Here is a 72,089-nt window from a genome sequence, read left to right as displayed (position 1 = left end):
CAACAGCTACCAGTCCACCATCGAAATGGCTCCATTCGAGGCTTTATATGGTCGGCGATGTCGTTCTCCCATCGGGTGGTTTGAGCCTGGCGAGGCTAGGTTGTATGGTACTGATTTGGTGAATGATGCCTTGGAAAAGGTAAAGTCGATTCAGGAGCGACTTCACGTAGCACAGTCCCGACAGAAGAGTTACGCGGATCAGAAGGCACGTGATTTATCATTTATGAAGGGCGAGAAATTTCTCTTGAAAGTCTCGTCGATGAAGGGAATCATGAGGATTGGGAGGAAGGGCAAGTTGAGCCCAAGGTTTATAGGCCCATTTGAGTTGTTGAGGCGAGTTGGGGAGGTTTCTTATGAGCTTGCTCTGCCTCCCGGTCTATCGGGAGTTCATCCGATTTTCCACGTGTCTATGCTCCAGAGGTATCATCCCGACTTGTCACATGTGTTGCACTTCAGCACGATTCAGCTAGATGAGAGTCTGGATTATGAAGAGGAGCCAGTTGCCATTGTTGATAGGCAGGATCGCCAATTGAGATCCAACAGTATTTCTGAGGTAAAGGTTCAGTATAGGGGCCAACCACTCGAGGAGGCGACTTGGGAGTCCGAGGAGGACATGCAGAGTAGATATCCTCACTTGTTCATCACTCCATGTATGATTCTAGACCCGTTCGAGGATGAACGTTTGTTTAAGAGGTGGAGAATGTAACGAACCGACCGGTCGTTTTGCTTTCTAGAACCCTGTTCCCCTAAATAAGACTCTTCGTATGTGCTTTTACTATTTTATGACTTGCGGGGGTGGTTAGTTTGAGATTCGGAAGGGTGTGGGTTGAAATCGGGATAATTGGTTCCTTAAGTTGGCCTTAAAAGGCTAAGTTTGACTTCGGTCAATATTTTGGGTAAACGACCTCGGAATTGGGATTTGACGGTCCCAATAGGTTCGTATGATGATTTCGGACTTGGGCGTATGCTCGGACCGGGTTTTGGATGACCTGGTAGCATTTTGGCGCTAATAGTGAAGGTTGGTTCTTTGAAGGTTTAGAAGTTCTTTAAATTTTGTTTGGAGCAGGTTTTGGTGATATGGAGGTTCAAATGGAATTCCGAGACTGGGAATAGTTTCATAATTTCATTTGAGACTTGCACGCAAAATTTGGTGTCATTCCGATTAGTTTACATATGTTTTGGCGCATTGGGAGTAAATTGAAGAACTTGAAGTACATAAGTTTGATTCGATTGGTTTTAGGGTGTGATTCTTAGTTTTAATTTTGTTGCGGACATTCCGAGAGTTTGAGCCACTCCGTTTTATGATTACAAACTCATGGGTATGTTCGGGCGGGGCCCCGAGTGTCAATCAGACGAGGCTCAGACCAAGTTGGAAGTTTGGAGCAGCTGTTGAAGCTCCAGTTCTGTCATAATCACACCTGTGCTTGGCCAGCCGCAGGTGCGAGCCACGAGCTGCAGAAGCGAAAGAGTGAGGGCAGCCCAGCCACCGCAGGTGCGGAAGGATTGGTGCACCTCCATGATCGCAGGTGCGAGAACAGTGGTCGCAGGAGAGGATGGGCTCGCTGAAGCGGCCCCTTTTGTCTGCAGATGCGGAGCTTGCCCAAGTAAGGTAAATGCGCACCTGCGAGAATTTTTCCGCAGGTGCGTAAAAATCGTTGGGCAGAAGGGTTCATTTAATACGAGACTTAAACCATTTCTAACACATTTTCTCTCACTGTTGGGTGATTTGAGAGCTTTTAAGGAGGGGATTTCGACCTAGCTTTTGAAGGTAAGTAATTTCTACTTAATGTGAGTCTAATACATAGATTATGGATAGATTTTAACATGAAAAATTATGGAAATCATAGGTTTAGATGAAAAACCTAGGTTTTGATAAAAATGGGATTTTACCACGAAAATGGTTATGGAACTTGGTGAAAATCATATATTTATGTTTCTAAGGTTGTGCGTAACAACTTTCTTCGAAAATTTTCGGAATCCGGGCACGTAGACCTGGGGTGAATTTTTAGAATCTTGCATTTAGGGTTGGGTAACCTCTTTAATAGTTGGAATACGAACTCTTGAGCACGTATTGATTAGTTTGTATATTATTTGATTAGTTTGGAGTGATTCGGCACCGACTTGAGGGTGTGAGTGCATTCTTGAACCGGGAAATAGGCTTTGAGACGAAGTAAGTTTATTTTCTAACCTTGTAAGAGGGAATTAACCCCATAGGTGAACTTAATTAATATGTACTTCTATTTGTGGGGGCTACATACGCACGATGTGACGAGAGTCCGTGCGTAGCTACTATTCATGCATATGTCCGGGTAGATTTAGGCTTACACCATGCTTTGCTCACACTGTTGCTTGTTTATACTTACTTGTTGTTGGATTAAAGTGGAAGTTGAGGGTTTCAATATTTAAAGCTCCAAGTTGAATTTCTTATTTTTAGAAAGGAATTGAGAAATACTATGATGAATTGAGAAATTATATATTCAACCGCTTCACAAATATATTCCGCGAGCGGGGTAAGCTTCCACTATTCTCATGGGAGCGGGTCGTTCGCCTCGGCAGGATTTATTGATAATATGGTTCGGGCCGTTCGACCCTCGGCAGTGCACAGTATATTATTATGTATATTTGGATCGGGCCATACATCCTCAGCATAACTCGTGCATAGTGATACCGAAATCCCTTATTTAACGGAAAATGCCACTCAACTAACAAGAATGTCCTATCTTTGACATCCGTTAAAAGGTTGGCCTATTCAAGCCACCAACGTTATACTTTTGTTCTATTCATGCCACTAATGTTATACTTTTGGCCTATTTATGCAATTGTCTACTAATAGTTCCATTTTCTGGTTTTTCCGTAATAAGAATTAATTTCTCGACCCCACCTTTGCCACGTGTCTTTATATTACTGGTTCTTCTTTACTTGACCTTACATTTCGTTTAACCCTGATTATGTATAATTAATCATGCCCAATATGATAAAATCCAACTATCTTTTAACCCAACCCCTAATTCCTTATCACGACCTAAAATCCAATTAGTCGTGATGGCACCTAACCTAACCTGCTAGGTAAGCCAACTAACAACTATCCAATTTAAAAAGATTTGTTTAAAACAAATAAATGATAAAATAACTAAACCTTAATACATTTCCCATGTATATTTAATAAATTATTTTTCCATGCCAAAAGTATAACATCAGTGGCATGAATAGGCCAAAAGTATAACTTTAGTGGCATGAATAGGCCAACATTTTAACGGATGGCATAGATAGGCCATTTCTGTTAGTTGAGTGGCATTTTTAGGCCTTTTCCGTATATTTAATAATGTTTCACGGACTTGAAAAGTGAAAGGAACAGGTGAGAGAAATGGTTTGATTCTTACTTGAAAGAAGGATTTGCTTACTTACTTCTTGTTTTGAGAGCTATTATCATTGTATATTACATGCTTAATTAGAACTTCACATTATTATGTTTTTAGCCCTTACTAAGTGTCGAAGTCGATCCCTCGTCACTACTTCTTCGAGGTTAGGCTAGATAATTACTGGGTACATATTTTTTATGTACTCACGCTACACTTCTGCACTTGATGTGCATGATCTGAGGCATGTGGATTTGGTTACCAGTCCTGCGCGCACGCTTGACTTCTAGCTCAAGACTACACGGTGAGTTTCCCTTCCGAGCCGTTTAACAGCAGCTGAATTCTCTCTTTTGGATTTATATTTCTGTCTATTTCCTTGAGACAATAGACTAGTATTCTTTTGTATATTCTGCTAGTAGCCCACACACTTGTGACACCAGGTCCTGGAACACATTAGTAGACTTATGATTTTGGATTTATTGTCATAACTTCGATTTGCTCTCAGTTGCTTTTGTTTAATTACTTTACAACAGTAAATTTCAAAAACTTTTATCAATGAGGTAAGCTTCACTTTGTAAACATATTAGAAGTGGAAACCACTAGATTTATCAGTGTTGGCTTTCCTAACAACGGTGTTGGGCGCCATCACGGCCTATGTTGAAATTAGGTCATGACAGGAGCACTGTCTTGGAAATCATCCAAACAAACGTGCATCGCCCGTTCTACAATGGAATATGAATTTATAGCTTTAGACAAGGCCGGTAAAGAAGGTGAATGGCTCCGAAAGTTTTTGGAAGATATTCCATTTTGGCACAACCCGGTATAACCCAGGACCCGCGACGCGACCCGGTCAAGTCCGTTTTCTTTCCTGGATTATTTTAAATTTGTTTTCCTGCAATATTTCAAACAAAAATATTCCCACCTGTTCCAACAGCCATGGTTGCTTCTAAAAGGTTGCAAACTTTTTCAGAAATAGTTCAACAAAGTCTATAAATATGCTTTGAATCCCAAAATCTTTCTTTACGAAATTTACTGATTTTCTTCGTCTTTTTCTGCACAAAACTTTCCAGTATATTTTACAGCCATTGAGTGATTCGAAGTTCATCAGAGTTTTGGGTACCAATACCTTGGTGAGTAAAAAGCGTTTTGTCCTGGGAGGATAATATTCCAACACCTCGTGTACTTGAGGGGAATAATTTTCTTATGGACACACTGTGCATTCAGTGTGCTCGATTTATTCTGAAATTATTTTCAGGTATTATTTCGACATTCTGTTGCTACTAACCTTCTTTTCCTGTTTCTAAATCAGAAAGTTTATTATTTTTTATTATTTATTACAATAATACAGATTGACTAACAAATAGTTGGGAGGGATAAGTTAAAATTTCTACCTTTGTTTTGTAGTGTAGAAGTTGAATAACGAATGGAATTTGGTAGTTATGTATACTTATATTAATATTTGTAGAGAGGTGGTAAAACAAAACAAATACTCCAAAAATTGGAATAACAATAATAATATAAAACTGATAAGTTTCTATTGCACGCTATGATTTAATAAATCCAAATCTAGATAATAAATCAAGAGAAATGATGAGAAGAATCAAAATGGTATGTGGATCTATAAAAGATATATTTCTTAGTGCATTATGCTTCTCATTTGTAGTGGCGGACCAACAATACCCCTATCGTATTGAAAATGGTTCAAAAATAACCTACGTTAACTTTTTGGTCCGCAAATGCTCTAATATTTGTTTTTGGGCTCAAACTTACCTCTATATCTAACATAAGGGCCAACAATACCCCTAACGTATTGAAAATGAAGTCATAGTTTGTTTATATTTGATGACAAGTTGATAATGAGGAAAAATATGGTAGATATAAAATGCTACTAAGCGCATGTTGGCTAGCAAATTCGACATGAAAGACTTAGAAGTTGCTGATGTGATCTTAGAAATAAGAATTCACAAGACACCATAAGGTTTAGCATTATCACAGTCTCATTACAATGAAAAAGTACTTGACAAATTCAAGTCATTAGATTTCAAGATTGCGAGGACTCCAATTGATGTGAGTTATGCACTTCAAAAGAATGAAGGTGAAAGTGACTCACAATTGGACTATGCAAGAGTATTGGGAAGTTTGATGTATATCATAAATTGTATGCGACCAGATATAGCATGTGCCATTAGCAAACTGAGTTGATTTAGGAGTAATCCCAATCAAATACATTGGATGGCAATGAAATGCGTTTTGGGGTATCAAAAACATACCCAAGATTATGCTCTGCATTATAACAAATATCCCTTCATGATCGAGGGGTATACTGATGCAAATTTGATCACTGGGATCATCTGAAGTTAACTCAACGAGTGTATATATTTTCATAATTGGGGGTGGAGCCGTGTCTTAGAAATCATCCAAACAAACGTGCATCGCCCGTTCTACAATAGAATTTAAATTTATAGATTTAGACAAGGCCGGTGAAGAAGCTAAATGGCTCCAAAATTTCTTGCAAGATATTACATTTTGGCCCAACCCGGAATATTCCAGGACCCGCAACATGACCCGGCCTGGTCCGTTTGCTTTCCCGGATTATTTTAAATCTGTTTCTCACAATATTTCAAACATAAATATTCCCACCCGTTCCCAAAGCCATGGCTGTTTCTAAAAGGTTGCAAACCTTTTAAGAAACAATGCCAGAAAGTCTATAAATATGCTTTGAATCCCAGAATCTTTCTTTACAAAATTTTCTAATTTTCTTCTTCTTTTGCACAAAGGATTTCAGTGTGTTTTACAACCATTAAGTGATTCGAAGTTCATCAGAGTTTTGGGTACCAATACACTGGTGAATAAAAATCGTTCTATCCTGGGAGGATAATATTCTAGTACCTCGGGTACTTGAGGGGAATAATTTTCTTAAGGACACACTGTGCATTCAGTGGGCTCGATTTATTCCGAAATTATTTTCAAATATTATTTCGACATTCTGTTGCTACTAGCCTTCTGTTTCTATTTCTATTTCGGAAAGTTTACTGTTTATTACAAAAATACATATTGTCTAACAAATAGTTTGGAGGGAGAAGAAAACATTTCGTTCTTTGTTTTGTAGTGTAGAGATTGAATAAAGAATGGAATTAGGTAGTTATGTATACTTATATTTATATTTGTAGAGAGGTGGTGAAAAAACATACTCCGAAAATTGGAATAACTACAATAATATAAAATCGCCAAGTTTCTATTCTATGATTTAATAAATTCAAATCTAGGTAATAAATAAGAGAAATGATGACAAGAATCAAAATGGTATGTGGATCTATAATTGATTTATTTCTTAAAAACTTATGCTTTTCATTTGTGGCGGCGGATTAGCAAAAGATATGTTTTTAATGTAAAAGGGCCAACAATACCCCTTACGTATTGAAAATAGTTCAAAAATACCTTACGTTAACCTTTTGGTCCGCAAATGCCCCTAATATTTGTTTTTGGACTCAAACTTACCCCTATATCTAACAGAAGGGCCAACAATACCCCTAACGTATTGAAAATGAAGTCATAGTTTGTTTATATGATGATGACATGTTGATAATGAGCAACAATATGGCAGATATAAATGCTACTAAGCGCATGTTGGCTAGAAAATTCGACATGAAAGACTTAGGAGTTGCTGATATGATCTTAGGAATCAGAATTCACAAGACTCCACAAGATATAGCATTATCACAGTCTCAGTACATTAAAAAAGTACTTGACAAGTTCAAGTATTTGGATTTCAAGTTTGCCAAGACTCCAACTGATATGAGTTATGCACTTCGAAAGAATGAAGGTGAAAGTGACTCACAACTTACTATGCAAGAGTATTGGGAAGTTTCATGTATATCATGAATTGTATGCGACCAGATATAGCATGTGCTATTAGCAAACTGAGTCGGTTTAGGAGTAATCCCAATCAAATACATTGGATGGCAGTGAAACAAGTTTTGGAGTATCTGAAACATACCCAAGATTATGTTCTGCATTATAACAAATATCCCTCCGTGATCGAGGGATATAGTGATGCAAATTGGATCACCGGATCATCTGAAGTTAACTCAACGAGTGGATATGTTGTCATAATTGGGGTAGAGCAGTGTCTTGGAAAACATCCAAACAAACGTGCATCGCCCGCTCTACAATAGAATCTAAATTCATAGATTTAGACAAGGCAGGTGAAAAAGCTGATTGGCTCCGGAAATTCTTGAAAGATATTACATTTTGGCCCAACCCAGAATATCCTAGGACCCGCGACGTGACCCAGTCTGTTCCGTTTGCTTTTCCGGATTATTTTAAATCTGTTTTCCCACAATATTTCAAACATAAATATTCCCACCCGTTCCAAAAGCTATGGATATTTCTAAAAAGTTGCAAACCTTTTGAGAAACTGTACCAGAAAGTCTATAAATATGCTTTGAATCCTATAATCTTTCTTTACGAAATTGTTTGATTTTCTTCTTCTTCCTTTGCACAAAAATTTTCAGTGTGTTTTACAACCATTGAGTGATTCGAAGTTCATCAGAGTTTTGAGTATCAATACACTGGTGAGTAAAAAACATTCTATTATGTTTCTGTTTCTATTTCGGAAAGTTTACTGTTTTTGTTACAATAATACGTATTGTTTAACAAATAGTTTGGAGGGAGAAGAAAATATTTCGTTCTTTGTTTTGTAGTGAAGAAATTGAATAACGAATGGAATTAGGTAGTTATGTATACTTATATTTATATTTGTAGAGAGGTGGTGAAAAAACATACTCCAAAAATTGGAATAACTACAATAATATAAAATCGCCAAGTTTCTATTCTATGATTTAATAAATTCAAATCTAGGTAATAAATCAAGAGAAATGATGACAAGAATCAAAATGGTATGTGGATCAATAATTGATTTATTTTTTAAAAACTTATGCTTCTCATTTGTGGCGGCGGATTAGCAAAAGATACTTTTTAACGGAAAAGGGCCAACAATACCCCTTACGTATTGAAAATAGTTAAAAAATGCCCTACGATAACCTTTTGGTCCGCAAATGCCCATAATATTTGTTTTTGAAGTCAAACTTACCCCTATATCTAACAGAAGGGCCAACAATACCCCTAACGTATTGAAAATGAAGTCATAGTTTGTTTATATGATGATGACATGTTGATAATGAGCAACAATATGGCAGATATAAATGCTACTAAGCGCATGTTGGCTAGAAAATTCGACATGAAAGACTTAGGAGTTGCTGATATGATCTTAGGAATCAGAATTCACAAGACTCCACAAGATATAGCATTATCACAGTCTCAGTACATTAAAAAAGTACTTGACAAGTTCAAGTATTTGGATTTCAAGATTGCCAGGACTCCAATTGACGTGAGTTATGCACTTCGAAAGAATGAAGGTGAAAGTGACTCACAACTTACTATGCAAGAGTATTGGGAAGTTTGATGTATATCATGAATTGTACACGACCAGATATAGCATGTGCTATTAGCAAACTGAGTCGGTTTACAGCTAATCCCAATCAAATACATTGGATGGCAATAAAACGAGTTTTGGGGTATATGAAACATACCCAAGATTATGCTCTGCATTATAAGAAATATCCCTCCGCGATCGAGGGATATACTGATGAAAATTGGATCACCAGATCATCTGAAGTTGTAATTGGGGGTGGAGTAGTGTCTTGGCAATCATCCAAACAAACGTGCATCGCCCGTTCTACAGTGGAATCTGAATTCATAGCTTTAGACAAGGCCGGTGAAGAAGCTGAATGGCTCCGTACCATCACGACCCAAAATCCATTAAAGGTCGTGATGGCGCCGGACACCGCGGTCAGGCAAGCCAAAAATAAATACTTAATTTGATTCTCATTTATAATATTTCTGAAATCATATTTCCTTCAATTAAATAGTAAAAGATGAAGTTTACAAAATAAATAATAATATCTTTAAAAATTCCAATACAGTACAACTCATAATCACCCAAAACCCGATGTCACAAGTGCATGAGCATCAACTATGAATATAAAATAAAATACAATATCTGTCCGAAATACAAATTGTATAGGAAAATATAAATACTCTGAAGGAAACTCTACTGGCTGCAGACTCGTAACGTGGAATGCAGCTCACCTAAGTCCCCTCAATAACCGCGCCACTGTGCCTTCAAGGCCACTAGACATATATGCACCTGCACAAAAACGTGCAGCAAGTGTAGCATGAGTACGTAAATCAACGCGTACCCAGTAAGTATCCCGCCTAACCTCGAAGAAGTAGTGACGAGGGGTCTACTCCGACACTTACTAAGGGCCAACAATATGATAATATGAAATTCTAATTAAGCAAGATATATATATAACAATAAAACTCAGAAAAAGAAATAACAGAACAATTCATCACCATATTTAAGAACCCAAATCACTTCCTTCATTTAAAACAGATGATCTTTCAAATAAAGAATTTATACCAATAAAAAAAAGGACTTACAGTTCTATTATCACGCACAAAATTCCACCGAGGACATTCGACCTGATCCAACATAAATGTAAATTGTGCACTGTCGAGGGTCGAATGGAACGAACCATAGATGCATCTATTAACCTGCCGAGGCGAACGGACCACTCCCATGAGAGTAATAGAAAGAAATACCCCGCTTGCGGATCATACTTGTGATACGGTCAAATATAAATTATCAATAAATCATTATTCTTTCTTGATTCTTCTCAAAATAAAGACAATTCAACTTGAAACTTTTAAATCCTTAAAATCCTTGACTTAGCTCCATTTGATACAATTAACAAATATAATCAAATAACGGTGTCCACAAAGTATGGTGTAAACCTAAAATTATCCAGACATAAACAGGAATAGTAGCTACGTACGGACTCTCGTCACTTTGTGCGTACGTAGCCCCAACAAATAACAACACTTATTAATTAATTTCACCTATGGGGTAAATTTCCTCTTACAAGGTTAGAAAAGAAACTTACCTCGCTCTGAAATTCCATAACTGGCTCCCAAGCCCTTCCATTAACTCAAACTGATGCCCAACGCTCCAAAACTAGTCAATAAGCTTGCAAATCCATAAATACGCACTCTAATACTTATCACCACAAACTTAAATATATCACCACAAACTCAAATATATAATTTATTTCAAGTTCCACGTCCAATTTCGTGGTCATCATCCAAAAATAAAATTTCTAGGTTTTCTACCAAAAACTCCACAATTTCTACCAATTTTCATGCTTAAATTCATATATTTAACTTATAATAAGTGGGAATCACTTACCTTGCGATGCTTGGTGAAAATATCCCCTTGAAGCTCTCCAAAATCGCCCCAACCAGATGAAAAATGAGAGAAAATGGACCAAATCCCGATTTTAAAAGAACCCTTATGCCCAGATGACTTTTGCATATGCGGTCCACTAGCCGCTTCTGCGGCTCCACACCTACGGACATTCCCCATTATAGGTGCGGCTTTCCATCAAGCCAAGTCAAGTCCGCTTATGCAGACAAAAACCCGCTCATGCGGCCACGCTTCTGTGGAGCATTGACCGCTCCTACGGATGCGCATCAGCGCCCCCAACTCTGCATTTGCAGCCCTTATGCCCAGGTGGTCTAGGACCGCTTCTGCGACCATAACGCTGCACCTACAGGCTCGCACATGCGGCCCTTTCTCGCAGGTGCGATTGTACCAGACACCAACTACTTCAGCTCTTTTTTCAACTCCAAATTCAATCTGTTAACCAACCGGAATCCACTTGAGCCCCCCTAAACCTTAACCAAATATACCAACATATCCCAAAACACATTACGAACATAGTCGAGACTTCAAATCAATTCAAACAACGCTAAAATCATGAATCACAACCCAATTCAAGATTAGTGATCTTTTGAACTTCCAACTTCTACATTCGATGTCGAGACCTAGCAAATCACGTCCGATTGACCTCAAATTTTACACACAAGTCACATTCGACATTACAGACCTAATCCAACTTCCGGAATTGGAATCCGACCCCGATACCAAAAATTCCACTTCCAGTCAAACTTCTCAAAAACCTTCAAATTTCTAACTTTTGCCAAATGACCTACGGACCTCCGAATCCACTTCTGGTCGAGCATCCTATACCAGAATCGCCATACGGAGCTATTCACACTCTCAGAATCCCAAACGGATATCGATAATATTGAAATGCTCTTCAACCCAAATTTATGAAATTCTTTCAAAATGCCAACTTCCACAATAGGCGTCAAAACACACCCGGGACATCCAAAACCCGATCCGGACATACGCCCTAGTCCAAAATCATCATACGAACCTGTTGGAACCTTCAAATCTCGATTACGAGGTCGCTTACTCGAAATCCAACCTTGGTCAATTCTTCCAACTTAAAACTTCCGAAATGAGAATTTTCTTTCCAGATCATCTCTCAACTTCCGAAATTCTATTTCGACCACGGGTACAAGTCATAATACCTGAAGTGAAGCTGCTCATGGCCCCAAACCACTGAACGATGCGCTAGAATGCAAAATTGACCGGTCGAGTTGTTACACGGAATTGCTTGGAAGATATTCCATTTTGGCCCAACCCGGAATAACCCATGACCCGTGATGCGACCCGGTCCGGTTTATTTTCCGAATTATTTTAAATCTGTTTTCCCGAAATATTTCAAATAGAAATATTCCCACCTGCTCCATCGGCCATGGCTGTTTCTGAAAGGGTGCAAACCTTTTCAGAAATAGTGCCAGAAAGTCTATAAATATGCTTTGAATCCCAGAATCTTTCTTGGCAATATTTTCTGATTTTCTTCTTCTTTTTGTTGTTGTTGTTGTTGTTCTTCTTCTTCTTCTTCTTCTTCTTCTGCACATAATTTTCCAGTGTGTTTTATAATCTTTGAGTAGTTCAAAGTTCATCAGAGTTTTGGGTACCAATACATTGGTGAGTAAAAATCGTTTTATCCTGGAAGGATAATATTCTATCACCTTGGGTATTTGAGGAGAATAATTTCTTAAGGACACACTGTGCATTCAATGCACTCGATTTATTCCGATATTATTTCGACATCATGTTTATACTAACCTTCTGTTTCTGTTTCTATTCAGAATGTTTATTTTTTTTTTTTTACAATTTATTACAGTAATACAGATTGACTAACAAATAGTTGGGAGGGACAAGTTAAAATTTCATTCTTATTTTTGTAGTGTAGAAATTGAATAACGAATGGAATTTGGTAGTTATGTATACTTATATTTATATTTGTAGAGAGGAGGTAAAAGAAACAAATACTCCAGAAATTGGAATGACTACAATAATATAAAACCGCTAAGTTTCTATTACACGCTATGATTTAATAAATTCAAATCTAGGTAATAAATCAAGGGAAATGATGACAAGAATCAAAATGGTATGTGGATCAATAAAAGATTTATTTCATAAACAAATATGCTTCTCCTTTGTGGTGGCGGATCAACAAAAGATATTTTTTATCGGAGAAGGGCTAACAATACCCCTAATGTATTGAAAATGGTTCAAAAATACCTTCTGTTAATATTTTGGTCCGCAAATGCCCCTAACGTTTATTTGTGGGCTCAAACATACCCCTATATCTAACAGAAAGGCCAACAATACCCCTAATGTATTGAAAATTAAGTCATAGTTTTTATATGTTGATAATGAGAAACAATATGGTAGATATAAATGTTTCTAAGGGCATGTTGGCTAGCAAATTCGACATGAAAGACTTAGGAGTTGCTGATGTGATCTTAGGAATTAGAATTCACAAGACTCCACAAGGTCTAGCATTATCACAGTCTCACTAAATTGAAAAAGTACTTGACAAGTTCATGTATTTGGATTTCAATATTGCCAAGACTCCAATTGACGTGAGTTATGCAGTTCAAAAGAATGAAGGTGAAAGCGACTCACAATTGGACTATGCAAGGGTATTAGGAAGTTTGTTGTATATCATGAATTGTACTCGACCAGATATAGCATGTGATATTAGCAAATTGAGTCCGTTTACAAGTAATCCCAATAAATACATCGGATGGCAATGAAACTAGTTTTGGGGTATCTGAAACATACCCAAGATTATGCTCTACATTAAAACAAATATCCCTCCGCGGTCGAGGGATATAGTGATGTGAATTGGATCACTGGATTATCTGGAGTTAAATATACAAGGGGATATGTTTTCACAATTGGGGGTGGAGCAGTGTCTATAAATCATCCAAAGAAACATACATCACCCATTCTACAATGGAATCTAAATTCATAGCTTTAGACAAGGCCGGTGAAGAAACTGAATGGCTCCGAAATTTCATGAAAGATATTATATTTTTGCCTAATCCGGAATAACATAGGACTCGCGACGCGAAATCGGTCCAGTCCGTTTTCTTTCCCAGATTATTTTAAATCTATTTTCTCGCAATATTTCTAACAATAATATTACCACCTGTTCCAACAACCATGGCTGTTTCTGAAAGGTTGCAAACCTTTTCAGAAATAATAGTGCCAGAAAGTCTATAAATATGCTTTGAATCCCAGAATCTTTCTTTACGAACTTTTCTAATTTTCTCCTTCTTCTTCTTCTGCACAAAAGTTTCCACTGCGTTTTACCACCATTGAGTTCTTCGAAGTTCATCAGAATTTCGGGTACCAGCAGCTCGGGTGGTTGAGGGAAATAATTTCCTTAAGAACACACTGTGCATTCAGTGGGCTCGATTTATTCTGAAATTATTTTCAGATATTATTTCGATATTTTGTTGCTACTAACCTTCTGTTTCTGTTTCTATTTCAGAAAGTTTACTATTTTTTATTATTTATTACAGTAATACAGATTGATTAACAAATAGTTGGGATGGACAGTTAAAATTTCGTTCTTTGTTTTGTAGTGTAGGAGTTGAATAACGAATGGAATTTGGTAGTTATGTATACTTATATTTATATTTGTAGAGAGGTGGTAAAAGAAAAAAATATTCCAAAAATTGGAATAACTACAATAATATAAAACTGCCAAGTTTCTATTACACGCTATGATTTAATAAATTTTAATCTATGTAATAAATCAAGAGAAATGATGACAAGAATCAAAATGGTATTTGGATCAATAAAAGATTTATTTCTTAAAATATTATGATTCTCATTTGTGGTGGCGGATCAGCAAAAGATATATTTTTAACGAAAAAGGCCAACAATACCCCTAACGCATTGAAAATGGTTCAAATTTACCCTCCATTAACGTTTTGGTTCGCAAATGCCCCTAACAGAAGGGCCAACAATACCCTAACATATTGAAAATAAAGTCATAGTTTTTTTATAGGGAAAAGGTCCAAAATTACCCCTCTACTATGGAATATTATTTACTTCTGCCACATGTTATACTTTTCATCCAAATTTATCCCTACCATTAACAAACTTTTCATAATTACCCTCAACCCTAACGTTCCTCCACTGTGGCACCCAACTTCTCTAATATTTTGTCCATGTTAATAGCCAAATCAACCTATTTTTTATTTGTTTCTGCATTTGAATGGTTGGCCAAAAAAATTCCCATTTCCCCGTACAACCTCCTTACCCCACCCCCTAAAAATGAAATCCTTTCCCAACACTTTTTCATCTTTTTCCATTCTTTCCCTTTACCTTTTCCATTGTAGAAATTATACCTCCACCAAAATGAAATCTTCTCTTCTTCTCCCATTAACAAATCATCATTGCTGAAAAATTAGGGTTCATTAAAGGAATCACAATTGTAGACCTTCAATATGTCAACAATGGTGTTCTCCAATAATGGCTCTTGAAACCCACTACGGTATATTCTTTGGGTGTCTAAAAATTTCGAATTCCACTTAGATTAGTTGATTATTTATGGAGGAGATCTACTGGGTGTTGTCGTTTTGAGAATAAAGTCATGAATCAAACACTGATTTCGTGGATTTGAGTAATAAATACTTGAACTATATTTTTTTGGTCGTCGAAATTCAAAACTTGAAAATGTCATGACCCAAACTCCCTCTGTATAACGTCGTGACGCCACCTAGTCTCTACGACTAGGTAAGCCTAACAAATTACAGAAAATAACAAAATGAAAGTAAAACTTGGCAATTAACAGCAGTGGATAACTGAATAACTAGTAACAATGCCGCTCGTCATGTACAATAACCAATACTCTATAAATACACAATCTTCCCAAAATTCGAAACATTATAAGTCACAAGCTAGTATCTCTATGCACCAGAGTCTAATAAAAGAAGTACATAAGTAATTGACATAGGGGAGAATAGAAGGGGACTCCGAGGTCTGCGGACGCGGCAGATGTACCTTGAAGTCTCCATACAGCAGCAAGCACTCTCAGCTAATAGTGGGGCTGAAAAGAAGTACCTGGATCTGCACACAAAAGAAAACATGTGCAGAAGAGTAGCATGAGTACACCACAACAGTATCCAGTAAGTGCCAAGCCTAACCTCGGTCGAGTAGTGACGAGGTCAGGTTAGGCCCACTGGTATATAATAAATAAAGTAGGGGAATATAATAGTATATTAAGAGACTGGAATTTAACAAAAGGAAAAACACAACAAAAATAGCAATACAACACAGGGGTAAACAGCAGGGGATCTCCCGAGATACCGTCTCGTAGTCCCAAAATAAATATACAGGGAGAACTCAGGAGGTACCGCCTCATAGTCTTAAAAGTAAATATACAGGGAGAACTCCCGAGATACCGCCTCGTAGTCTCAAAAGTAAATGTGCAGGGAGAACTCCCGAGATACCGCCTCGTAGTCTCAAAAGTAAATGTGTAGGAAGAACTCCCGAGGAACTTCCACGTAGTCTCAAAAGTAAATGTGCATGGAGAACTCTCGAGGTACCGCCTCGTAGTCTCAAAAGTAAACACACAACTCAAACCGATAAATACAATAGTTAACAACAACATTTCTACAGTTATACTGATAAAGAACAAGGAAAAACAGGAAATAAACTAGGCCTGCTTCACAGAGTTCAAATAAGCAGTTAAAGCATGTAGACATGCGTACATGGGTAACTACGCATACTGGAATAGCTCAATTAAGAATGAAAACAGACTAATACTAATTTAAACAGTATAACTCAAATTAAAGGAAAAAGAGGTTACTACTCAGTAAAATAAATCTGGTTTTACAAAAAATAGCCCATGTACGAACTCGTCACCTCACGTACACGGCACTCACATATCACAACAGTACCAAATCCTAAGGGGATTTCCCCCACACAAAGTTAGGGAAGCCACTTACCTGGAACCAAGTTCAATCAATCGGTAACAATGCCTTTTCCATGGATATTCGACTCCGAATGGTCCAAATCTAGTCAAAATCAATTACATACCATAAATACAACTATAAGAATCTAATCTAATTAATGAAATCAAAGCTAAAGCAAGAAATTAGAAAATCGCCCCAAAAAGTTGACCCGGGCCCACGTCTCGGAATCGTGTAAAAGTCACAAAATATGAACACTCATTCACTCACGAGTTCACTCGTGCCAAAATTATCCAAATCCGATATCAAAAATCTGAACCAAAACACAAAACTCAGTTGAAGTGCTTCTCCCATTCTTCCCAAAATGTCCAACCAACTTCCTTAATTAAATAACGAAATCAACTATAGATTAGTGGAATATAACCATCAATGAGTTAAGAATCATTACCCCAAAGTTCTCTCTAAACAATCCTTGAATTATCGCCTTAATCCGAGCTCTCAAAGACCCAAAATGAAAATGACATCAAACCCTCAAAGTTTCCCCTTTATAGCCCAGCGATCTCGCACATGCGTACCTCTAGTCGCACCTACGACGCCGCACCTGCAGAAATTCCATCGCAGATGCGGAAATGACTTAAGGTGAGTGGGACCTCTTATGCGATCAGGTGGTCGCACCTGCATTTGCGCACCTGCGGACAATGGTCCACTTCTGTGGTCTTCCTTCGCGCCTGCGGTTCTTCTAGCGCATCTGCGGGCATCATAGATGCGGCATTTTCCTCGCACTTACGAACCCAGCCTGGGCTGCCCGAATCCGCATCTGCGCTCCTCCTTCCACACCTGTGAGTCCGCACCTACGGTCTCCCTACCGCATGTGTGAAAACACCAGAAACCAGAAAACTTCAGCAATTTGCATAAGTCCAATTTCAATCCGTTAAGCATCTGAAACACACCCGAGGCCTCCGGGGCCTCAACCAAACATACCAAAAGTCCTAAAATACCATACGAACTTAGTTGAGCCCTCAAATCACATCAGAAAACGCTTAAAACATCAATCACCCTCTAATTCAAACTTAATGAATTTTGAAACATCAAACTTCTAAAACCGAAGTCGAAACCTATCAAACCAAGTCATATTCAGCCTTACGGACCTACTCCAACTTCAAGAATCAAAATCCGAACCCGATATCAAAAAGTCCACTACCGGTCAAACTTTCTAAAAATTCAACTTTTGTCAATTCAAGCCTAAATCAGCTACAGACCTCCAATTCACATTGTGGACACGCTCCTAAGTCCAAAATCACCCAATGGAGCTAACAAAAATGACGAAACTCCATTTCGGAGTTGTCTTCTCACAGTTCCAACTACACTAAAAAATCCTAAGACTTAAGCGTCCGTTTAGGGACTAAGTATCCCAAAACACTCTGAAAACACAACCTAAGCCTCCCGCCTCCTCGACCGGCTGACCCCTCCACTGAACCTTCATGGAAGCAATGTTCTTTGACCTCAGCTTTCGAGCCTACCTATCCAAAATAGCCACCGACTCTTTAACATAAGATAAATCCTTGTCCAACTAGACTGAGTTGAAATCCAACACATAAGACGGATCGCCGTGATACTTCTGGAGCATCGAGACATGGAATACTGGATGTACTCCTGCTAGACTGGTAGGTAAGGCAAGCTCATAAGCAACCTCCCCAACATGCCACAACACCTCAAAGGGACCAATAAACCTTGGGCTTAGCATGCCCTTCTTCCCGAACCTCATAATACCCTTCACAGGCAAAACTCCGGGCAAGACCCGCTCTTTAACCATGAATGCAACATCACGAACCATTCGATCCGCATAACTCTTCTGTTTGTACTAGGCTGTGCGAAGTCGATCCTAAATCACCTTAACCTTCTCCAGAACATCCTGAACCATGTTTGTGCCCAATAACCTAGCCTCACCTGGCTCGAGCCAACCCACTGGAGACCGACATCGCCTACCAAAAAAGGCACATACGGTTTTCATCTGGATGCTCGACAGGTAATTGTTGTTGTAGGCTAACTCCGCAAGTGGAAAGAACTGATCCCACGAACCTCCAAACTCCATCACACACGCACAAAGCATATCCTCTAATATCTGAATGGTGCGCTATCCATCCGTCAGAGGGTGAAATGCTTTGCTCAGCTCTACTCGAGTACTTAACTCATGTTGTACGACCCTCCAGAACCGTGATGTAAACTTCGTATCCTGGTCATAGATGATAGATACCGGTACGCCATAAAACCTGCGGATGTTGCGGATATAAATTCGAGCCAGCTGCTCGGAAGAATAGGCAATCATCATAGGATGGAAATGAGCTGACTTGGTCAGCCTATCCACAATCACCCAAACTGCATCAAACCTCCGCTGAGTCCGTGGGAGTCCACCAACGAAATCCATAGTGATTCGCTCCCATTTCCACTCTTCAATATCTAACTTCTGAAGCAACCCACTTAGACGCTGATGCTCATACTTCACCTGTTGACAATTTAGACACCAAGCTACATACTTCACTGTGTCCTTCTTCATCCTCCTCCACCACTAATGCTACCTCAAGTCCTGGTACATCTTCGTGGCACCCGGATGAATGGAGTATCGTGCGTTGTGAGCCTCCTGGAGAATCAACTCCTGCAACCCATCTACATTGGGCACACATAGCCTGCCCTGCATCCTTAATGCACCATCATCCCCAATAGTGACTTCCTTAGCATTATCGTGCCCAACCGTGTCCATAAGGAAAAGCAGATGGGGGTCATCATACTAACGCTCCCTGATACGATCATAAAGAGAAGACCAACAGACCACACAAACAAATACTCGACTCAGCTTAGAAATATCCAATCTCACAAACTAGCTGGCTAAGGCCTAAACATCCAACGCCAATGGCCTCTCTGTTGCTGGTAGATATGCTAAACTCCCCAAACGCTATGGCCGACGACTCAAAGCATCGGCCACCACATTGGTTTTCCCCGGATGGTACAAAATGGTGATATCATAATCCTTAAACAGCTCCAAAGACCTCTGCTAGCGCAAGTTAAGATCCTTCTGTTTGAACAGATGCTGCAAACTTCGGTGATCGGTGTGGATCTCACAAGGGACACCATACAAATAGTGCCACCAAATATTGAAGGCGTGAACAATAGCTGCTAACTCAAGGTCGTGGACATGATAGTTCTTTTCATGCACCTTCAGCTGTCTGGACGCGTAGGCAATCAACCTACCGTCCTGCAGCAACACCGCGCCGAGACTAATCCGCAATGCAGCATAATATACAGTATAAGACCCCGAACATATAGGCAATACCAATACCGGGGCTATAGTCAAAGCTGTTCTGAGTTTCTGAAAGCTCTCCTCACACTCATCTATCCACCTGAACGGAGCATCCTTCCAGGTCAGCCTGGTCATAGGTGCTGCAATAGATGTGAATCCCTTTACAAAACGACGGTAATACCCCACCAAACCAAGAAAACTCCGGATCTCCGTAGCTGATGATGGTCTAGGCCAACTCTGCACTACTTCCACCTTCTTCTGATCCACCTAGATCCCATCACTCGATACTACATGACCCAAGAATGCCTCTGAGTCTAGCCAAAAAACATATAACTTCTTTTCTCTCAAGGTCTTAAGCACAGTCCTCAGGTGTTGCTCATGATCCTCCCGAGTCCGGGAGTACACCAAAATGCCGTCAATAAAAACAATGTTGAATGAGTCAAGATAGGGCCGGAACACACTGTGCATCAAGTGCATAAAACCTGTTGGGGCATTGGTCATCCCAAAAGACATCACAAGGAACTCGTAGTGACCATACCAAGTCCTGAAAATAGTCTTCGGGATATCTGGCTCCCGAATCTATCGGGCGGCATGCCTAGAAGATCAGCTGGAAATACATCTGGAAAATCCCTCACTACTAGTACTGACTCAACTGTAGGGGTATCAATACTGGCATCTCTCACATAATCTAGATACGCGTCACACCCCTTCTCAACCATTTGTCGAGCTTTAAGAAATAAAATAACTCAGCTGGGAGTATACTCTAAGGTACGTCTCCACTCTAATCATGGTAATGCTGGAATATCCAGCGTCACGGTCTTAGAATGACAATCAAGAATAGCATAATGGGGCAACAACCAGTCCACGCCCAAGATAACATCAAAGCCTACCATACTGAGCAATAATAAATTGGCTCTGGTCTCCAAACCACTAAGAAGAATCAAACACGACTGATACACGTGGTCCACAACAAGATAATCTCCCATAGGAGTAGACAAATAACTAGGGGAACTCAAAGAACCCCAAGATACGCCCAAATACAGGGCAAAATAAGAGGACACATAGAAATATGGAGAGCTTGGATCAAATAAGACCGACGTGTCTCTTTAAAAGACCGGAACAATACCTGTAATGATAAAGTCGGAAGAAACTGCCTCTGTACGAGTAGGAAGAGCATAATATCTAGCCTGGCCTCCCCCTCTAGGGCGACCTCGACCTCCCCGACCTCCACCTCGAGCTGGTTGAGCAGGTGAGGCGGTAACTAGTGCTGGAATCATAGTCTGAGGACCCGGTGGAGCACGTGGTGTCTGAGAAGTTTCTAGAGGTGCACTCATAAGTCTGGGATATCCCTCACCAGATGACGAGTGTCGCCACACTCAAAACAAGCTCTCAGAAGGAGTGGCTACAGTGACTGGATCGAGGCACATCTGCTGGACTGATCGCTAAGAGTACCCCGTGCAGGAGGTGCACTAGATACAAGTGGTGAATAATAAGGATCTTGGGGCCTAGAAGGGGCCGGAATACCACTGGCGGCTAGAAGAACTGAAAGAACGGGGCGACTCCCATAGCCCATACCCTGTCGAACTTCAGCTGGGGAATAAGTACCACTATAAGTGCCAGACTCTAGAGACGTCTTGGCCTCCCTCTCCTCTCTATCCTGTGTGAGCATTCCCTCCAATACTCACAACCTGCTGGTAAGAAATATCCATCTCCAGCTCCCTGACCATACTAATCCTCATACTAGGGTGGAGTCCCTCAATAGAAGGGGACTGCGAGGTCTGCGGACGCAATAGATGTACCTTGAAGTATCCATATATATACCTCGTAGTCTCAAAAGTAAATGTGCAGTGAGAACTCCTGAGGGACCTCCTCCTACTGTCAAAAGTAAATGTGCAGGGAGAACTCCCGAGGTACCGCCTCGTAGTCTCAAAAGCAAACGCATAGCTCAAACCAATAAATACAACACTTAACAACAAGTTTTCTATAGTTATACTGATAAAGAACAAGAAAAAGCAGGAAATCAACTAGGCATGCTTCACGGAGTTCAAATAAGCAGTTAAAGCACGTAGACATGCGATATTAGACTAAGCATGGTAACTACGCATATTGGAATAGCTCAATTAAGAATGAAAACATACTAACACTCATTTAAACGGTATAACTCAAATTAAAGGAAAAACAGGTTGCTACTCAGTAAAATAAATTGGGTTTTGCAACAAATAGCTTGTTTACGTACTCGTCACCTCACGTACACGGAGCTCACATATCACAACAGTACCAAATCCTAAGGGAATTTCCCCCACACACGGTTAGGCAAGCCACTTACCTCGAACCAAGCTCAATCAATCGGTAACAATGGCTTTTCCACGAATATACAACTCCGAATGGACCAAATCTAGCCAAAATCAATTACATACCATAAATACAACTATAAGAAACTAATCTAATTAATGAAATCAAAATTAAAGCAAGAAATTAGACAATCGCCCCAAAAAGTCGACCCGAGCCCACGTCTCGAAATCGGGTAAAAGTCACAAAATATGAACACACATTCACTCAAGAGTTCACTAGTAGCAAAATTTTCCAAATCCGATATAAAAAATCTGAACCAAAACTCAAAACTTAATTGAAAAACGTCTCCCATTTTTCCCAAATGTTTCAACCAAAATCCTTAATTAAATGACGAAATCAACTATAGATTCATGGAATATAACCATAAACGAGTTAAGAATCATTACCCCAAAGTTCTCTCAGAAAAGTCCTTGAAATATCGCCTCAATCCGAGCTCTCAAAGACCAAAAATGAAAATGAGATCAAACCCTCAAAATTATACCTTTTCTGCCCAGTGATCTCGCACTTGCGGACCTCTAGTCGCACCTGTGATGCCGCACCTACGGAAATTCCATCACAGGTGCAGAATTGGGACTGCTTAAGGTGATTGGGACTGCTTCTGCGATCAAGTGGTCGCACCTGCGTGTGCGCACCTGCGGATAATGGTCCGCTTCTGCGGTCTTCCTTCGTGCCTGCGGCTCCTCTAGCGCATATGCAGGCATCTCAGATGTGGCATTTTCCTCGCACCTGCGAACCCATCCTAGGCTGCCCAAATCCGCATCTGCGCTCCTCCTTCCGCAGGTGTGAGTCCACTCATGCGGTCTCCCTACCGCAGGTGCGAAAACACCAGAAATCAGAAAAATTCAGTAATTTGCATTAGTCTAATTTCAATCCGTTAAGCATCTGAAACACACCCGAGGCCCCAGGGACCTCAACCAAACATAGAAACAAGTTCTAAAACCCCATACGAACTTAGTTGACCTCAAATCACATCAAACAATGCTAAAAATATTAATCACCCTCTAATTCAAACTTAATGAACTTTGAAACTTCAAACTTCTAAAATCGATGCCAAAACCTACCAACCCACCTCCGATTGACCTCGAATTTTGCACACAAGTCATATTCATCCTTACGGACCTACTCCAACTTCTGAAATCGGAATAAATCCCGATATCAAAAAGTCCACTACCTGTCAAACTTCCTTAAAATTTGACTTTCGCCAATTCAAGCCTAAATCAGCTACAGACCTCCAATTCATATTCCAGACACGCTCCTAAGTCTAAAATCACCCAACGGAGCTAATGGAACTAAAAAACTCCATTCTAGAATCTTCTTGTCGCAGTTCCAACTATAGTAAAAAATTCTAAGACTTAAGCTTCCGTTTAGGGACTAAGTGTCCCAGAACACTCCGAAAACACAACCAAAGCCTCCCAGCAAGTCACCTAAGCAGAAAAAGATACAAGGAAAGAAATAAATATGAGATCATGGCTATAACTCTCAAAACGACCGGCCGGATTGTTACAGAAAAAGATTGAAGATCCTGAAATTTCTTGTTTCTTTTATAGTGAAATCCAGTGGAGAAAACAAATTTTGGATCTTAAAAGGGAAAGAATAACACTAGTGTTCAAAAATTTGAAAAAAAATAAAAATCACTGTTGAAGGAGATGTAAGAGAGCTCGAAAACATAAGATGGGTATTCTGATTTGCTAAAGTTTGAGCTAAATGTTTTGGAGTTTGTTAGAAATATTCATGTGGAGAAATTATGGACGATCTGAGTCTGTTTCGCTAAAAATTTTGTTTCGGTCGAAATATTTGAAGCAAAGATGAAGAAGAAGCAACCTTTTTTGGTATTTCTTTTTTGGCAGCAGACATGGATAAAATCGAGGGGGTCAACTGCCATGGTGTAGATCCCTTAGGGTTGAGGGTAATTAAGAAAACCTTGTTAACGATAAGGATAGATTTGGACTAAAAGTATAACGGGTGGCAAAAGTAAACAATATACCATTGTAGAGGGGCAATTTTGGACCTTTTCCCTTTTTTATATGTTAATGATATGTAGATAATGAGAAAAAATATGGTAGATATAAATTCTACTAAGCGCATATTGGCTAGCAAATTCGACATGAAAGACTTAGGAGTTGTTGATGTGATCTTAGGAATTAGAATTGTAACGACCCGACAGGTCGTTTTGCTTTTTAGAACCTCGTTACCCTAAATAAGACTCCTCGTATGTGTTTTTACTATTTTAAGACTTTCGGGGATGGTTAGTTCAGGATTTGAAAGGGTTCGGGTTGAAATCGGAACACTTGGTGGTTCATTAAGGTTGGCTAAAAAGGCTAAGTTTGACTTCGGTCAATATTTTGAGTCAATGACCTCGAAATCAGGATTTGACGGTTCCAATTAATTCGTATGATGATTTCAGACTTGGGCGTATATTCGGATCGGGATTTGGACGACCCGAGGAGCATTTCAGCGCCTAATAGTGAAAGTTGGTTCTTTGAAGATTTTAAAGTTCTTTGAATTTGGCCTGGAGTAGGTTTTGGTGATATCGAGGTCAAAACGAGATGTCGAGACCAAGAATAGTTCCTTATGGTGATTTAAGACTTGCAAGCAAAATTTGGTTTCATTCTGAGTAGTTTAAGTACGTTTTGGCGTGTTGGGATAACATTTAAGAACCTGAAGTTCATATTTTAGATTCAATTGGTTTGGGGTGTGATTCTTAGTTTTGACATTTTTTTGTGAGTTTCATGAGTTGGAGCGAGTCTGTTTTACGATTTCAAACTTGTTGGTGCGTTCGAGTTTGGGTCCTGGGATCCCCGGGTGTTAAACGGACAAGGCTCGGATCAAGTTTGGACTTGAAGGCAAGTGGTGAAGCTTTCAGTTTCTGGTGTGTTCACACCTACGCTTGGCCAGCCGCAGGTGCGAGAGATGTGCTGCATAAGCGGACTAGCCAAGGATGCCCAGGATCGCAGGAGCGAATAAGTTTGTGCACCTGCGAAAGTGCAGGTGCGATGGAAGTGATCGCAGAAGCGACTTGAGCCGCAGGAGCGGCAGGATGGACGCAGAAGCATGGCCCCATCTGCAGAAGTGAGCATAGCCAGCCTTGGATTCTTCCGCAAACGTGGACCATGGTCCGTAGATGCGATGCCATAAATGCGGCCCAGGCACCGCATATGCGGAAATACTGCTGGGTAGAACACTCATTTAATGATGGGACATAGTAATGTTTTGGCTGATTTTGTTTCCTTGTTGGCTGAATCTTGGAGCTCTTAGAGAGGGAATTTTACCTAGCACTTTGAGGTAAGTAATTTCTACACAATGAGAGTTAAATACATAGTTTATGGGTAGATTATAACATGTAAATTAGACAAAATCATGAGTTTAGGTGAAAACCTAGGTTTTTGGTAAAAATGAGATTTAACCACGAAAGTTTGTTATGGAATTTAGTGAAAATCATATATTTTAGTTCGTGAGGTTATGGGTAACAACTTTCCTCAAAAACTTTTGGAATCCAGGCACGTGGACCCTGGGGTGAATTTTAGGAATCCTACATTTGGGGTTGGGAAATCCCTTTAATAGTTGGAATATAAACTTTTGAACATGTATTGATCATTTTATATAACTATTTGACTAGTTTCGAGTCATTTGGCACTGAGTTGAGGGATTTAGCACAATCTTGGACCGGAAAGTAGGCTTTGAGACAAGGTAAGTCTCCTTTCTAACCTTGTAAGAGGGAATTAACCCCATAGGTGAAGTTAATTAATATGTGCTTTTATTTGTGGGGGCTACGTACGCATGAGGTGACGTGAGTCCGTACGTAGCTACTAAGTTTGCTTATGTCTGGGTAGTTTAGGTTTAAACCATGCTTTGTGTACATCGCTATTTGATTATGCTTACTAACTGCCTCAGATAGAGATGAGATTGAGGGTTTCAATGACTATTAAAGTTTCTAGTTGGATTTTCTTGTTTTGGAAAGAATTTAGGTATAACTTGAGAAATCTATGTTCAACCGCATCGCATGTATATTCCGCGAGCGGGGATGAATTTCAACTACTCTCATGGGAGCGGGTCGTTCGCCTCGGCATGTTAATAGATGCATTTATGGTTCATGTCATTCGGCCCTCGGCAATGCATACAGTATATTTACATGTATTTTGGATTGGGTCGTATGTCCTCGGCATAACTCGTGCGAAATGTTACTGGAAATTTAAATATGTTTGATATTGCTTCATTTGTTTGATAGGGAGAGAAATTGGTTTGGTAATTACTATCGGTGAAAACATTGGCTATTTAAATTCTTGCTTCTGAGTTCTATTGTCATTTATATATCCCAGGTTTAATTAGCAGTTGTATATATTTTTATATATTTATTTCTTGGCCCATAGTAAGTGTTAAGGTCGACCCCTCGTCACTACTTCTTCTAGGTTAGACTAGATACTTATTGTGTACATGCTGTTTATGTACTCACGCTATACTTCTGTACTTGATGTGCAGGATCTGACGTAGGTGCTTCTGGATATCAGTCCGACGTGCACATTTGATTACTACTGCGAGGCTTTGCGGTGAGCTGGCTTCTGAGCCCGTTCTGCAGCAGCCGAAGTCTTCCTTTTGCCTTATTTTTTTGTCTATTTTGTTTCAGACAGAAGTGTGGTACTTTATTTTATATTCTACTAGTAGCTCATACACTTGTGACACCAGGTCTTGGAAAATTATGTTTGTAGGCACTTGATGGTTTTTGGGTTATTTATCTTATCCCACTTGTTTTAAAATTTTGATCTCTCATATTTTTTATATATAAAAGCCTCCATTTCTTATTTGTGCATAAACTAAAAATCAACTATATTAAACCCTTAAAAGAAAGATCACGGAGTTAGTTTAAAGTTGGCTTGCCTAGCGAAAATGTTGGGCGCCTTCAAGGCCTATAGGAGGAATTGGGTTGTGACAACATGGTATCAGAGCACTAGGTTCACGTAGGTCTCACAAGTTATGAGCAAGTCTAATAGATTCTTGCGGATCGGTGCGGCGATGTCTGTACTTATCTTCGAGAGGCTATAGGGTGTTAGCAAATTACTCTTTCTTCACCTCATATCGTGCAGTTGATGTTATACTAAGTGTATTTCTCTTATTCTCTAACATATTGTGAGAACGCGCATGGCGTATATTCCAGACCCAGGAGGGACTACTCCCCCTGTTGCTAGAGGCCGAGATAGAGGCCAGGTGAGAGCACCGTCCCGAGGTAGGGGACGAGGACGTCCTAGAGTTTCCCCAGCTATACCTCCAGCGGATCCAGTGGAGGATCCTCCTATCGAGGAGCAGGATGAGGTGCCTGCAGTGGAGCCAGCCCCGGTAGATTTCATGTTAGCACCAGGCTTTCAGTAGGTTATGGGCCACATGCTGCGGTTCATGGATACTATGACCCAGGCTGGTTTATTTCCAGCAGACCCAGCCACATCTTAGGCGCTAGAGGGAGCTTAGATCCCTACTGCCCAGGCTCCGGGACATGCAACGACCGTATATCAGACTTCGAGTGCACTACCCGTGGGCATAGCCCAACCAGTTGTAGCAGTTGTACCTGAGCCAAGACCAGCTGCGATCGGCGATTCGCAAGAGCTATTGGATAGATGGACCAGGCTTCACCCTCTTGTCTTCGGAGGTGAGCGACATGAAGACCCCCAGGACTTTATTGATAGGTGTAGGGACAAACTGCACAATATGAGTATATTATAGACCCATGGGGTAGATTTCACTACTTTTTAATTGGAAGGCAGAGCCCGTAGGTGATGGCAGTCTCATCTTCTCGGCAGACCAGCAGGTTCTCCTCCCATGACTTGGGATCCGTTTACACACCTTTTCTTGGATAAGTATATTCCACGCTCGCATATGGAAGAGTTGCGATGTCAGTTTGAGCAGCTCCGGCAGGACCAGATGTCGGTGAATGATTATGAGGCGAGATTCTCTAAGTTGTCTCGCCATGCATTGATGATACTACCTACTGAGACAGAGAGAGTATGGAGGTTCGTTGTGGTATTTCACTCTGGTATTCGATCCACTATGGCCTGAGAGGTTGAGATGGGGACCTCTCACCAGCTAGTTGTGGAGATAGCTCGGAGGATTGAGGGTTATCATTAGCGGGATCGAGAGCGGATGCCACGGGACAAGCGGTTCCGTCATTCGGGAGGATTCAGTGGTTCTCCATCTACGGGCAGAGGTCAGTTTGGGAGAGTCCAGCCAAGCGGGCCTATATATCCAACATCGCCGCCTCCTCGGGGTACTCCAGTTTGACCCTATTTCAGCGCCATGCCAGAGAGTTCCTATCGCCCACCAACTATTCAGGGTCCTTCCAGTGGGTATTCCGGCCATCAGGGTCAGGTCTTATGGCAGCAGTCCACCTCTTCGAGGGGTTGTTACGAGTGCGGAGATCCTGACCACATGAAGAGATTTTATCCCAGACTTCGGGGCAAGGAAGTATAGAAGGGTCAGCAGCCTATGATTGCAGCACCACCAGCCGCACCAGTCGTCCGGCCACCTACAGAAGGAGGGCAGGTAGGTAGGGGCCGTCCTAGAGGTGAAGGCCATCCATATGGTGCTCCAGCCAGATTTTATGCTTTCCCGCACATACCAGATATAGAGGACACAGATGCTGTGATCACATGTATAATTTCTGTTTGCGGTAGGGAGGCTTCGGTATTATTTGATCTAGGGTCCACCTATTCATATGTGTCATCCCTATTTCCTCATTTTCTGGATATTCCTCGTGAGCCTTTGGACACTCCTATTTATGTGTCCACCCTTGTAGGCGATTCTGTTGTTGTGGATCGGATCTATCGGTCCTGTGTAGTCACATTCTATGGTTATGAGACTAGAACGGAGCTCCTTTTACTCTATATAACCGGCTTTGAGGTTATACTGGACATAGACTGGTTATCTCCATATCACACTATCCTTGATTTCCATGCCAAGATTGTTACCTTGGTGATGCTCGAGTTTCCTAGATTGGACTGGAAGATTCGTTTGTCAGCACACCTAGCCGGATCATTTCTTTTATGAGGGCTCGACACATAGTCGAGAAAGGTTGTTTGGCTTATCTAACCTATATTTGGGATACTACCGCAGAGACTCCGATGATTGATTCAGTACTAGTAGTCTCGGAGTTCTCTGACATGTTTCCTTCTAATCTTCCAGGCATGCCGCCAGGTCGTGATATCAATTTCTGCATTGATTTGGCTCCAGGTACTCAACCTATATCTATCCCACCGTATCGTATGGCTCCGAAAGAGTTGAAGAAGTTTAAGGAACAACTTGAGGAGTTGCTAGCAAAGGGGTTCGCCAGGCCAAGTGTATCCCCTTGGGGTGCACCAGTGTTATGTGTGAAGAAGAAAGATGGGACTATGCGGATGTGCATTGATTATCGTCAGTTGAACAAAGTGACAATTAAGAACAAGTACTTGTCACCGTGTATTAATGACTAGTTTGACCAGTTGTAGGGTGTTAGGGTATTCTCTAATATCGACTTGAGATTGGGGTACCATCAGTTGAAGATTACTCAGATGTTCTGTAGACTGCTTTCCGTACTAGATATAGCCATTATGACTTTTTGGTGATGTCCTTCGGCTTGACTAATGCCCCAGCGGCGTTTATGGATTTGATGAAGAGGGTGTTCAAGCCTTACATTGATTTATTTGTCATTGTCTTCATTGATGATATTTTGATCTACTCGCGTAGCATGGAGAAGCACGAGCAGCATTTGAGAATGGTGCTTCAGACCTTGCGGGAACAAAAGCTATATGCTAACTTCTCAAAGTGTGAGTTTTGGCTAGATTCTGTAGCATTCTTGGGGAATGTTGTATCAAGCGAGGGTATTAAGGTGGATCCCAGGAAGATTGAGGCAGTTCAGAGTTGGCCTCGTCCTACTTTGGCGACTGAGATTAGGAGCTTTTTGGGGTTAGCCATCTATTATCGCCGGTTTGTGGAGGGCTTCTCAAATATTGCAGCACCTATGACTAAATTGACCCAGAAGGGTGCTCCATTTCGTTGGTCCGATGATTGTGAGGTACAACACCCGTTCTAGTGCTACCTTCCGGCTTGGGTTACGTATTGATGCACGAGGAGCGAGTGATTGCATATGCTTCACGCCAACTGAAGCCCCATGAGAAGCATTATCATGTGCACGATTTGGAGTTGGACGCTATTGTTCATGCTCTCAAAATTTGGAGGATTTATCTTTATATGTTGTCCTGTGAGTTTTACACTGATCATCGCAGCTTGCAATATTTGTTCATGCAAAGGGATCTCAATTTGAAGCAGCACAGACGGCTTGAATTACTGAAGGATTATGACATCACCATCCTTTACCATTCGGGCAAGCCGTATATAGTCGCGGATGCCTTGAGAAGAAAGGTAGAGAGTATGGGTAGCTTGGCATTCATTTCAGAAGAGGAGAGGCCACTAGCTTTGAACATTCATTCCTTGGCTAACAGACTTGTGAGGTTGGACATTTCAAAGCCCAGCCAAGTTATTGCATGGGTTGTTGCCCAGTCTTCACTATTGGAGCAAATCAAGGCTCGACAGATTGATGATCTGCACTTGTTGGTTCTCAGAGAGACGGTACTATAGGGTGGTTCCAAGGAGGTTACTATCGGCGAGGATGGTGTTCTGTGACTCCAGGGTCGTCTATGTGTTCCTAATATCGATGTCTTGAGGGAAAGGATTCTAGATGAGGCACACAGTTCATGATATTCCATTCATCCAGGTGCTACAAAGATTTATCGTGGCCTGAGGCAAAATTATTGGTGGCGACGTATGAAGAAAGACATAGTTGAGTATGTAGCTAGGTGCCTAAATTGCTAGCAGGTTAAGTATTAGCACCAGAGGCCAAGTGTCCTACTTCAGCAGATGACTATACCATAGTGGAAGTGGGAGTGCATTACTATGGACTTTGTAGTATGGTTTCCGCGGACGTTGAAAAAGTTTGATGCAGTATGGGTTAGTGTCGACAGGTTTACCAAGTAGGCACACTTCATTCCGATGGTGACTACATATACATCAAAGAGGTTGGCCCAGATATATATTCAGGAAATACTTCGGTTGCTCGGTGTGCCAATTTCCATCATATCAGATAGAGGCCCTCAGTTTATTTCACATTTCTGGAGAGTAGTACAGAGTGAATTGGTGACCCGTCTAGAGCTCAAACACATCCTTTCATCCGCAGATCGACGGGCAGTCGGAGCGAATAATTCAAATTTTGGAGAATATGCTCAGGGAATGCGTGATTGACTTCGGAGGTCATTGGGATCGTTTGTTGACTTTGGACGAGTTTGCTTATAATAACAGTTATCAGTCCAGCATCGAGATGGCTCCATTTAAGGCTTTATATGTTCGGCGTTGTCGTTCTCCCATTAGATGGTTTTAGCCCGGTGAGGCTAAGTTATATGGTAATGATTTGGTGAAGGATACCTTGGAAAAGGTGAATTTGATTCAGAAGTGACTCTGCACAGCACAGTCCAGAGAGAAGAGTTATGGGGATCAGAAGGCGTGTGATGTATCATTTATAGTGGGTGAGAAGGTTCTCTTGAAAGTCTCGCCGATGAAGGGGATTATGAGGTTCGGGAAGAAGGGCAAATTGAGCCCAAGGTTTATTGACCCATTTGAGGTGTTGAGACGAGTTGGAGAGGTTGCTTATGAGCTTGCTTTGCCTCCCAGTCTATCGGGAGTTCATTCGGTTTTTCACATGTCTATGCTCTAGAGGTATCATGTCGACTTGTCACATGTGTTAGACTTCAGCACAATTCAGCTAGATAAGAGCTTGGGTTATGAAGAGGAACCGGTTGCCATTGTTGATAGACATGTTCGCCAGTTGAGGTCCAAGAAGAATTATGCAGTAAAAGTTTAGTGGAGGAGCCAATCAGTCGGGGAAGTGGCTTGGGAGGCCGAGGAAGACATACGGAGCAGATATCCACACTTATTTAGAACTCCAGGTATGATTCTATACTCGTTCGAGAACGAACATTTGTTTAAGAGGTGGATAATGTAAAGACCGGACAAGTCGTTTTGCTTTTTAGAACCCTGTTACCCTAAATAATACTCCTCATACGTGTTTTTACTATTTTATGACTTGCGGGGATGGTTAGTTAGGGATCTGGAAGGGTCCAGGTTAAAATCAGAACATTTGGTTCCTTAAGGTTGGCTAAAAAGGCCATGTTTGACTTCGTTCAACAATTTGAGTAAACGATCTCGAAATCGGGATTTGACGGTTCCAATAGGTTCGTATGATGATTTCGGACTTGTTGGGAGACAATTTAAGAACTTGAAGTTCATATTTTAGATTCAATTGGTTTTCTGTGTGATTCTTAGTTTTGATGTTGTTTTTGTGCTTTCCGTGATTTCGAGCGAGTCCATTGTATGATTTCAAACTTGTTGGTGCATTCGGGCGGGGCCCCGGGCATTAAACGGACAAGTCTCGGATCAAGTTTGGAATTGAAGGCAAGTGCTGAAGCTTTTAGCTCTGGTGTGATAGCACTTGCGCTTGGCCAGCCACTGGTGCGAGAGACGAGCCGCTGAAGTAGACTAGCCAAGGCTGCCCAGGACCGCAAGAGTGTACAAGTTTCCGCAACTGTGAAAGCGCAGGTGTGATGGCAGTGATCGCAGAAATGACTTGAGCCGCAGGAGCAGCAGGATGGACACAGAAGCGGGACCGCAGAAGCATGGCCTTGTCCGCATAAGTGAGCTTAGCCAGCCTTGGGCTCTTCAGCAGAAGCGGACCATGGCCCATAGATGCAACGCTGCAAATGCGGCACAGGCACCGCAGGTGCAGAAATAGTGCTGGGCAGAACACTCATTTAATGATGGGACATAGTAATGTTTTGGCTCATTTTGTTTCCTTGTTGGCTGAATCTTGGAGCTCTTAGAGAGGGGATTTCACCTAGCACTTTGAAGTAAGTAATTTCTACACAATGAGAGTTAAATACATAGTTTATGGGTAGATTATAACATGTAAATTAGTGAAAATCATGGGTTTAGGTGAAAACCTAGGTTTTTGACAAAAATGAGATTTAAACATGAAATTTGTTATGGAATTTAGTGAAAATCATATATTTTAGTTCGTGAGGTTATGGATAACAACTTTCTTCAAAACTTTTCGGAATCCAGGCATGTGGGCCCGTGGGTGAATTTTAGGAATCCTACATTTGGTGTTGGGTAATCCCTTTAATAGTTGGAATATGAACTTTGGAACATGTATTGATCGTTATATATAATATTTGACTAGTTCGAGTCATTTGGAACCGAGTTGAGGATTTGAGCACAATCTTGAGACAACGCAAGTCTCTTTTCTAACCTTGTAAGACGGAATTAACCACATAGATGAAGTAAATTAATATGTGCTTTTATTTGTGGGGGCTACGTACGCACGAGGTGATGAGAGTCCGTATGTAGTTACTAAGTTTTCTTATGTCCGGGTAGTTTAGGTTTACACCATGCTCTGTTGAAATCGCTATTTGATTATGCTTACTAACTGCCTCGATAGAGATGAGATTGAGGGTTTCAATGACTTTTAAAGTTTCTAGTTGCATTTTCTTGTTTTGGAAAGAATTTAGGGATACCTTGAGAAATCTATGTTCAACCGCATCGCATGTATATTCCGCGAGCGGGGAAAATTTTCCACTACTCTCATGGGAGGTCGTTCGCCTCGGTAGGTTAATAGATGCATATATTGTTCGTTCGACCCTCGGCAATGCACACGATATATTTATATGTATTTTGGATCGGGTCGTACGTCCTCGGCATAACTCGTGCGAAATGTTACTGGAAATTTCAATATGTTTGATATTGCTTCATTGGTTTGATAGGTTAAAAGATTAAAGGTGAGAAATTGGTTTAGTAATTACTATCGGGGAAAGGATTGGCTATTTAAATTCTTGCTTCTGAGTTCTATTGTCATTTATATATCCCAGGTTTAATTAGCAGTTGCATATATTTTATATATTTATTTGTTGGCCCATAGTAAGTGTCAAGGTCGACCCCTCGTCACTACTTCTTCGAGGTTAGACTAGATATTTACTAGGTACATGTTATTTATGTAGTCACGCTACACTTCTATACTTGATGTGCAACATCTGTGGTAGGTGCTTCTGGATATCAGTCTGGCACGAACACTTGATTACTACTGCGAGGGTTTGCGGTGAGCTGTCTTCCGAGCCCGTTCTGCAGCAGCCGAAGTCTTCCTTTTGCCTTATATTTTTGTCTATTTTGTTTCAGACAACAGTATAGTACTCTTTTGTATATTCTACTAGTAGCTCATATACTTGTGACACCAGGTCTTGGAAAGTTATGTTAGTAGGCACTTGATGGTTTTTGGATTATTTTTTATTTTTTATTTTTTAAATCCCTCCCAAATTAGGAAGATCTATAGTGTTTCCCCACTTCTCCTCCAGTGTAACTCGAACCCAGGACCTAACGGTCGTGGGTGGAGGTGCATTACCCACTGAGCAAGCCTCACTTGTCCCACTTGTTTTTTTTTTATCCCACTTGTTTTAAAATTTTATCTCTCATTGTTTTTATATATATAAAAACCTCCATCTCTTATTTGTGCATAAATTAAAAATCAACTATTTAAAACCTTTAAAAGAAAGATCACGAAGTTACTTTAAAGTTGGCTTGCTTAGCAGCAACGTTGGGCGCCATCACGGCCTATAGGAGGAATTGGGTCGTGACAATAATTCACAAGACTTCACAAGGTCTAGCATTATCACAGTCTCACTACATTGAAAAGGTACTTGACAAGTTCAAGTATTTGGATTTAAAGATTTCCAAGACTCCAATTGACGTGAGTTATGTACTTCAAAAGAATGAAGGTGAAAGTGAATCACAACTGGACTATGCAGGAGTATTGGAAAGTTTGATGTATATCATAAATTGTACGCGACTAGATATAGCATGTGCTATTAGCAAATTGAGTCGGTTTACAAGTAATCCCAATCAAATACATTGGATGTCAATGAAACGAGTTTTGGGGTATCTGAAACATACCCAAGATTATGCTCTGCATTATAAGAAATATACCTCCATGATCGACGGATATAGTGATGAAAATTGGATCACCGGATCATCTGAAGTTAAATCCACGAGTGGATATGTATTCACAATTGGGGGTGGAGCGGTGTCTTGGAAATCATCAAAAAAACTTGCATCGCCCGTTCTTCAATGGAATCTGAATGCATAGTTTTAGACAAGGCCTGTGAAGAAGTTGAAGGGCTCCGAAATTTCTTGGAAGATATTCTATTTTGGCCCAACCCGAAATAACCCAGGACCCGCAACGCGACCCGGCCCGGTCCATTTTCTTTCCTGGATTATTTTAAATCTGGTTTCCAGCAATATTTCAAACAGAAATATTCCCAACTGTTCCTATAGCCATGTCTGAGTCTGAAAGGATGCAAACCTTTTTAGAAACAGTACCAGAAAGTCTATAAATATACTTTGAATCCCAGAATCTTTCCTTACGAGATTTTCTTATTTTCTTCTTCTTCTTCTGCACAAAATTTTCCAGTGTGTTTTAGAACCATTGAGTGTTCGAAGTTCATCAGAGTTTTGGGTACCAATACACTGGTGAGTAAGAATCGTTCTAACCTGGGAAGATAATATTCCAGCACCTCGGGTACTTGAGAGGAATAATTTTCTTAAGGACAAACTGTGCATTCAGTGAGCTCGATTTATTTCGAAATTAGTTTCAGATATTATTTCGACATTCTGTTGCTACTAACCTTCTGTTTCTGTTTCTATTTCAAAAATTTTATTATTTTTCATTATTTATTACAGTAATACAGATTGACTAACAAATATATGGGATGGACAAGTTAAAATTTTGTTCTTTTTTTATTATTTATTACAGTAATATAGATTGACTAACAAATAGATGGGATGGACAAGTTAAAATTTTGTTCTTTGTTTTGTAGTGTAGAAATTGAATAACGAATGGAATTTGGTAGTTATGTATACTTATATTCATATTTGTAAAGAAGTGGTAAAAGAAACAAATACTCCAAAAATTAGAATAACTATAATAATATAAAACCGCCAAGTTTCTATTGCACACTATGATTTAATAAATTCAAATCTAGGTAATAAATCAAGATAAATGATGACAAGAATCAAAATGGTGTGTGGATCAATAAAAGATTTATTTCTTAAAGAATTATGCTTCTCATTTGTGGTGGCTGATCAACAAAAGATAGTTTTTAACGGAAAGGGCCAATAATACCCCTAACATATTGAAAATAGTTCAAAAATACCATCCGTTAACCTTTTGGTCAGCAAATGCCCCTAACGTTTATTTTTGGGCTCAAACTTATCCCTATATATAACATAAGGGAAAATAATACCCCTAACGTATTAAAAATGAAGTCATAGTTTGTTTATATATTGATGACATGTTGTTAATGAGCAAAAATATGACAGATATAAATGCTACTAAATGCATGTTGGCTAGAAAATTCGACATGGAAGACTTAGGAGTTGCTGATGTGATCTTGAGAATTAGAATTCACAAGACTCCACAAGGTCTAGCATTATCACAGTCTCACTACATTGAAAACGTACTTGACAAGTTCAAGTATTTGGATTGCAAGATTTCCAAAACTCCAATTGACGTGGGTTATGCACATCAAAAGAATGAAGGTGAAAGTGACTCACAACTAGACTATGCAAAAGTATTGGGAAGTTTGATGTATATCATGAATTGTACGCGACCAGATATAGCATGTGCTATTAGCAAACTGAGTCAGTTTACAAGTAATCCCAATAAAATACATTGGATGGCTTCGAAATGCGTTTTGGGGTATCTGAAACATACCAGGATTATGATCGAGGGATATAGTGATGCATATTGGATCACCGGATCATCTGAAGTTAAATCCACGAGTGGATACATTTTCACAATTGGGGGTGGAGCAGTGTCTTGGAAATCATCCAAACAAACGTGCATCGCCCGTTCTACAATGGAATCTAAATTCATAGCTTTATATAAGGCTGTTGAAGAAGCTGAATGGCTCCGGAATTTCTTGGAACATATTCCATTTTGTCCCAACCCGATATAACCTAGGACCCGCGACGTGACCCTGTACTGTCCATTTTCTTTCACGAATTATTTTAAATATGTTTTCCCGCAATATTTTAAACAGAAATATTCCCACCTATTCCAACAGCCTTGACTGTTTCTGAAAGGTTGCAATCCTTTTCAGAAATAGTGCCAGAAAGTCTATAAATATGCTTTGATCCAGAATCTTTCTTTACTAAATATTTTGATTTTCTTCTTCTTCTTCTTCTTCTTCTTCTTCTTCTTCTTCTTCTTCTTCTTCTTCTTCTTCTTCTTCTTCTTCTTCTTCTTCTGCACAAAATTTTCCAGTGTGTTTTAGAACCATTGAGTGTTCGAAGTTCATCAGAGTTTTGGGTACCAATACACTAGTGAGTAAGAATCGTTCTAACCTGGGAAGATAATATTCCAACACCTCGGGTACTTGAGGGGAATAATTTTCTTAAGGACAAACTGTGCATTCAGTGGGCTCGATTTATTTTGAAATTATTTTCAGATATTATTTCGACATTCTGTTGCTACTAACCTTCTGTTTCTGTTTCTATTTCAGAAATTTTATTATTTTTCATTATTTATTACAGTAATACAGATTGACTAACAAATAGTTGGGAGGGACAAGTTAAAATTTCGTTCTTTGTTTTGTAGTGTAGAAATTGAATAACGAATGGAATTTGGTAGTTATGTATACTTATATTCATATTTGTAGAGAAGTGGTAAAAGAAACAAATACTCCAAAAATTAGAATAACTATAATAATATAAAACCGCCAAGTTTCTATTGCACACTATGATTTAATAAATTCAAATCTAGGTAATAAATCAAGATAAATGATGACAAGAATCAAAATGGTATGTGGATCAATAAAAGATTTATTTCTTAAAGAATTATGCCTCTCATTTGTGGTGGCAGATCAACAAAAGATAGTTTTTAACGGAAAGGGCCAATAATACCCCTAACATATTGAAAATAGTTCAAAAATACCATCCGTTAACCTTTTGGTCAGCAAATGCCCCTAACGTTTGTTTTTGGGCTCAAACTTACCCCTATATATAACATAAGGTAAAATAATACCCCTAACGTATTGAAAATGAAGTCATAGTTTGTTTATATATTGATGACATGTTGTTAATGAGCAAAAATATGGCAGATATAAATGCTACTAAATGCATGTTGGCTAGAAAATTCGACATGGAAGACTTAGGAGTTGCTGATGTGATCATGAGAATTAGAATTCACAAGACTCCACAAGGTCTAGCATTATCACAGTCTCACTACATTGAAAACGTACTTGACAAGTTCAAGTATTTGGATTGCAAGATTTCCAAAACTCCAATTGACGTGGGTTATGCACATCAAAAGAATGAAGGTGAAAGTGACTCACAACTAGACTATGCAAGAGTATTGGTAAGTTTGATGTATATCATGAATTGTACGCGACCAGATATAGCATGTGCTATTAGCAAACTGAGTCAGTTTACAAGTAATCCCAATAAAATACATTGGATGGCTTCGAAATGCGTTTTGGGGTATCTGAAACATACCAGGATTATGATCGAGGGATATAGTGATGCATATTGGATCACCGGATCATCTGAAGTTAAATCCACGAGTGGATACATTTTCACAATTGGGGGTGGAGCAGTGTCTTGGAAATCATCCAAACAAACGTGCATCGCCCGTTCTACAATGGAATCTAAATTCATAGCTTTATATAAGGCTGGTGAAGAAGCTGAATGGCTCCGGAATTTCTTGGAACATATTCCATTTTGTCCCAACCCGATATAACCTAGGACCCGCGACGCGACCCGGTACTGTCCATTTTCTTTCACGGATTATTTTAAATATGTTTTCCCGCAATATTTTAAACAGAAATATTCCCACCTGTTCCAACAGCCTTGACTGTTTCTGAAAGGTTGCAATCCTTTTCAGAAATAGTGCCAGAAAGTCTATAAATATGCTTTGAATCCAGAATCTTTCTTTACTAAATATTTTGATTTTCTTCTTCTTCTTCTTCTTCTTCTTCTTCTTCTTCTTCTTCTTCTTCTTCTTCTTCTGCACAAAATTTTCCAGTGTGTTTTAGAACCATTGAGTGTTCAAAGTTCAGCAGAGTTTTGGGTACCAATACACTGGTGAGTAAGAATCGTTCTAACATAGGAAAATAATATTCCAGCACCTCGGGTACTTGAGGGGAATAATTTTCTTAAGGACACATTGTACATTCAGTGGGCTCGATTTATTTCGAAATTATTTTCAGATATTATTTCGACATTCTGTTGCTACTAACCTTCTGTTTCTGTTTCTATTTTAGAAAGTTTATTGGTTTTAATTATTTATTACAATAATATAGATTGACTAACAAATAGCTAGGAGGGACAAGTTAAAATTTCGTTCTTTGTTTTGTAGTGTAGAAATTGAAAAAGTACTTACATGTTCAAGTTTTTGTATTTAAAGATTGCCAATACTCCAATTTACTTGAGTTATGCACTTCAAAAGAATGAAGGTGAAAGTGACTCACAACTGGACTATGCAAGAGTATTGGGAAGTTTGATGTATATCATAAATTGAACGTGACTCGATATAGCATGTGCTATTAGCAAACTGAGTTGGTTTACAAGTAATCCCAACCAAATACATTGGATGGCAATGAAACGAGCTTTGGGGTATCTAAAACATACCCAAGATTATGCTATGCATTATAACAAATATCCCTCCGTGATCGAGGGATATATTGATGCAAATTGGATCACCGGATCAGGTGAAGTTAAATCCACGAGTGGATATGTTTTCACAATTGGGGAGTGGAGCAGTGTCTTGGAAATTATCCAAACAAACGTGCATCGCTCATTCTACAATGGAATCTGAATTCATAGCTTTAGACAAGACCAGTGAAGAAGCTGAATGGCTCCGAAATTTCTTGAAAGATATTCCATTTTGGCCCAACCCGGAATAACCCAGGACCCACGATGCCACCCGGCCTGGTCCATTTTCTTTCCCAAATTATTTTAAATTTTTTTTCCCGTAATATTTCAAATAGAAATATTCTCACCTGTTCCAACAGCCATGGTTGAGTCTGAAAGGTTGCAAACCTTTTCAGAATCAGTGCTAGAAAGTCTATAAATATTCTTTGAATCCTAAAATCTTTCCTTACGAATTTATTTGATTTTGTTGTTCTTCTTCTTCTGCACAAAACTTTTCAGTGTGTTTTACAACCATTGTCTGACGACCCGACCGGTCGTCTTGAGAGTTATAGCCCCGATCCCCTATTAAATTCTTCCCCCGTATCCATTTCCGCTATTATGACTTGACGAGAGGTTTCACTTTAGTTTTTGGAATGTTTTTGGACACTTAGTCCCTAAACGGGAGCTTAAGACTTAGGATTTGGACCGCAGTCGGAACTATGTGAAGACGACTCCGGAATAGAGTTTCGTCGGTTTCGTTAGCTGTGTTAGGTGATTTTGGACTTAGGGACGTGTTCGAATTGCGTTTTGGAGGTCTGTAGCTCATTTAGGCTTGAAATGGCGAAACTCAAAGTTTTGGAGATTTTGACCGGTAGTGGAATTTTTTATATCGGGGTCGGGTTCCGATTTCAAAAGCTGGGGTAGGTCTGTAGGTTGAATAAGGCTTGTGTGCAAAATTTGGGGTCAATCGGAAGTTGTTTGGTTGGTTTCGGCATCGGCTGTCAAATTTGGAAGTTTCAAGTTCTTTAAGTTTGAATCAGAGGATGATAAGTGATTCTAGCGTTATTTGATGTGGTTTGAGGGCTCGACTAAGTTCGTATGGTATTTTAGGACTGGTTGGTATGTTTGGTTGAGGTCCCGGGGGCCTCGGGTGTGTTTTGAATGCTTAACGGATTGAGTTTGGGACTTATGCAATTGTTGAAGCTGTTGCACCTGGTGTAATCACAATTGCGCACTTTGGGCCGCTGGTGCGGCACCGCAGATGCGGCCATGGAGCCACAAAAGCAGTTTTGGCCCTGTCCAGCTAGGGCCGCAGGTGCGGCGATAGATCCGCAGAAGCGGATGAGGAGCTCAGGTACGGGCGCGCAGATGTGGACCCAGTTCCCCTTAAGTGATATTCGCACATGCGATGGTATTTTTGCAGGTGCGGTTCCGTAGATGCGTTTGAAGGCTCGCAACAGCGAGATCTCTGTCAGAAAAAGGGCTAAGTGCAAGGTTTTGATTTCATTCTTTATTGTTGGACTTGAGAACTCGGAATTTGGTGATTTTTCGAGGGTTTTCAGAGGAAGCTTTAAGGTAATGATTACTAACTCATTTTTGATTGTATTCCATTAATCTATAGTTGTCTTCTCCATTTAATTTCAGATTTGGGGTTGGATATTTGGGGAAGAGTTGAGAAATGTCCTTAGGCTGAATTTTGGGATTTTGATCGAGATGTTTGTGTCGGATTTGAGTAATTTTGGTATGAGTGAACTTGTGAGTGAATGGGTGTTCATATTTTGTGACTTTTACCCGATTTCGGGACGTAGGCCCGGGGAGACTTTTTACGGCGGTTGTCGAATATCTTGATTTAGCTTTGATTTCATTAGCTAGATTAGTTCCTTTTAGTTTTATTTATGATATGTAATTGATTTTGGCTAGATTTGGGCCATTCAGAGTCGGATTTTCGTGGAAAGAGCATTGTTACAGATTGAACGAGCTTGGTTCGAGGTAAGTGGCTTACCTAACCTTGTGTGGGGGAACTCCCCTTAGGATTTGGCACTGTTTTGATATGTGAGCGCCATGTACGTGAGGTGACGAGTACGTACACGGGCTATTTGTTGTAAAACTCCATTTTTCACTAAGTCATAACCTGTTTTCCTTCTTATTTTAGTCATATCAGCATTTGTAGTATCATGTTAGATTAGAACATCATGACTACTTGCTTTAATTGTTTATCTGAACTCCGTGCAGCATGTCTGGTAAACTTCTTGCCTTTCCTTGTCTTGTACTTAGTTTAAATTGTAGGATCTCATGTTGTAGTTGTTTAATTATATTGTTTGAGTTGTGTATTTACTTTTGGGACTACACAACGGTATTCCGGGAGACCTGTATATTTACTTTTGGGACTACGGAACGGTATTCTGGGAGATCCCCCTGCACATTTACTTTAGGACTATGGAACGGGATTCCGGGACATCCCCCCTATCTGGCATATTTACTTTGGGACAACGGGACAGTGTTTTGGGAGATCGTCCTACACATATACATTTGGGACTACGAGACGGTATCTCGGGAGAACCCCTGTTGTTATTTCTGTGTACTGAGTTGTTACCTTTCTATGTTTTCATTCTTGTTAAATTTCTGCCTTCATTTTATTGCGCTATTTCACTCTGCCTTGTTTTTATTATATATATACCAGTAGGGCCCTGACCTAACCTCATCACTACTCGACTGAGGTTAGGCTTGGCACTTACTGGGTACCGTTGTGGTGTACTCATGCCCTTCCTTGCACATGTTTTTCGTGTGTAGATCCAGGTTCCTCCTACCAGCCTTGTTCGTAGTTGCAGTCACTGCTGCTTATTGGAGACTTCAAGGTACATCTGCCCGCGCCCGTAGATCCTCGGAGTCCCCCTCTATCCCCATATGTTAATTCTTCTCTTATTTTTGTAAACACTGATGTATAGAACATTTAGAACTTCGTAGAAGCTTGTGACTTACGGTGTTCCGGGTCTTGGAAGTGTTATGTATATTTCGAGAGTTGAATATTGTATATACCGAGCGCATATCAATTGCTTATTTAAAATATCTGCTAATGTTAGTTGTAAATTTTCATGTTTTTCATTTCATTTCCGCAAAGTGTTAGGCTTACCCTAGTCATAGAGACTAGGTGCTATCACGACTAATTCATGAAGGGAATATTTGGGTCGTGACAAGTTGGTATCAAAGCTCTAGGTTCATAGGTGTCGTGAGTTACAAACCGGTTTATTAGAGTCTCCTGGATCGGTACGGAGACGTCGGTACTTATCTTCGCTAGGCTATGAAACTGTAGGAACAATCATACTTCTTTTGATTCCTTATCGTGCGAGTTATTGGCATCAAATTCTAAAATTCTCTATTCTATTCTTTCTCACAAATGGTGAGGACCCCTACTGGGAGATCTGACGACCGGGAACCCATGCCCCCTGCTAGAGCCACCAGAGGTTGGGGCCGGGGTAGAGGATGACCATGCGGTGCAGCTAGAATACCCGCGCAAGCTGTGACAAAGGAGTCCCTAGCAGCTCCAGCTGGAGGGCAGGCACCAGAGGTTCTTATTGCTGCACCAGCCCTCTAGGAAACTCTAGCCCAGTTCATGAGCATGTTCAGTACCTTAGCTCAGACTGGATTGATTCCACTAGCTCTCGCCACATCTCAGGTCGGGGGAGGGGCACAGACTCCCGTAGCCCATACTCCTAAGCAGACGGTCTAGGTTGATCAGGCACTAGAGTTTATTCCTATGCAACTGGTAGCTCCGGTTCAGCATGAAACTGGGACAACCTCTTCTGAGGTGGAGCAGCTCAAACCTGAGAGGTACAAGAAGTACCACCCACCTACCTTCAGCGGAATGGCTACAAATGATACTCAGGGTTTTCTGGAAGAGTATCATTGTATTTTTTGTACTATGGACGTATCGGAGACGAGTGGGGTTTCTTTTACCACTTTCCAGCTAAGAGGAGCAGCCTATCAGTGGTGGCGTGCTTATGAGTTGAGTAGTCCGGAAAAGGCAGCCTCACTCACATGAACTCAGTTCTCGGATATGATTTTGAGAAAGTATGTCCCTCAGAGCCTCAGAGATGCATGGCGCGCGGAGTTTAAGAAGTTGAGCTAGGGTTCTATGACTGTGTCAGAGTATGCAATCCATTTCAATGATTTGGCCTGACATGCACTGGCCTTGGTTGCTACAGTTCGGGAGAGGGTTCGTCGCTTTGTTGAGGGACTCCACCCCAGCATCAGGATCAGTATGGCCAGGGAGTTAGAGATAGATATCTCTTATCAGCAGGTTGTGAGTATTCCGAGGAGATTGCAGGGCATGCTTGCTTGGGACAGAGAGGCGAGGGAGGCCAAGAGGTCTCGAGAGACTGGTTATTATTCTGGAGCTCGTGCCCCAGCAGCTTGCCATGGTAGAGGTCATGGGAGTTTAGCTCTTCCAGCTTCCATTGGTGTTTCAGCCCCTTCTAGACCACAAGAGCCTTATTATGCACCGCCAATATCTAGTGTGCCTCCTGCTTGGGGTTCTATTAGCAGACCTGGCCCGAGTCAGTCACAACAGCCACGCCCTCCGAGGGGTTGTTTTGAGTGTGGCGACACTCGCCATATGGTGAGGGATTGCCCCAGACTTAGGAGGGGTGCACCTTCACTGACTTCTCAGCCCCCACGTACTCCACCGGGTCCTCAGGCTATGATTCCAGCACCATCTACCGCCCCACCTACTCAGCCAGCTCGAGGTGGAGGTCAGAGAGGTCGAGGTTGCCCTAGAATGGGAGGCCAAGCCAGGTATTATGCTCTTTCGGCTCGTGCAGAGGCAGTTGCTTCTGACTCTGTCATTACAGGTATTGTTCCAGTCTTTCATAGAGATGCGTCAGTATTATTTGACCCAGGCTCTATGTATTCATACGTGTCCTCTTATTTTGCCCCACATTTGGGCGTATCTCGTGATTATTTGAGTTCAGGTGGACAGAGGAGTGTGAGGAGTGCTTTCAGAAGCACAAGACAGCTTTGACTACAACCCCAGTTTTGGTATTGCTTACAGGCTCGAGGTCCTACATGGTATATTGTGATGCGTCGCGGATTGTTCTTGACGCGGGGTTGATGCAGGACGGTAGGGTGATTGCCTACGCATCCAGATAGCTGAAGGTGCATGAGAAGAACTATCCTGACCACGACCTTGAGTTAGAAGCTATTGCTCATGCCCTGAATATTTGGCGCCACTATTTGTACGGTGTTCCTTGTAAGATTTACACTGATCATCGGAGTTTGCAGCATTTGTTCAAGCAAAAGGATCTTAATTTGCGTCAGTAGAGGTAGTTGGAGCTTCTTAAGGATTATGATATCACCATTTTGTACCACCCGGGGAAGGCCAATGTGGTGGCCGATGCTTTGAGTCACTAGGCGGAGAGTTTGGGGAGTTTAGCATATCTTCCAGGAGCAGAGAGACACTTAGCATTGGATTATCAGGCCTTAGCCAGCCAGTTTGTGAGATTGGATATTTCTGACCCGAGTCGAGTGTTGGCTTGTGTGGTCTCTCGGTCTTCTTTTTATTATCGTATCAGGGAGCATCAGTATGATGACCCCCACCTGATTGTCCTTAAGGACACGGTTCAGCATGATGATTCTAAGAAGGTCACTATTGGGGATGATGGCATATTGAGGATGCAGGGCAGGCTATGTGTGCCTAATGTAGATGGTTTGCATGAGTTGATTCTTCAGGAGGCTCATAGCTCGCGGTACTCTATTCATCCGGGTCCCGCGAAGATGTATCAGGACTTGAGGCAGCACTACTAGAGGAGGAGGATGAAGGACATAGTGTAGTATGTGGCTCGGTGCCTAAATTGCTAGCAGGTGAAGTATGAGCATCAGCGACCGAGTGGGTTGCTTCAGAAGTTAGAGATTCTGGAGTGGAAATGGGAGTAGATCACTATGGATTTCATTTTTGGACTCCCACAGACTCAGCGGAGGGTTGATGCAGTTTGGTGATTGTGGATAGGCTGACCAAGTCAGCTCATTTCACTCATGTGATGACTATATATTCTTCTGAGCAGCTGGCTCGAATCTACATGCGTGAGATCATTAGGCTTCATGGCATACCGGTATCTATCATCTCTGACCGTGGTACGCAGTTTACATCACAGTTTTGGAGGGCCGTACTGCATGAGTATGGTACTCTAGTGGAGCTGAGCAAAATATTTCACCCTCAGACGGACGGACGGTCCGAGCGCACTATTCAGATATTAGAGGATATACTCTGTGCTTGTGTGATGGAGTTTCGATGGTCATGGGATCAGTTCTTACCACTTGCGAAATTTACCTACAACAATAGTTATCAGTCGAGCATCCAAATGGCACTGTATGAGGCTCTGTTTGGTAGGCAGTGTCGGTCCCCAGTGGGTTGGTTCGAGCCGGGCAAGGCCAGATTATTGGGTACAGACTTGGTCCAGGATGCCCTGGATAAGGTGAAGGTGATTCAGGATCAACTTTGCACAACCCAGTCCAGACAAAAGAGTTATGCGGACCAGAAGGTTCACGATGTAGCATTCATGGTTGGAGAGCGGGCCTTGCTCCGGGTATCGCCTATGAAGGACGTTATGAGGTTCGAAAAAAAGGGAAAGCTTATCCCATGGTACATTAGTCCTTCTGAGCTGTTGAGGCATGTTGGAGAGGTTGCTTATGAGATTGCCTTACCTCCCAGCCTAGCAGGAGTCCATCCAGTATTCCAGGTTTCTATACTCCAGAAGTATAATGGTGATCCGGCTCATGTATTTGATTTCAGCTCAGTCGTTACCCTCATCTTTTCACAGCTTCAGGTATGTCTCTATACTCGTTCGAGGAAGAACTATTGTTTTAAGAGGGGGAGGATGTGACGACCCAGCCGGTCATCTTCAAAGTTATAGCCTCGATCCCCTATTAACTGCTTCCCTTATATGTATTTACGCTATTGTGACCGGGAGGTTTTGTTTTGGTTTTTGGAGTGTTTTGGGACACTTTGTCCCTAAACGGGAGCTTAAACCTTAGGATTTGGACCGTAATCTGAACTATGTGAAGACAACTCCGAAATGGAGTTCTGTCGGTTCCGTTAGCTCCGTTAGGTGGTTTTGGACTTACGGGCGTGTCCGGATTGTGTTTTGGAGGTTTGTAGCTCATTTAGGCTTGAAATGGCGAAAGTCAAAGTTTTGGAGATTTTGACCGGTAGTGGAATTTTTGATATCATTGCCGAGTTTCGGTTTCGCAAGTTGGAGTAGGTCTGTAGGGTCAAATACGAATTGTGTGCAAATTTGGGATCAATCGGACGTGGTTTGGTTGGTTTCGGCATCGGTTGTTGAATTTGGAAGTTTCAAGTTCTTTAAGTTTGAATCAGAGGATGATAAGTGATTTTAGCATTGTTTGATATGTTTTGAGGGCTCGACTAAGTCCGTATGAAAGTTTTGGATTGGTTGGAATGTTTGGTTGAGGTACCGGAGGCCTCGAGTGTGTTTCGAATGCTTAACAGATTTAGTTTGGGACTTATGCAATTGCTGAAGCTGTTGCACCTAGTGTAATCGCACCTGCGCACTTTGGGCCGCAAGTGCGGTGCCGCAGAAGCGATTTTGGCCTTGTCCAACTGGGGCCGCAGGTGCGGGCTCGCATATGCGGCCCTTGTTTGCAGATGCGGACCCAGTTCTCCTTAAGTGATTTTCGTACCTGCAGTGGTATTTCCGTAGATGCGGTACTGCAGATGCAGTTGAAGGCTCGTAGAAGTGAGATCTCTGGCAGAAAAAGGGCTAAGTGAGAGGGTTTTCTTTCATTCTTCATTTTTGGACTTGAGAGCTTGAAATTTGGCGATATTTCAAGTGATTTTCAGAGGAAGCTTTGGGTTAATGATTCCTAACTCATTTTTGGTTGTATTCCATTAATCTATAGTTGTCTTCTCCATTTAATTTCGTATTTGGGGTTGAAAATTTGGGGAAAAGTTGAGAAAAGTCCTTAGGCCGAATTTTGGGATTTTGATCGAGATTTTTGTATCGGATTTGAGTAATTTCGGTATGAGTGAATTCGTGAGTGAATGTGTGTTCATATTTTGTGACTTTTACCCGGTTTCCTTGTCTTGTACTTAGTTTATATTGTAGGATCTCGTGTTGTATCTGTTTAATTCTATTGTTTGAGCTGTGTATTTACTTTTGGGACTACGGAACGGAATTTCGGGAGATCCCCCTGCATATTTACTTTTGGGACTACGGAATGGTATTCCGGGAGATCCCCCTGCACATTTACTTTGGGACTACGGAACGGGATTCCGGGAGATCCCTCTTATCTTGTATATTTACTTTGGGACTACGGGACGGTATTTCAGGAGATCCCCCTGCACATTTACATTTTGGGACTACGAGACGGTAACTTGGGAGATTCCCTGTTGTTATTTCTGTGTACTGAGCTGTTACCTTTCTATGTTTTCATTCTTGTTAAATTTATGCCTTTATTTTATTGCAATATTTCACTCTGCCTTGTTTTTATTATATATATACTAGTAGGGCCCTTACCTGACCTCATCACTACTTGACCGAGGTTAGGCTTGGTACTTACGGGGTACCGTTGTGGTGTACTCATGCCATTCCATGCACATGTATTTCATGTGCAGATCCAGGTTCCTCTTACCAGCCACATTCATAGTTGCAGTCGCTGCTGTTCTGGAGACTTCAAGGAACATCTGCCCATGCCCGCAGATCCTCGGAGTCCCCCTCTAACCCCCTATGTTAATTCTTCTGTTATTTCTGTAGACATAGTTGTATAGAACAGTTAGAACTTCATAGAAGCTTGTGACTTACCGTGTTCTGGGTCTTGGAGTGTTATCTATATTTCGAGAGTTGATTATTGTATATGCCGAGCGGCATCTCAATTGCTTATTTAAAATATCTTCTACTGTTAGTTGTAAATTTTCATGTTTTTCATTTCATTTCCGCAAAGTGTTAGCCTTACCTAGTCGTAGACACTAGGTGCCATCACGACTAATTCATGGAGGGAGAAATTGGGTCATGAAACATTGAGTGGTTCGAAATTCATCAGAGTTTTGGGTACCAATACACTGGTGAGTAAAAATTGTTCTATCGTGGGAGGATAATATTCCAGCACCTCGGGTACTTGAGGGGAATAATTTCCTTAAGGACACACTATGCATTAAGTAGGCTCGATTTATGTTTCTATTTCAGAAATTTTATTGTTTTTTATTATTTATTACAGTAATATAGATTGACTAACAAATATATGGGATGGACAAGTTAAAATTTTGTTCTTTTTTTTATTATTTATTACAGTAATATAGATTGACTAACAAATAGATGGGATGGACAAGTTAAAATTTTGTTCTTTGTTTTGTAGTGTAGAAATTGAATAACAAATGGAATTTGGTAGTTATGTATACTTATATTTGTATTTGTAGAGAGGTGGTAAAAGAAACAAATACTCCAAAAATGGATGTTTGAGTCATAGGAAATTAGCCCCGAACCCCTATTTATTGTTCCCTCTAATTCATTTTTGGGTTTTGTGACTAACAAATATTGTTCCCTCTAATTCATTATTGTTTAGAGTGAAATAGGACACATAGTCCCTAAAATGGAGGTTTGAGTCATAGGAATTGACCGTAGTTCAAACTATGTGAAGACGACTCCGGAATGTAGTTTTGACAGTTCCTAAAGCCCCGTAGGGTGATTTTGGTCTTACGATCGTATTCGGATGTTGAATTGGAGGTCCGTAGGTCATTTTAGCGCTAATTGGGGAAAGTTGGAAAAGGATGATTTTTGAGAAATTTGGCCGGGAGTGTACTTTTTGATATCGATGTCGGAATCTGATTCCGAAAGTTGGAGTAGGTCCGTAATGTCAATTATGACTTTTGTTGAAAACTTGAGGTCAATCGGACCTTGATTTGATAGGTTTCTGCGTCAGATGTAGAAGTTTGAAACCTTGAAGTTCATTAAGCTTGAATCAATGTGTAATTCGTGTGTCTAGCGTTGTTTGATATGATTTAAAGGCTCGACTAAGTTCGTTTGATATTTTAGGACTAGTTGGTATATTCGGTTGAGATCCCAGGGGCCTCGGGTGAGTTTCAAATGGTTAACGGATCATTTTTGGACTTAGAAGATTTTCTGGTGCTGGGCTGGTTTTGGTGTAATCGCACCTACGCAAGGTTGACCGCAGGTGCAAGCAATGGAGCGCAGGTGCAGAGCTAGGGGATTTGGCCAGCGGTCATAGGTGCAGTTTGTGGGCCATAGAAACGGAGTCGTTTCTGTTGGGGATCGATTGCAGAAGCGGGTGAGTCCTTGGGTAGGCTTCCGCAGAAGCGGACGAGGGACTGCAGAAGTGAGTCCGCAAATGAGGAAATTTTTGCGCAGGTGCGAAACTTGGGGATTTAAGTGAACTCTGCAAATGCGAGACTTCACCGCATAAGCGGTACCCCGGCCCCTTTATCATTTGTTGGACATTTGAACTCGGGTTTGGCGATTTTTGAGAGCATTTTCGAGGGATTTCTAGAGGTGATTCACTTGTGCTTAGTTTTGATCATTAATCTTGTTTTCCCGTTTATTTTCCCACCTAGATTAGGTATGTTTAAAATGGAATGTGGGAGTTTGAGGCTAAGGATTTGGAGAGTGTAATTTGGGGGTTTGAGTGGCGACTTGGTGTCGGATTTTGGTAATTTTAGTATGGATGAACTGGCGGTTGAATGGGTATTCGTATTTTGTTACTTTTACCCGATTTCGAGACGTGGGCCCGAGTCGACTTTTTGGGGCTACGAGTTTGTTTGTCGGGAGATCCCCCTGTACTGCATCTTTACATTTGGGACTACGAGGCGGTACCTCGAGAGAGCCCCGACTGTGTACCTCTACTTATTGTGCTAATATTTTCTGAAACTTCTTATTGTTTAAATTCTCATTCATTTTAAAATATTATTATATTTCTTTCCTTACTTTCCTTTTAAACCATTACGGCCCTAACCCGAACTTGTCACTACTCTACCGAGGTTAGGCTTGGCACTTGCTGGGTACCATTATGGTGTACTCATACTACACTCTACACATCTTTTTCTGCAGATCCAGGTTCTTCCCACTAGACTAGATACCAATGAGTTGGACCGCACGTGGAGACTTCAAAGTATATCTGTCAGCATCCACAAACTTCGGAGTCCCTCTTTATCCTTAATATGTTATTTCCCTAATTCTCCTTAGACTTGATATATAGAGACACTTATAGCCCGTTTGGACATAAGAAAAGTTTTTCCTTTTTCCAAAAAATTGTTACGTTTTCCCGAAATCAACGTTTGTTCATAAAATTTCCAATTTTTGCTTGAAGGTGCATTTTGGAAATTTTCGAAAATTTGAAAAACTCCAAAAAGATGTTTTCAAAGTTTTCACTCAAATCACTCACAAAACTTCAAAAATAGCCCAAAATTATATTCATGTCCAAATACAACTCTAAATTTCAAATACCACTTTCACTTGAAAATATTTCCCCCCCTATTTTTGGAATTTTACAATTCTTATGTCCAAATGCCCACTTAGTATTTCTATTAGAAGCTTGTGACTTGTTTACACCGGGTTTTGGGAGTTGTAATTATTGAATGGTAGTTTTATATTTATATATCATGAGTTGAGATTGGAGTTCAGTTCGTTATTCATTGATTATGCAAATTTGTAGGCTTACCTAGTCTTAGAGACTAGGTGCCATAACGGCGTCCTACGGAGGGAAATAATGGGGTCATGACAAGTTGGTATCAGTAATGTAATGACCCGGCCAGTCGTTTTGAGTATTACAACCCCGTTTCTCCATTTACTTCTCAAATTGTACTTTACAGTTGTTGTGTGAATTGTCGGGGTAATTGGTTCGGGTCCAGTGAGGGTTTGAAAGGAGTTGGAACACTTAGTTCCAAGGTTTAAAGCTTAAGTTGAAATAGTGACCGGATGCGGACTTATGTGTAAACAACCTCGGATTCGAATTTTGATGATTCCAATAGATCTGTATCGTGATTTTGGACTTAGGAGTGTGTCCGAAAAATTATTTGGAGGTCCGTAGTGGAATTTGGCTTGAATTGCCGAAAGTTGAATTTTTGGGAAGTTTGACTGGAGGTTAGACTTTTTGATATCGGGGTCGTAATCCGATTCCGAAAATTTGAATAGGTATGTAATGTGAAATGTGACTTGTGTGCATAATTTGAGGTCAATCAGACATGATTTGATAGGTTTCGGCGTCGTTTGTAGAATTTTGAAATTTGAAAATTTATTAGGCTTGAATCTGTGTGTAGTTCATATTTTTGAGGTTGTTAGGTCCGTATTATGTTATGGAACTTGTTGCTATGTTCGGATGGGGACCCGAGGGCCTCGGGTGAGTTTTAGATGGTTAACAGATTGATTTTTTGAATATGGAAGACTGCTGGAACTGAAGCCTTCTCGTGTAATCGCACCTGCGAAAAAGTAGTCGCAGGTGAGAGCTCGCAAGTGCGGGCAGGGGTGCGCTGAAGCGAGATGCGCAGGTATGAAAGGTGCTTCACAGGTGCGGAATAGCAACTGTGCGAGAAGGAGCGCAGATGCGGGTAGAGGGCTGTGAGGCATTGGTCGCAGGTGCGAGGGAATATTCCGCACCTGCGTGAGCGTAGATGCAGACGGATGTGCACAGAAACGAAAACTGGCAGGCGAGTGGAGTCCGCAAATGCGACGTTTTGCTCGCACCAGAGGATGTGCAGGTGCGCAAATCTTGTCTGCAGATGCGGAAATCGCTGGGGCAGAACATTAAATTCGAGGGTTCGACATTTTCACCCATTTTTCTGATTTTAGAGCTCGGGTCGCGCGATGTTGGAGAGGAAATTTTCCATACAACTTGGGGTATGTGTTCTTAACTCCCTTGTGATTATATTCCATGAATTAATCTTAATTTTTGGTGCAACGAAATAAAGTTTTCAAGTTTGAATACCGATTTGGAGTCGAATTTGAGTGAAATTAGTATGGTTGAACTTTTAATTGGATGGGTTGTCATATTTTGTGAGTTTCGTCATATTTCGAGATGTGGGTCCCACGGGTGATTTTTGGGGCGTAATTTCGGATTTTGTGGAAAATATTATCATTTTGATATGAAATTAATTCCTATAAATTGTGTGGACTGAATCCAATTAATTGTGGTAGATTCGAGCCGTTCGGGAGTTGATACGCGCATAATGGGATTTCTGGAGCATTGTTTTGCTTGCTCGACTTTGGATTCGGCTTGTTCGAGGTAAGTAACGCTTCTAATCTTGGAGTTGAGGGTATGAACCTTGAATATATGTATTTTGTGAATTGTTGGGAGGTGACGCACATGCTAGGTGACGGGCGTGTGGGTGTGCACTATAAAAATTGTGACATAATTATTTTTGTGGAATTTTATTGTTAAATAATCTTGAAATTTTACATGCAATTTTATGTTTTAAAGAAATTGAGCAGAAAAGCATATTAAAAATCATGTTGAGGCTATGTGACAGTATTATTGGGATCCACATAGTTCATATTGCTGTAAATTGTTGTGTTAAATTGAAAATTCATACTCAATCGTATTCATTTCATTACATATCATATCTCAGTCTCTGTTGTTATTTATTGATACATCATATCATCATTTTTGGACTTTTTTTCATGACATTGTGAGCCCGATAGACTGAAGAGATTGATGACTGAGTGAGGCCGAAGGCCTGATTTTGAGGATGAGTGTGGATCGGGGCTTCCCGCCTGCAGCATACTTTATTATTATAGCACGTGAGTTATCCATGCAGATTATAGCGCTTGGATTGAAGGAGCCCCTCCGGAGTCTGTACACACCCCCAGTGAGCGCAGATACCTACTGAGTGCGAGTGCCAAGTGACTGGGAGGCATGAGTGATTTTGAGGTATGCCCGAGTGGCAAGAGTGATTCTGAGGTATGCCCGAGTGGCATGAGTGACTGTGAGGTTTTCCCGAGGGGCTGTATATGAGTGATGTTCTGCCCGAGGGGCTGTTTAAGATTTTATCACTAAGTTGCATCGCATTGGCATGCACACATGACATACAGGCATAGAGATGTATTTTCCTCATGCTGTACAACATCACATCATTCATGATTTCTCACACAGTTTTACATATGGGCATAATTGATGCATTTGTTTTACACGGGCTATCCGGAAGGAAAATGAAACATCTTATTTATTATTGAAAAGCTTTTTGGGAGAAATATTTGAAAGTTGGCTTACCTAGAAGGTTGGATTAGGTGCCATCACGACTAGTTGGATTTTGGGTCGTAACAAGTACACTAGGTTCATAGGTTCTATGAGTCACAAGCAGGTTTTGTAGAGCCTTGCGGATCGGTACGGAGATGTCTGTACTTATCTTCGGGAGGCTATGGAACTATTAGGAAAAGTTTCACTTTCTTGATTTCCTTATCGTGCAAGATTTTGACTTCTGACTCTAAATGTTTGTCGTACTATTCTCCCACAGATGGTGAGGACACGTACAGCTGGATTAGATGACCAGACACTCGCGTCCCCTGCTAGAGCCGTGAGAGGCCGGGGCCGGGGTAGAGGCCTAGAACATCCATGTGGTGCAGCTAGAGCACCTGTACGAGCTACAATGGAGGAGCCACCAGTAGCTCTAGTTGGAGGACATGCACCCGAGATGCCTGTTATGCATCAGCCCTCCAAGAGACTCTAGCCCAGTTCTTGAGCATGTTCAGTACCTTGGCTCAGGCAGGATTGATACCTCTTGCTCTTGCCACATCTCAGGTCGGGGGAGAAGCACAGACTCCCGTCGCTGGAACCCCAGAGAAGTGGGTTCAGGTAGAACAGGATCTAGAGATTATACAGATGCAGCATGTAGTTCCAGTTCAGCCCGAGGTTAGGGCAGCAACTTCTGAGGCAAAGCAGCTCAGGCTTTAGAGGTACAAGAAGTACTACCTACCTACTTTCAGTGGCTTGGCGTCAGAGGATACCCAGGGTTTTCTTGAGGAGTTCCACCATATCCTTCGTACTATGGGTGTTGCGGAGACTAGTGGGGTTTCTTTCACTACATTCCAGCTTAGAGGAGCGGCCTATCCAGTGGTGGCACGCATACGAGTTGGATAGTCCGGTTGAGGCAGCTTCACTCACCTCGACATAGTTCTCAGATATGTTCGTGAGGGAGTATGTTCCCTAGTGTCTCGGGGATGTTTGGCTCGCGGAGTTTGAGCATTTTCGCCAGGGTGCTATGAATGTGTCAGAGTATGCAGTCTGATTCAGTGATTTGGCCCAGCATGCACCAGCCCTGGTCGCTATTTTTCGAGAGTGGATTCGTCGGTTCATTGAGTGGCTCTACCCTAGTATTAGATTGAGCATGGCCTGATAGTTGGAAATGGATATTATGTACCTGCAGGTATTAGGGATTGCTAGGAGGTTGGAGGGTATGCTGACTCGGGATAGAAAGGAGAGAGAGGCCAATAGGTCTCGAGAGTCTGGCACTTACAGTGGTACTCATGCCCTAGCTACAGCTCTTCAGGGCAGAGGTTATATGGGTTGCCCTGTTCATTCAGCACTTCCAGCCACCAGCGGTGCTCCATCCACTACTACGCCCCAGGATCCTTATTATGCACCGCAGTGTCTAGTATGCCTCATGTACGAGGTGTTTCCAATGGTCAGTCCAGCCGATCTGGCCCGAGCCAGTCGCATCATCCACGTCCTCCAAGAGCTTGTTTTGAGTGTGGTGACACTCGTCATTTGGTGAGGGATTGCCCTAAATTAAGGAGGGATGCACCTCCAGAGATTTCTCAAGCACCGCGTGCTCCACCGGGTCCTCAGGCTATGATTACAGCACCAGCTCCCACCCCACCTGCACACTCATCTAGCGGTGGAGGTCGGATAAGTAGAGGTCGCCCTAGAGGGGGAGGCTAGGACAAATATTACGCCCTTCCTGCTAGGACAGAGGTAGTTGCATCAGATTCTGTTATCACATGTACTGTTCTGGTCTGTCATAGAGATGCATCGGCCTTATTTGATCCAGGATCCACTTATTCCTATGTGTCATCTTATTTTTCTTCATATTTGGGTGTATCCCTTAATTCTTTAAGTTCACCTGTTTATGTATCTACACATGTGGATGATTCCATTGTTATTGACAGTGTGTATCGGTCGTGTTTGATTATTCTTAGTGATTTTGAGACCAGAGCCTATTTATTATTGCTCAGTATAGTGGATTTCGATGTTATTTTGGGCATGGACTATTTGTCGCCCTATAACACTATCCTTGATTGTCATTCCAAGACGGTGACATTGGTAATGCCAGGTCTACCGCTACTAGAGTGGAGAGGTACCTTGGATCATGTTCCTAGAAGGTTTGTTTCATTTCTTAAAGCTCAGCAAATGGTTGAGAAAGGGTGTGATGCGTATCTGGCCTATGTGAGAGATGTTAGTGTTGATACTCCTACTGTTAAGTCAATTCCGGTAGTGAGGGATTTTACACACGTATTTCCAGCAGATCTTCCAGGCATGCCGCCCGACAGAGATATTGACTTTGGCATTGATTTGTTACCGGGCACTCTGCCCATTTCAATTCCACCTTATCGTATGGCCCCAGCAGAATTGGAGGAGTGAAAGGAACAGTTGCAAGAGTTTCTTGATAAGGGCTTCATTCGGCCTAGTGTGTTGCCATGGGGTGCTCCTGTCTTATTTATGAAGAAGAATGATGGTTCTATGCGAATGTGTATTGATTATCGCTATTTGAACAAGGTTACAGTAAAGAAAAGGTATCCATTGCCACGTATTAATGACCTATTTGATCAGCTTCAGGGTGCCAGAATGTGCTCTAAGATCGACTTGCGTTCAGGCTATCATCAGTTGAAGTTTTGGGAGTCATATATCCCGAAAACTGCTTTCGGGACTCGGTATGGTCATTACAAGTTCCTTGAGACATTGTTTAGGCTGACCAACGCCCCAGCAACATTCATGCACTTGATGAACAGTGTATTTCAGCCCTATCTTGACTCTTTTGTCATTGGGTTCATTGATAACATTCTGGTGTACTCTCGGAGTCGGGAGGATCATGAGCAGCACCTGAGGACTGTGCTTCACACCTTGAGGGAGAAGGAATTATATGCAAAATTTTTGAAGTGTGAATCTGGCTAGATTCAGTGGCATATTTGGGTCATGTAGTATCAAGTGAGGGGATCAAGGTAGACCCGAAGAAGATTGAAGCAGTATAGAGTTGGCCCAGACCGTCCTCAACTACGGAGATTCAGAGTTTTCTTGGCTTGGCGGGGTGTTACCGTCGATTTGTGGAGGGTTTCTCGTCTATTGCATCACCTATGACCAGATTGACCTAGAAGGGTGCTCCGTTCAGGTGGACCGGGGAGTGTGAGGAGAGCTTTGAAAGGCTCAAGACTGCTTTGACTACAGCCTTAGTGTTAGTGTTGCCTACTGGATCGGTGTCCTATACGATGTATTATGATGCGTCGCGCATTGGTCTCGGTGCGGTGTTGATGCAAGATGGTAGGGTGATTGCCTAAGTGTGTAGACAGTTGACGGTGCATGAGAAGAATTATCCTGTCCACGACCTCGAGTTAGCAACTATTGTTCATGCTTTGAAGATATGACAACACTATTTGTATGATGTTTCTTGTGAGATTTTCACCGATCACCGGAGTCTACAGCATTTGTTTAAACAGAAGGATCTTAACTTGCGGCAGCGGAGATGGTTGGAGTTGCTTAAGGATTATGACATCACCATTCTCTATCATCCCGGGAAGGCCAATGTAGTGGCCGATGCCTTGAGTCACAAGGCGGAGAGTTTGGGCAGTTTAGAATATCTACCAATAGCGGAGAGGCCTTTAGCGTTGGATGTTCAGGCCTTGGCCAACCAATTTGTTAGATTGGATGTTTCTGACCCAAGTAGAGTTTTGGCTTGTGTGGTTTCTCAGTCTTCTCGTTATGATCGCATCAGGGAGCGTCAGTGTGATGACCCCCATCTGCTTGTCCTTAAGGAGACGGTTCAGCATGGTGATGCCAAGGAAGTCACTAGTAGAGATGACGGTGTGTTACGGAAATAGAGCAGACTATGTGTGCCTAATGTAGACGTATCAGGTTTTGAGGTAGCACTATTGGTGGAGGCGGATGAAGAAGGATATAGTGGAATATGTAGCTCGTTGCCTAAATTGTCAGCAGGTGAAATATGAGTATCAGCGACCGGGTGGATTACTTTAGAAGATGGAGATTCCAAAGTGGAAATGGGAGCGGATCACTATGGATTTTATTGTTGGGCTCCCACGGACTAAGAAGAAGTTCGATGCGGTTTAGGTGATTGTGGATAGAAAAACAAAGTCAGCTAATTTCATTCATTTGGTTACTACTTACTCTTCGGAGAAACTGGCTCAGGTTTACATCCGCGAGATTATCAGGCTTCATGGCGTACCTATATTCATCATCTCTGACCGGGGTATGCAGTCTACATCACTGTTCTGGAGAGCCGTACAACGTGAGTTGGGTACTCGTGTGGAGTTGAGTACTGAATTTCACCCTCAGATGGACGGACAGTCTAAACACACTATTCAAATATTAGAGGATATGCTTCGTGCGTGTGTGATTGATTTTGGGGGTGCTTGGGATCGGTTCTCGCCACTTGCAGAGTTTGCCTATAACAACAGTTATCAGTCGAGCATTCAGATGGTGCCGTATGAGGCATTGTATGGTAGACGGTGCCGGTCTCCAGTGGGTTTGTTCAACCCAGGTGAGGCCAAACTATTGGGTATATACTTGGTTCAGTATGCCTTAGAGAAGGTTATATTGATTCAGGATCGACTTCGTACAGCCTGGTCCAGGCGGAAGAGTTATGTGGATCGGAATGTTCGTGGTGTTGCATTCATGGTTGGGGAGCGGGTTTTGCTCTGGGTTTCACCCATGAAGGGTGTTGTGAGGTTTGGAAAGAAGGACAAGTTGAGCCCTCGGTATATCAGACCTTTTGAGATTCTTGAGAGGGTTGGAGAGGTGGCTTACAGACTTACACTACCACCTAGTCTCTTTGTGGTTCATCCAGTGTTCCATGTTTACATGCTCCGGAAGTATCACGACAATTCGTCTCATGTGTTAGACTTCAGCTCAGTCCAGTTGGACAAGGATCTATCTTATGTTGAGCAGCTAGTGGCCATTTTGGACAAGCAGGTTCGAAAGTTGAGGTCAAAGAACATTGCTTCAGTGAGAGTTCAGTGGAGGGGTCATCCGATCAAGGAGGCGACTTGGGAGACCAAGCATGATATGCACAGCAGTTATCTTCGTCTTTTCACCACTTGAGGTATGTCTCTATATTCTTTTGAGGACGAACGTATGTTTTAAGAAGGGGATGATGTAATGACCCGGCCAGTCGTTTTGAGGAAATCAGCATCGAACCCCTATTTATTGTACCTTCTAATTCATTTTTGAGTTTTGTGACTTGCCTGGAGGATTTGTTTTGGTTTCAGAGTGAAATGGGACACATAGTCACTAAAATGGAGGTTTGAGTTATAGGAATTGACCGTAGTTCTAACTATGTGAAGATGACTCGTGAATGGAGTTTTGACGGTTCCTATAGCTCCGTATGGTGATTTTGTTCATAGGAGCATGTTCGGAAGTTGAATTAAAGGTTCGTAGGACATTTTAGCGCTAATTGGCGAAAGTTGGAAAATGGATGATTTTTGAGAAATTTGAATGGGAGTGTACTTTTTGATAACGAGGTCGGATTCCGATTCCAACAGTAGGAGTAGGTCCGTAATATCGATTATGATGTGTGTGCAAATTGTGAGGTCAATCGGACTTGATTTGATAGGTTTCGATGTCGGATGTAAAAGTTTGAAACCTTGAAGTTCATTAGGCTTGAATTGATGTGTAATTCGTATTTCTAGCATTGTTTCATGTGATTTAAAGTCTCAACTAAGTTTGTGTGATGTTATAGGACTAGTTGGTATATTTGGTTGAGGTCCTGAGGGTATCGGGTGAGTTTCGGATGGTTAACGAGTCATTTTTAGACTTAGAAGATTTTCTGGTGCTAAGCTGGTTCACGTGTTATCGCACCTGCGCAAGGTTGACAGCAGGTGCGAGCCAGCAGGTACGAGAAATGGGGCACAGGTGCGGAGCTAGGGAAGTTGGCCAGTGATCGCAGGTGCGGTGTGTGGGCCGAAGAAGCGGAGTCGCTTCTGCGGGGGATCGATCGCGGAAGTGGGTGAGTCCTTGGGGAGGCTTCCGCAGAAGCGAATCCGTAGATGCGGAGATTTTTTTCGCAGGTGCGAAACCTGGAGATTAAAGTGAACTCTAGAGATGCGAGACTTCACCGCAGAAGTGGTACCGTAGAAGCAGAATTTGGTCCGCAAATGCGGAAAGCCTGGGCAGATTCTATAAATTCAAGGTCTCCGGATCTTTATCATTTATTGGATATTTTAGCTCGGGATTTGGCGATTCTTTAGAGCAATTTTGAGGGATTTCTTGAGGTAATTCTCTTGTGATTATTTTTTATCAATAATCTTGTTTCTCCGTTGATTTTCCCACCTAGATTAGGTGTGTTTGCGCTCAAACTTACCCCTATATCTAACAGAAGGGCCAATAATGCCCCTAATGTATTGAAAATGGAGTCATAGTTTGTTTATATGTTGATGACATGTTGATAATGAGCAAAAATATGGCAGATATAAATGCCACTAAATGCTTGTTGGCTAGCAAATTTGACATGAAAGACTTAGGAGTTGCTGATGTGATCTAAGGAATCAGAATTCACAAGACTCCACAAGGTCTTGCATTATCATAGTCTCAATACATTGAAACATTACTTACAAGTTCAAGTATTTGGATTTCAAGACTGCAAAAACTCTAATTGGCGTGAGTTATGCACTTCAAAAGAATGAAGGTAAAAGTGACTCACAACTGGACTATGTAAGAGTATTGGAAAGTTTGATGTATATCATGAATTGTATGCGACCAAATATAGCATGTGCTATTAGCAAACTGAGTCAGTTTACAAGTAATCCCAATCAAATACATTGGTTGGCAATGAAACGGGTTTTGGGGTATCTGAAACATTGCCAAGATTATGCTTTGCATTATAACAAATATCCCTCCGTACTTGAGGGATATAATGATGTAAATTGGATCACTGGATCATCTGAAGTTAAATCCACGAGTGGATATGTTTTAACAATTGGGGGTGGAGCAGTGTCTTGGAAATCTTCCAAACAAACGTGCATCGCCTGTTCTATATTGGAATCTGAATACATAGCTTTAGACAAGGCCGGTGAAGAAACTGAATGGCTCCGAAATTTCTTGTAAGATATTTCGTTTTGGCCCAACCAGAATAGCCCAGAACCAGCGACGCGATCCGATCCGGTCCGTTTTTTTTCCCGTATTATCTTAAATCTTTTTTCCAGCAATATTTGAAACATAAATATTCCCACATGTTCCAACAGCCTTGGCTGTTTCTCAAAGGTTGCAAACCTTTGCAGAAACAGTGCAAGAAAGTCTATAAATATGCTTTGAATCCCATAATCTTTCTTTACTAAATTTTCTGATTTTCTTCTTCTTCTTCTTCTTCTACACAAAAGTTTCCAGTGTGCTTAAGAACCATTGAGTGATTCAAAGTTCATCAGAGTTTGGGATACCAATACACTGGTGAGTAAAAATCATTCTATCTTGGGAGGATAATATTCCAACACCTCCGGTACTTGAGGAGAATAATTTTCTTAATGACACACTGTGCATTCAGTGGGCTGGATTTATTCTGAAATTATAATCTGATATTATTTCGACATTCTTTTGTTACTAACCTTCTGTTTCTGTTTCTATTTCAGAGAGTTTACTGCTTTTTATTATTTATTACAGTAATATAGATTAACTAACAAATAGTTGGGAGGGACAAGTTAAAATTCGTTCTTAGTTTTGTAGTGTAGAAATAGAATAACGAATGGAATTTGGTAGTTATGTATACTTATATTTATATTTGTAGAGAGGTGGTAAAAGAAACAAATACTCAAAAAATTGGAATAACTACAATAATATAAAACCGCCAAGTTTCTATTACACGCTATGATTTAATAAATTCAATTCTAGGTAATAAATCAAGAGAAATGATGACAAGAATCAAAAATGGTGCGTGGATCAATAAAAGATTTATTTCTTAAACAATTATGCTTCTAATTTGTGATGGCGGATTAGCAAAAGATAAATTTTTAATGGAAAAGGGCCAACAATACCCCTAACGTATTGAAAATAGTTCAAACATACCCTCCGTTAACCTTTTGGTACGCAAATTCCCCTAACATTTGTTTTTGGGGTCAAACTAACCCCTATATCTAACAGAAGGGCCAACAATACCCCTAACGTATTGAAAATGAAGTCATAGTTTGTTTATATGTTGATGACATGTTGATAATGAGCAATAATATGGTAGATATAAATGCAACTAAATGCATGTTGGCTAGCAAATTCGACATGAAAGACTTAGGAGTTGTTGATGTGATCTTAGGAATCAGAATTCATAAGACTCCACAAGGTCTAGCATTATCACAATCTCAATACATTGAAAAATTACTTACAAGTTCAAGTATTTGCATTTCAAGATTGCCAAGACTCCAATTGGCATGAATTATGCACTTCAAAAGAATGAAGGTGAAAGTGACTCACAACTAGACTATGCAAGAGTATTGGAAAGTTTGATGTATATCATGAATTGTATGCGACCAAATATAGCATGTGCTATTAGCAAACTGAGTCGGTTTACAAGTAATCCAATCAAATACATTGGATGGCAATAAAACGAGTTTTCGGGTATCTGAAACATGGCCAAGATTATGCTTTGCATTATAATAAATATCCCTATGTGCTTGCGGGATATAGTGATGCAAATTGTATCACCGGATCATCTGAATTTAAATCCACAAGTGGATATGTTTTCACAATTGGGGGTGGAGCAGTACCTTGGAAATCTTCAATACAAACGTGCATCGCCCGTTCTACAATGGAATTTGAATTCATAGGTTTAGGCAAGGCCGGTGAATAAGCTGAATGGCTCCGAAATTTCTTGTAAGATATTTCATTTTTACCCAACCCGGAATAACCCAGGACTGGCGACGCGACCCGATCCGCTCCGTTTTCTTTCCCGGATTATCTTAAATCATTTTTCTAGCAATATTTGAAACAGAAATATTCCCACATGTTCCAACAGCCTTGGCTGTTTCTTAAAGGTTGCAAACCTTTTCAGAAACAGTGCCAGAAAGTCTATAAATATGATTTGAATCCCAGAATCTTTCTTTACTAATTTTTTTGATTTTCTTCTTCTTCTTCTTCTACACAAAACTTTCCAGTATGTTTTAGAACCATCGAGTGGTTCAAAGTTCCTCAGTGTTTTGGGTATCAATACACTGGTGAGTAAAAATCATTCTATCTTGGGAGGATAACTTGAGGGAAATAATTTCCTTAAGGACACACTGTGCATTCAGTAGGCTCGATTTATTCCGAAATTATTTTCAGATATTATTTCGACATTCTTTTATTATTAACCTTCTGTTTTTGTTTCTATTTCAGAGAGTTTGCTGCTTTCTATTATTTATTACAGTAATATAGATTAAATAACAAGTATTTGGGAGGGACAAGTTAAACTTTCGTTCTTTGTTTTGTAGTGTAGGAATTGAATAACAAATGGAATTTGGTGGTTATGTATACTTATATTTATATTTGTAGAGAGGTGGTAAAAGAAACAAATACTCAAAAAATTGGAATAACTAAAATAATATAAAACCGCCAAGTTTCTATTACACGCTATGATTTAATAAATTCAATTCTAGGTAATAAATCAAGAGAAATGATGACAAGAATCAAAATGGTGCGTGGATCAATAAAAGATTTATTTCTTAAACAATTATGCTTCTAATTTGTGATGGCGGATTAGCAAAAGATAAATTTTTAATGGAAAAGGGCCAACAATACCCCTAACGTATTGAAAATAGTTCAAACATACCCTCCGTTAACCTTTTGGTACGCAAATTCCCCTAACATTTGTTTTTGGGGTCAAACTAACCCCTATATCTAACAGAAGGGCCAACAATACCCCTAACGTATTGAAAATGAAGTCATAGTTTGTTTATATGTTGATGACATGTTGATAATGATAAAAAATATGGCAGATATAAATGCCACTAAGTGCATGTTGGCTAGCAAATTCGACATAAAAGTCTTAGGAGTTGCTTATGTGATCTTAGGAATCAGAATTCACAAGACTCCACAAGGTCTAGCATTATCACAGTCTCAATACATTGAAAAAGTACTTACAAGTTCAATTATTTGGATTTCAAGATTGCCAAGAGTCCAATTGACGTGAGTTATGCACTTCAAAAGAATGAAGGTGAAAGTCACTCACAACTAGACTATACAAGAGTATTGGAAAGTTTGATGTATATCATGAATTGTACGCGACCAGATATAGCATGTGCTATTAGCAAACTGAGTCGCTTTACAAGTAATCCCAATCAAATACATTGGATGGCAAAGAAACTAGTTTTGGGGTATCTGAAACACAGCCAAGATTATGCTTTGTCATTATAACAAATGTCCCTCCGTGCTTGAGGGATATAGTGATGCAAATTGGATCACCGGATCATCTGAAGTTAAATCCACGAGTGGATATGTTTTCACAATTGGGGGTGGAGCAGTGTCTTGGAAATCATCCAAACAAACGTACATCGCCCGTTCTACAATGGAATCTGAATTCATAGCTTTAGTCAAGGCCGGTGAAGAAGCTGAATGGCTCCGTAATGTCACGACCCAAAATCCATTAAAGGTCGTGATGTCACCGGACACCGCGGTCAGGCAAGCCAAAAATAAATACTTAATTTGGTTCTCATTTTTAATATTTATGAAATCATATTTCCTTCAATTAAATAGTAAAAAATAAAGTTTACAAAATAAATAATAATATCTTTAAAAATTCCAATACAGTGCAACCCATAATCACCCAAAATCCGCTGTCACAAGTGCATGAGCATCAACTAGGAATATAAAATAAAATACAACATCTGTCTGAAATACAAATTGGACAGGAAAATATAAATACTCTAAAGGAGACTCTGCTGGCTGCAGATTCGTAACTTGGAATGCAGCTCACCTAAGTCCCTGCAATAACCGCGCCTCTGCGCCCACAAGGCCACTGACATATATGCACCTGCACAAAAATGTGCAGCAAGTGTAGCATGAGTATGTAAATCAACGTGTACCCAGTAAGTATCCCGCCTAACCTCGAAGAAGTAGTGACGAGGGGTCTACTCCGACACTTACTAATGGCCAACAATATGATAATATGAAATTCTAATTAAGCAAGATATATATATAACAATAAAACTCAGAACAAGAAATAACTGAATAATTCATCACCATATTTAAGAACCCAAATCACTTCCTTCATTTAAAACAGATGATCTTTCAAATTCCACCGAGGACGTTCGGCCTGATCCAACATAAATATAAATTGTGCACTGCCAAGGGTCGAAAGACACAAACCATAGATACATCTATTAACCTGCCGAGGGGAACGGGTCGCTCCCATGAGAGTAGTAGAAAGAAATACCCCGCTCGTGGATCATACTTGCGACGCGGTCAAATATAAATTATCAATAAATCATAACTCTTTCTTGATTCTTCTCAAATTAAAGACAATTCAACTTGAAGCTTTTAAATCCTTAAAATCCTTGACTTAGTTCCATTTGATACAATTAACAAATATAATCAAATAACGGTGTCCACAAAGCATGGTGTAAACCTAAAACTACCTGGACATAAACATAAATAGTAGCTACATACGGACTCTCGTCACTTTGTGTGTACGTAGCCCTCACAAATAACAACACATATTAATTAAGTTCACCATATGGGGTAAATTCCTTCTTACAAGGTTAGAAAAGAGACTTACCTCGCTCCGAAGTTCCATTACTAGCTCCCAAGCCCTTCCAATAACTCAAACCGATGCCCAACGCTCCAAAATTAGTCAATAAACGTGCAAATCCATAAATACACACTCTAATACTTATTATAATCCAATTTATAACAATTCCTAACTCCGCTTGAAAAGTCGATAAAATCACCCTCTGGCCCACGTGCTCGGATTCTGAAATTTTTTGAAGATATACCTTACCCATATCACCACAAACTCAAATATATAATTCATTCCAAGTTCCACGTCCAATTTCGTGGTCAAAATCCAAAAATAAAATTTCTAGGTTTTCTACCAAAAACTCCACAATTTCTACCAATTTTCATGATTAAATCTTCATAGAATCTATGTATTAAACTTATAATAAGTGGGAATCACTTACCTTGCGATGCTTGATGAAAATCTCCCCTTGAAGCTCTCCAACATTGCCCCAACCAGATGAAAAATGAGAGAAAATGGGCCAAATCCCGATTTTAAAAGAACCCTTCTGCCCAAACGACTTTCGCATCTGCGGTCCACTGGCCGTTTCTGCGGCTCCGCACCTGCGGACATTCCCCATCACAGGTGCGGCTTTCCATTATGCCCAGCCAAGTCCTCTTTTGCGTACAAAAACCCGCTCCTGCGGTAACGCTTCTACGAAGCCTTGACCACTCCTGCGGATGCGCATCAGCGCCCCCAACACCGCATCTACGGCCCTTATGCCCAGGTGGTCCAGGACTGCTTCTGCGACCATAACGCCGCACCTACTGGCTTGCACCTGCGGCCCTTTCTCGCAGGTGTGATTGTACCAGACACTGTCTACTTTAGCTCTTTATTCAACTCCAAATTCGATTAGTTAACCACCCAGAATCCACCCAAGGCCCCTGGAACCTTAACCAAATATTCCAACATGTCCCAAAACACATTACGAACTTAGTCGAGCCTTCAAATCACATCAAACAATGCTAAAATCATGAATCGCACCCCAATTCAAGATTAATGATCTTTTGAACTTCCAACTTCTACATTCGATGTCGAGACCTATCAAATCACGTCCAATTGACCTCAAATTTTGCACACAAGTCACATTCGGCATTACAGACCTACTCCAACTTTCAGAATCGGAATCCTACCTCGATAGAAAAAAGTCCACTTCCGATCAAACTTCTCAAAAACCTTCAAATTTATAACTGTCGCCAAATGAACCCAAAATGACCTACAGACCTCCAAATCCACTTCTGGTCGAGCTCCCAATACCAGAATCACCATACAGAGCTATTCCCAGTCTTGGAATCCCAAATGGACATCAATAACATTGAAATGCTCTTCAACCCAAATTTATGAAATTCTTTCAAAATGCCATCTTCCACAATAGGCACCGAAACGCACCCGGGTCATCCAAAACCCGATCCGGACATACGCCCAAGTCCAAAATCATCATACGAACCTGTTGGAACCTTCAAATCCCGATTCCGAGGTTGCTTACTTGAAATCCAACCTTGGTCAATTCTTCCAACTTAAAGCTTCCGAAATGAAAATTTTCTTTCCAAATCGTCTCTGAACTTCCAAAATTCAATACCGACCACGCGTACAAGTAATAATACCTAAAGCGAAGCTGCTCATGGCCCCAAACTGCCGAACGATGCAGTAGAGATCAAAACGACCAGTCGGGTCGTTACATTCTCTCCCACTTAAACATACGTTCGTCCTCGAACGTGCTAAGAACTGCGCTGGAGTTTTTCTTCCTAAATTCTTTGGTAAGCAACTTCAATCTATTTCTTTTCAATTACCCATTACATTTCATAATATTTCAACAATAAATCTAGGATTTTCATGGTACAAATTAGGAATTTGGATAGAATTAGGAATTTTTATAAAATTGAGATTTATACCTCAAATCGATGCCAGATTTTGAAACTAATTACATAACCTGGCTCGAGGGTGAATGGGTAATTGGGTAGTGGTCCGAATCTCGGGTTTGACCTAGCGAGCCCGGGGTTCACTTTTGAAAAAGTTTTAAAGATCTTAACTTTATGTATTGTAATTTATTTCCCTAGCAATATTTGATGTTATTGAGTCGATTTTGGTTAGATTCGATTGGTTTGGAGGCGAATTTTAGAGGAAATGCCCCGGTTGAGCTTTGATTTGCTTGCGGAGCGAAGTAAGTGTTGGGTCTAACCTTGATTTGAGGGAATTAGGAACCCTTGAGCTATGTGCTATGTGAATTACATGTGTAGCGGCGTATATGCGAGGTGGCGAGTGTATATACGTCGTCAAAATACCTATTTCCATATTTTCCCGCATTTCATTAATTGTTGTATTCCATGTCTTAACTGTTACATGCTTTAATTGTGTCCTATGCCTTAACTGCTACTTGTCACTTTTTTCTCTAATATTAAAATTTTCGTTTCTCCCATGCTTCTATGATTAATTGCTACTTGCCTTAGTTTCCTTATTTGTACACCTTAATTGTCATATATTTGACTGTATTATTGCTTTGTATTAATTGTAGTATTCCTTGATTTGTACGAGGTTCTGTTATGAATTTGCTTTCATATTCTGTAATCGTAGAGATTTTTGTGGTTTGAGTTGCTGAGTTGATTTCATTTATTGATTCTGTTTATGGATCGGGTTGCACGCCGCAACATGTGGAATAAGGGAGGATTGATATTGATATGGTGGGATCGGGTTGCATGCCGCAATAGATTTTATATGTGATATTGATACTGTGAAATATTGGAGGATTATGATATTGATATTGATATCGTGAAATAAGGGAGGATTATGATATTTATATTGATACGGTAGGATCGGGTTGCACACCGCAACGAGTGAAATAATGGAGGATGGTGTTTGTACGGTGGGATCGGATTGCACGCCGCAATAAATTTTATATGTGATATTGATACAGTGAAATAAGGGAGGATTATGATATTGATATTTATATGGTAAAATAAGGGAGGATTATGATATTGATATTGATATAGTGGGATCGGGTTGCATGCCGCAACGCGTGAAATAAGGGAGGATGGTGTTTGTACGATGGGATCGAATTGTGCGCCACAACGGATTGTGTGTTTTGTATTACTTATTACACTGTGTTAGCTTTAAGTGTCTTCATACGCGTTTCTGAGGTCTGATTTCCTGGTTTTACCTGAATTAGAGGATTGAGTTTATTTTCGTCAGTTAACTGCTTTACGTTTTCAGGATTTCTTTCTTGTTTTATTATTATTATACTGCATACAGGTTATTGTAAGTGACCTGCCTTAGCCTCGTCGCTACTTTATCGATGTTAGGTTCAGCACTTACAGAGTACATGGGGTCTATTGTACTAATACTACACTCTACACTTCTTGTACAAACTTTGGAGTCGATCCCAGCAGCAGTCAGTAGACTTGACGTACAACTGCTCGGTGTTCACAGCCCTGAAGTCCCCTTCTGCCTTTATCCTAGCTGTTTATTTCATTTCAGATAGGTTTACTTACATTCAAACTATTATTTGTGTTATTCTAGTCCCTCGTACACTTGTGTCACCAGTTCTGGGATTGTATCTATATATTGCGGTTGTTATAGTTTTTCTCACTTATTTCAGTTTTATTTCAGTTATTCAGTTAAATTGGTTTCAGTTAATTTGATTTGATAAATATGGCTAGAAATTGTTCTAACCTTGGCTTGGTTGGCAAGTGAAATTTTAGACGTCATCACGGTCCCGATGGTGGGAATTCTAGGTCGTGACAAGTGGGTATTAGAGCACTAGGTTACCTAGGTCTCACGAGTCAAGAGCAAGCTTAGTAGAGTCTGGAGGAGCGGTACGGAGACGTCTGTACTTATCTTCTAGAGGCTATGGAGTTTAGGAACAATTTCACTTCTTTTCTTCTCTACCGTGCGATTTTATTCTATCATTGATGATTCAACTCTTCTATTATTATTCTCTCGCAGATGGCAAGAACACACACAACATCTATAGTCGGACAGGAGTCGGATCCCCCAGTGGCAGCTACTATCACGACCCAAAATCCGTTAAGCGTCGTGATGTCGCCTAACACCGCTGTCAGGCAAGCCTACAAGTGAATTAAACATATATTATTCCATCAAAAAAAATTCGAGTAATTAAACTTTTCTTACTTGCAATATTTAAGAAAATACAAAGGTTCTGAATAAATAAACATCAAGAAAAATACTTAAATCAACAACTCTATTAATGTGTGTACCAAGACCTGATGTCACAAGTGCATGAGCCTCAACTAGGAAATTAGATAAAATGCAACATCTGTCTGGGAAACAAGTTAGACAGGAGTATGTAAATAATACTAATGCAGACTTTGTATGCTGCGGATTCGTAATGTGGAAATGCAGCTCACTATAAGTCCCCGCAATAGCTGCGCCTCTATGCCTAAGATATCGCCAAACATATATGCACCTGCACAAAACATGTGCAGCAAGCGTAGCATGAGTACGCAAACAACGTGTACCCAGTAAGCATCAAGCCTAATCTCGAAGAAGTAGTGACGAGAGGTCGACTTTGACACTCACTATAGGTCAATAAAATTTAAAAATGAAAACGTTTAATTAAACATGATTTATATGAACAACAATAATTTCCTTAACAAACAGAATCAAATAAATTCTCAAATTTCAATAATTTTCACTTTATCAACTAGCTTCACAATTTGTAATAAAATATCAAGGTATAGTGTAATTATTATTATTAGGCACGATTTCCTACCGAGGTCGTTCTGCCCGATCCAGAGTGTCATGTACACTACCGAGAGACGCGCGGCACGATCCATAGATGCATCTATACTGCCGAGGCGTTTGGCCCGCTCCACAAGAAAGGAGAACATTTTCTTATGAATCTCCAGAATGAGAAGTTATTATAATATTAACACATACGATGTTCAATTTCCATTAACAATTAAATACTTTACCCTAAAATTCAAGTATATGATGTTTCAATGTTTTACTATTTCCTTTAACAATTTACAATATAATTCCGGTAATTTAATTAAATAAAAATACAATTATCACAAGTAATTCATGATTTGAGTCTTAAACTACCCGGACATTAGCATAATTAGTAGCTACGCACGGACTCTCGTCACTTCGTGCGTACGTAGCCCCCACACTTAGCAATAATTATTTATTTAGATCACCTATGGGGTAAATTCCCTCTTACAAGGTTAGACAAGAGACTTACCATGTCTCAAAGCCCACTTTCGATCCTGATGTCGTGTAAAAATCCCAATTCGGTGTCGAAAAATCCGAAACTATCCAAAAGTTATATAAAATAATTAATACATGTTCAATAATTTGAAATTAGACTATTAAATAAATTAGCCTATCCAAAATGGTAAATTTCTTAAAATTTACCCCGGGTGCACGTGCCCGGATTCCGAAAATATTCAGAGAAAATCGTTACCCATAATCTCAAGAACTCAAATATACACTTTCCATCCAATTGCATAACCATTTTCGCGGTTAAAATCTCATTTTTATACAAATCTAGGTTTTTCCCTTAAACCCTTGATTTTCACAATTTACAGGTTATAATCTACCCATAATATATGTTTTTAACTCAAGGTTTGTAGAATTAACTTACCTTCAAGTTGCTAGTTGAAATCCCCTATCAAAAAGCTCCAAAATCGCCCAAGAATGGAGGAAATATAGGCAAAAATGGCTGAGCCTTGTCCCTTTTTAAGGTTCTGCCCAGACAGTATTTTTGCACCTGCGAAAGTGTGACCGCACATGCGGTTCCGCTTCTGTGGCGATGTCCTTCACACCTGCGCCCTTTCCGCTTCTGCGGTCACTGTCTTCGCACCTGTGGGCTTGCAGGTGCGCTTCCTGGATCGCTTCTGCAGTTCATGCCAGCCTCCCCTTTTTTCGCATCTGCGGCTTGGGGCTCGCTTCTGCGAGGTACGGTTGCAGCAGAAGCTGGAAGCTTCAGCTGCTGCTCTAACTTCCAAAATAGATCCGAGCCTCGTCTGGTTAATCCCCGAGGCCCCCGGGGACCCACCCGAACATACCAACAAGTTTGAAATCATAATATGGACTTGATCAAACCCTCGAAACATGTAAAATAACATCAAAACTAAGAATCATACCCCAAACCAAATTGATTCAACTTAGAAATTTTAAATTCTTCAAACTTACTCCGAACGCGCCGAAATATAGTTATACTACTCAG

The sequence above is a fragment of the Nicotiana tabacum genome, chromosome 23 (assembly GCF_000715075.1).
Source record: "Nicotiana tabacum cultivar K326 chromosome 23, ASM71507v2, whole genome shotgun sequence".
Lineage (NCBI taxonomy): Eukaryota > Viridiplantae > Streptophyta > Magnoliopsida > Solanales > Solanaceae > Nicotiana > Nicotiana tabacum.
This window is presented reverse-complemented; position numbering follows the sequence as displayed.